Source organism: Natator depressus, chromosome 11 (genome assembly GCF_965152275.1).
Source record: "Natator depressus isolate rNatDep1 chromosome 11, rNatDep2.hap1, whole genome shotgun sequence".
Lineage (NCBI taxonomy): Eukaryota > Metazoa > Chordata > Testudines > Cheloniidae > Natator > Natator depressus.
The window spans coordinates 74,634,643-74,705,865 of record NC_134244.1 but is presented as its reverse complement, the minus strand read 5'-3'; the positions used below and the strand labels follow the sequence as shown (position 1 = coordinate 74,705,865).

General features: G+C 52.2%; 1 non-coding gene and 1 pseudogene across 1 annotated transcript; both read right to left on the bottom strand.

Moving 5' to 3' along the window:
- Positions 1-19,489: 19,489 nt before the first annotated feature.
- On the bottom strand, positions 19,490-32,349 carry LOC141996303 (E3 ubiquitin-protein ligase TRIM39-like; annotated as a pseudogene).
- Positions 32,350-45,496: 13,147 nt separating this feature from the next.
- On the bottom strand, positions 45,497-45,578 carry TRNAS-CGA (transfer RNA serine (anticodon CGA)). Its single transcript has one exon. It is a non-coding gene; the product is annotated as a tRNA-Ser (tRNA).
- Between the last annotated feature and the right edge of the window lie 25,645 nt (positions 45,579-71,223).

Below are 71,223 nucleotides of genomic sequence, written 5' to 3'. Positions count from 1 at the left end.
ATTCTGGGGACGAGGAAGATGATGATGATGAGGTTGTAGATAGCTCACAACAAGCAAGTGGAGAAACCGGTTTTCCTGACAGCCAGGAACTGTTTCTCACCCTGGATCTGGAGCCAGTACCCCCCGAACCCACCCAAGGCTGCCTTCCAGACCTGCCAGGTGGAGAAGGGACCTCTGGTGAGTGTACCTTTTTAAATAGTATGCATGGTTTAAAAGCAAGCGTGTTTAATGATTAATTTGCCCTGGCATTTGCGGCTCTCCGGGATGTACTCCCAAAGCCTTTGCAGAAGGTTTCTGGGGAGGGCAGCCTTATTCTGTCCCCCATGGTAGGACACTTTACCACACCAGGCCAGTAGCACGTACTCGGGAATCATTGTACAACAAAGCATTGCAGTGTATGTTTGCTGGTGTTCAAACAACATCCGTTCTTTATCTCTCTGTGTTTTCCTCAGGAGAGTGATATCATTCATGGTCACCTGGTGGAAATAGGGTGCTTTTCTTCAGGGGACATTCAGAGATGCCCGTTCCTGCTGGGCTGTTTGCTTGTGGCTGAACAGAAATGTTCCCCGCTGTTAGCCACGGGGAGGGGGGAGGGGGGAAGGGCTAGCCACACGGTGGGGGGAAGCAAAATGCGACGTTGGAACGAAAGCACACGTGCTATGTATGTAGTGTTAACAGCAAGGTTTACCGTGAAAGAGTGTACCCATTGTTCTATAAAATGTGTCTTTTTAAATACCACTGTCCCTTTTTTTTCCTCCACCAGCTGCATGTGTTTCAATGATCACAGGATCTTCTCCTTCCCAGAGGCTAGCGAAGATTAGAAGGCGAAAAAAACCGCACTCGCGATGAAATGTTTTCTGAGCTCATGCTGTCCTCCCACACTGACAGAGCACAGACGAATGCGTGGAGGCAGACAATGTCAGAGTGCAGGAAAGCACAAAATGACCGGGAGGAGAGGTGGCGAGCTGAGGAGAGTAAGTGGCGGGCTGAAGAGAGGGCTGAAGCTGAAAGGTGGCGGCAGTGTGATGAGAGGAGGCAGGATTCAATCCTGAGGCTGCTGGAGGATCAAACTTATATGCTCCAGCATATGGTTGAGCTGCAGGAAAGGCAGCTGGAGCACAGACTGCTGCTACAGTCCCTGTGTAACCAACTGCCCTCCTCCCCAAGTTCCATAGCCTCCCTACCCAGACGCCCAAGAACGCGGTGGGGGGGCCTCCGGCCACCCAGCCACTCCACCCCAGAGGATTGCCCAAGCAACAGAAGGCTGGCATTCAATAAATTTTAAAGTTTCAAACTTTTAAAGTGCTGTGTGGCCATGTCCTTCCCTCCTCCTCCAGCACCCCTCCCAGTGCTTCCCTCCTCCACCATCTCTCCCGGGCTACCTTGGCAGTTATCCCCCTATTTGTGTGATGAATTAATAAAGAATGCATGAATGTGAAGCAACAATGACTTTATTGCGTCTGCAAGCGGTGATCGAAGGGAGGAGGGGAGGGTGGTTGGCTTACAGGGAAGTAGAGTGAACCAAGGGGGGTGGGGTTCATCAAGGAGAAACAAACAGAACTGTCACACCGAAGCCTGGCCAGTCATGAAACTGGTTTTCAAAGCTTCTCTGATGCACACCGCGCCCTCCTGTGCTCTTCTAACCGCCCTGGTGTCTGGCTGCGTGTAACCAGCAGCCAGGCGATTTGCCTCAACCTCCCACCCCGCCATAAACATCTCCCCCTTACTCTCACAGATATTGTGGAGCGCACAGCAAGCGGTAATAACTGTGGGAATATTGGTTTCGCTGAGGTCTAAGCGAGTCAGTAAACTGCGCCAGCGCGCCTTTAAACGTCCAAATGCACATTCTACCACCATTCTGCACTTGCTCAGCTTGTAGTTGAACAGGTCCTGACTACTGTCCAGGCTGCCTGTGTACGGCTTCATGAGCCATGGCATTAAGGGGTAGGCTGGGTCCCCAAGGATAACTATAGGCATTTCAACGTCCCCAACGGTTATTTTCTGGTCTGGGAATAAAGTCCCTTCCTGCAGCTTTTGAAACAGACCAGAGTTCCTGAAGATGCGCGCGTCATGTACCTTTCCCGGCCATCCCACGTTGATGTTGGTGAAACGTCCCTTGTGATCCACCAGAGCTTGCAGCACTATTGGAAAGTACCCCTTGCGGTTTATGTACTCTCCGGCTTGGTGCTCCGGTGCCAAGATAGGGATATGGGTTCCGTCTACGGCCCCACCACAGTTAGGGAATCCCATTGCAGCAAAGCCATCCACTATGACCTGCACATTTCCCAGAGTCACTACCCTGGATATCAGCAGATCTTTGATTGCGTTGGCTACTTGCATCACAGCAGCCCCCACAGTAGATTTGCCCACTCCAAATTGATTCCCGACTGACCAGTAGCTCTCTGGAGTTACAAGCTTTCACAGGGCTATTGCCACTTGCTTCTCAACTGTGAGGGCTGCTCTCATCCATGGTATTCTTGCACCTCAGGGCAGGGGAAAGCAAGTCACAAAGTTCCATGAAAGTGCCCTTACGCATGCGAAAGTATTGCAGCCACTGGGAATTGTCCCAGACCTGCAACACTATGCGGTCCCACCAGTGTGCGTGTTTCCCGAGCCCAGAATTGGCGTTCCACCGCATGAACCTGCCCCATTAGCACCATGATGCCTGCATTGCCAGGGCCCGTGCTTTCAGAGAAGTCTGTGTCCATGTCCTCATCACTCTCGTCACCGCGCTGACGTCACCTATTCGCCCGGTTTTGCTTTGCCAGGTTCTGGTGCTGCATATACTGCTGGATAATGCGCGTGGTGTTTAATGTGCTCCTAATTGCCCAAGTGATCTGAGCGGGCTCCCTGCTTGCCGTGGTATGGCGTCTGCATAGAAAAAAGGCGCGGAACGATTGTCTGTTGTTGCTCTGACGGAGGGAGGGGCGACTGACGACATGGCTTACAGGGTTGGCCTACAGGGAATTAAAATCAACAAAGGGGGTGGCTTTACATCAAGGAGAAACAAAAACAACTGTCACACAGAATGGCCCCCTCAAGGATTGAGCTCAAAGCCCTGGGTTTAGCAGGCCAATGCTCAACCCACTGAGCTGTCCCTCTGCCCGGTATTTCAGGCAGGACTGAATCTCCATTAAACTTTTCAAGGTGCCCCTGACAGACCTCACCAAAACGATTGTCGGCCATTGATTTCACAGAGCGAGGGTCGGGGGAGCAAATGAATACAAAACAAATCTGGTCTGTTTCTTGTTTTGATCCTCTCCATCTATCTTTTACATCTTTGGCTGGCAGCAGACGGTGCAGAAGGACTGCTAGCCATCCTCATCTCCTGCCTGCTTGCCAGAAGACAGTGCAATAGGACTGCCTGCAAGACTAAAGAGAATGACCTGGTCGAGTCACTCCTCTTTCAGTCCCTGTGCCCATGTCTGCCCAGGCGCTCCTGACCGACCTTACCAAGGCGGCCAGGAGCACCTCGGACATGATGATGATGGTTATCAGGCCTATTGCACCGTCTGCTGCCCCAAGGCAATGGGTTGCTGCTGCTGTGTAGCAATGCAGTACCGCGTCTGCCAGCACCCAGGAGACGTACGGTGACGGTGAGCTGAGCGGGCTCCATGCTTGCCGTGGTATGGCGTCTGCACAGGTAACTCAGGAAAAAAGGCGTGAAACGATCGTCTGCCGTTGCTTTCACGGAGGGAGGGAGGGCCTGATTATATGTACCCAGAACCACCCGCAACAATGTTTTTTGCCCCATCAGGCACTGGGATCTCAACCCAGAATTCCAATGGGCAGCGGAGACTGTGGGAACTGTGGGATAGCTACCCACAGTGCAACGCTCCGGAAGTCGACGCTAGCCTCGGTACTGTGGAAGCGCTCCGCCGAGTTAATGCACTTAATGCACTTAGAGCATTTTCTCTGGGGACACACACACTCAACTATATAAAACCGATTTCTAAAAAACCGACTTCTATAAATTCGACCTAATTTTGTAGTGTAGACATACCCATAGGTAGGTTTGGCTTTCAAATGTTTGCTCTGAACTTATGAGCCCAAACATAGGAATCACACACACACCCCACCCATCCAGAAGGACTATCAAAATCAGATGGGCCATCAAGGAATATCACAACACAAAGGGTAGGGTAATGGCCCTGTTGTACCTTGAAAATGCTACCTGCCAGGCAGCTAATCCTGGGGACTTGGAAGCTGAATGAAGGGAATAAAATAAGGTCACAGGAAATTTTTCCATCTCTTCACTGTTTGATCTCTCACAGGGCCAGAGAAACCAAGGTGAAGCCAGAGGTCCCCAGGGGCTGCCTCCTGGGTGTGCCCTGAAAGACACTTAAACTTGACAGATCCTACAGCTCTGTCACTCTTAGGATTTAAATGGTAACTCATTTGTGTGTGTATGTTTGCTTGCTTTAACCTGTAAATAACTTTTTTATTTCTTTTTCATAGTTAATAAATCCTCAGATAGTTTATTACAGGATCGGCTACAGGCGTTGTCTTTGGTGTAAGATGTAGGGTACCAAATAATCTGGGGTAAGTGACTGGTTTCTTGGGACTGGAAGCAACCTGAACTTGGTGTGAGTTTTGGTGTAAGTGACCATGTATCACTAAGTCCAGTTTGTCTGGGTGGCAAGATAGACTGGAGAGTCTATGGGGACTGTCCGTGGTAAACCAGGAATTCACATTTCTTACCTGCTTGGAGGAATCTAATTATAGCACACACTGCCAGTCTGGGGTATCTGCCCTGTTTCCGACAGTCTGCCCTGAGGTCGGTTGTGAACCACTCCAGACAGTGACAGTCACACACATGGGTGATGGGTAGGGGGAGTTGTAAAATCTAAAAAATAGACCGAAAACTTTATATAATCGTTAAAAGTAAGATCCTGATTTGGGGTCAACCTCTTCATTTTTCAGCATCTGACTCATGATTTTTAACTGATTTGGGGTTGGCAAAACTGGAAGAGGCAGGGACAGGGCTGCCTCAACCGGAGGAAATAGAAGACACAAGAAGAAAAGGTGCATGAAAGTAAAACAGGAACATACAGAGTCCTGGAGTGTGGCTTGTGACTGGGATTTGAAGAGAGTGGGAGAGAGACAGAGAAATAAACAGGGAGGGGAAACTAGTGCCAGAAAAAATGAGTAAAAATGAACAGTATGAAAAAAAAGGGAGACGAAAAGGGAACATGAGAGGCTGGATATTGGTGCTATTTTAGCCCTCTTCTTTCCATACCCTGTAAAGGCGTCTCTGAATGGTCCACAGTCCACAAGGAAGGGAGGAGATGGAGGCAGGGAGGGCAAGGGGAGGAGTGGGCAGTTTGAGGATGAGGCAGAACCATCTAATCCTCCCTATGAGCCCCCAGAACTGACCCCGGAAAGTCCATGTAGCCACAGGCTCTAGTCACTTGTTGCCAGAGCCCTCACCCAAAGGCACAGGAACAAGGGCAGCCATGGCCATGGTGAGTCCTTGCTGCCAGGGAATGGAGGCCCAGAATCAAAGTGGGATCAAATGGTCTGGGTGTGGAAGTCCCTGAACTTTTGCAGATCCTAGGGGATGCCCCCAGTCTGGGGCATGTCTCACACAGCCTTTACTGCAGGGAACCAATCCCCACCTGACCCAGTGGCAGGGAAACTCAGCAAGTGAATACTTATAAAAAGAACAGGAGGCACCTTAGAGACTAACAAATTCATTTGAGCATAAGCTTTCATGCTGGAAATGGCCCACCTTGATTATCACTACAAAAGGTTTTCTCCCCCCCACCCCGCTCTCCTGCTGGTAATAGCTCATCTTAAGTGATCACTCTCCTTACCGTCTGTATGGTAACACCCGTTGTTTCATGTTCTCTGTGTATATAAATCTCCCCACTGTATTTTCCACTGCATGCATCCGACGAAGTGAGCTGTAGCTCACGAAAGCTTATGCTCAAATCAATTGGTTAGTCTCTAAGGTGCCACCAGCCCTCCTGTTCTTTTTGCGAATACAGACTAACACGGCTGCTCCTCTGAAACCTGAATACTTATAGGTTCCCTCCTAAAATCTTCGCTTGGGGACTTTCCACTCAGTATTTCAAGGAACTCAGACCAACCAGAACTCTTGGTAGGGACTGGTTCAGGGAAATACTTTGATGAATTGATTTGTTCAGAATATTAGAAATGACCAGAGTCAGTCCCATAGCCGGAGCTGAAACATTACAATGGCAATAAAGAAGGAGCAGTCCCATGCTGACAAATTTGGATCAATCTGTTGTTGTAAACTGAATTAAAAGAAGTAGATAATTACAGATTTCCCTTTGAGGTCATTCAGTCCTGTCTTCATGAATAATGTGTGAAACAATCATTTCCTCACTAATGTTCTGTGGTCTGAAAGTCTGGGGCAAAGATCTCATAGGCTCATGGACTTTGAAGTCAGAGGGGACCATCGTGATCATCTAGTCTGACTTCCTGCACGTTGCAGGCCATGGAACCTCGCCGACAAGTTACAAGGGAAGTGAACTGAAATATAGTTTATATTGCTTTGAATATCTGTTTCTCATGAGATATATGTATATGTCAGACAAATTTAACGTGGGAGATTTGATCTCAGCGTTTTCCCCATGGAATAGATAAAGGCTCACTTGGGTGATATTCAAGCAGCCAGTACTCACCAAGTAGATGCAGAGGCGACGAGGGGAGGGGCAAGCGCCACATGCCCCTCCCCAGACGCCGTGGGGGGCACAGGAGTAGCCCCATGCCAGCAGCTCTCCAGCGCGGCTCTTCTGGTACCGCCCCAGCCCCGCCCCAAGCCCTGTCTTCCGGCGGGGCTGGACAGATGCCAAGAGATGGAGCCGCGTCAGGGCTAGGGATGGTATGGAACAGCTGTGCCAGAGGAGCTGCCAGTGTGAGGCCGCCAGGCAGCCCCACTTTCTGCTGCTTTCGCCACTGCTGTTCCCGGGAGAGCCCTGCAGCTCCACCGCAAACCGCAGCGGCGAGAAGAGCAGAACATGGGGCCGCTGCTCCCTAGAGCACCCCCAGCTGTGTCCTCCGACAGGGCTGTACAGACCCCTGGGCCAGGAGTCCGCTGCGGCCAGAGCCTTGTGGCTCAGGACAGAGCCCCCCCCCAGGTAACATGGGATGGGTGGGAGGGACAGGGAGAGCACGGGGGGCAGGGTGGGAAGGAGTCACGTGGGGGTTCATGTGGCAGGCTGACATTCCCCCCCACCCGCCTTTAGCTGGTGCCACTTTTGTGTCCCTCCTGGATCCTGGAATGAAGCTTCTGAGAAGTTTTAAGATCACTTGGCTTTTTAAATTCCATCAGCTCTCCTGAGCTGGTTTGCGAAAGCAGCTGATTAATTGGATAGTTACAGTAATTCCAGTTAATTAACGTGAGAGGAGAGGTATCCTTAAAGAACCACCCACCGTTAGTTCTACTGAGCTGCAAGGGTTGGCAGCAGGAGACTCGCATTTTCAAGTGCCTCCCTTTGACTGAAGACAACGGCACTGTTGAGGAGATTGCTCTTTTTGGTTCCGTGGCAGTTCAGAATAAAAATCATTTCAGGTCCAACTCGTTGGTCTTTTCTGGAATTTCCAGTGAATCAAAAAAGTCAATTTTGGGGCTATTCTGGAGATTCAAGCCTGGGTGCCTCACACACCAGGTGAGTGCCATAGCCACTAGGTGAAATGGGGATGGGGGGGGATAGTATGAATTCCTCTGGCCTTTTTGTGACCGACCAAAACTATTTGTGTGAAATCTGCAAATAGTTTCCTGCAGCACATCGAAAACAAATTCATGATACTTACACACTTGTATGCACCACAAGCTGACAGTGCTGCCTGGGAAACAACTTTTCCTAGACTTTGTCGGACTATTGACACGTGTGTTTTCTTTCCCCGGTGGCGTGAAGGTCATGGAGCACATGACGTGGTTTTCTTTTTTTCCTTTTGTTTGGAAATTAACATAACCCTGCCCTCCCCGGTGTAACATGTGTAACCCTTCTGCCCATCAGAGTTGGCAGCAACAAGGGCCGGGTTCAATATCTAGGGGATCCATTCCAATAACACAATGCAAACCGGCTCGAGCCCCCACCCAGTGACCTGGGACAAATATATACCACCCCCGCTGGGCACCTCCAAGAGGCAATACTTCCCCTCTCGCAAGCACATAGTCTGAGTGTAGCAAAAAGCCTTTTAATAACAGAGAGAAACAATGTGGCATTATGTTGGGGAAACACCACCAACAGGATTCATAACACAACCCATGAGCAAAAAAAACCACCCCAAGCAAATTGGGGCATGCCCTTTTCCCTCGGGTTCTAGAGTCCCAGCACCCAAACGTCTCTTGAGTCCAGCAATCCACAAATCACCCAAAGTCCAAAAAGTCCAGCCCCAGAGTTCAAAAGTTCATCTGCATAGTGTTACTCCCCAGTCTGGCTAAAATGTGCCTGTGTGTGGGGAAAAGGGGCAAGGGGCACCTTACGTGTCCTGAAGCTGACTGCCCCACAGGGCTCTGCTCTGCTACGCTGTCTCACGAATGGCTCTGCTCCACCACGACCGGCTCCGCTCTGCACCGCTCGCCGTCTCACAAACAGCTCTGCTCAGCTCACCGTCTCACGAACACACCGCTGTCTCACGAACGGCTCCACTGCACCACGACCGGCTCTGCTCTGCACCGCTCGCTGTCTCAAGAACAGCTCTGCTCAGCTGGCTGTCTCATGAATGGCTCCGCTCTGCACAGCTCGCCGTCTCACGAACACACCGCTGTCTCACAGACAGCTCCGCTCCACCACGACTGGCTCCACTCTGCACAGCTCGCCGTCTCACAAACACACCGCGGCACTCTAGATCTTCCAGCTCCCCACTACTTGACACAGTGCTCAGTGATTTCAGCTCGCAGTGATTTCAGCTCATAGTAGTGGGGGCCTTAGTGCTGGTGCACCTTAAGGCCAAAGTGAATGCAGCAGAGTACCTGTAGCAAGACTCTTAATAGACCCAAAATTAGCTCTGACATTCCACAGTGGAGAGAGACAGAGGTGCAATTGGTGCTTCAGGCCCTCACAAAGGGGCCCACACCACCAGGTACTAATACCTGTCTCAAGTCTCTCTCAATTCACACAGTTTTGGAACCCATGACCCTTGCCTAGCGAGTGCTACTTAGTTGATGGTGAGTCCCTCCATCATAGCAAAAGGCCAAGTACAGTTCCAAGCACAGTTCCCATAATCAGGGTAATAACAATTTATTCTTCCTGCCCCAATAACAGAGACACTGGGGATCCCACAGCAGCCGAAGTGACCATTTGGGCAGCTATGGCCTCAGTCTAGGCGGCGTGGGTGTGCCTATGCAAATGAGATCAGCCCCTGAAGTTTTTTTTTTTCCACAACTTGCCACACCTCACCACCAGATGTCAGGGTGGAGCTCATCCTGACACTGCTTACACATGTAACATTCCCCAGCAGTGCTATGGAAGCCGCCGGGACAGTGCACCCCCAGATTCTTCACAGTGACATTATCGTGAGCTGATTCCGACATAGTTATGATGTAGTTTATGCAAGAGAAGTCATGGGAGATGTCATTGCATAGGGTATGATGTGCTGACTGTGATTATCCTAGTTGTATGCATGCATCATTTCTGTATCTGAAGTTAGGAATATTGACTATGTAACTGTATTTCAACTGTGTTTACACTTGGGGAACGCCCCCTAGACAAGCTGCTTTCATTCAGAATGGCTGGCTGGGAAGGGCCCATTCAGGTTAATGAGCCATTCGGAAAACAGTAGGCCTTAGAAGAAGCTTCTCTTCCTGAACCTGGGGAGCCTTCCTGAGGATGCTACAGACAGCCTCTGAGTTATGGCTACTGTAACATGTGACCAGGTCACCTGGTTCTGGTTTCCATCTTGGAATATCAGTGTTTTTCCCCAGACTGATCTGGGAACTAAGCTTTGAAAGAAAGGGTTCCCGCCATATGCAAAAGCTATTTAAGGCAGAGTTCTTCACTGACTCCCCACCCAAAGAGACTCTTGGAAACACCTAAGGAACAGAGACGGAACTGGAGCAAGTTCTGGACCCAGGCTTACGGGAGTTTTAGCCTATGAATGAAACAGCTGGGGATTCCAAGCTGGCCCCTTAAGAATCTGCACCCGCTGGTATCATCACTTAGGGTGAGAATTTGCTATTCATATCTGATCTATGTAGTATACTAAGCTCAGATTGTGTTTTTGTTTACTTTCCATGGTGGCCAAGCTTACAATGTCTATGCTCCAGGTCTCAACTGCTGGTTGCTTTGGGGATGTCCGTGTTTGAGGTATTAGTCTTTTAGTAATTCTTAGTGCTCTGCTCAGCCAAAGTTTTTTCAGATTTATTCAGCTTCCAGTTAACATCCATTAGGCTTAAAATTACACGCTCAGCTTGTAACACAATTGTATTTTATCGGACAAAAATAACTCTGCAGTTAAGTTCTGCCCAAAACCTAAGGGCACAGGAGCATTCCCCGACATATGGGCTACCTTAGCACACACTGAATCAGAGCACCAACATTTGTCGGACTCAGTGGCACCTCTTTTGAACAGTCAGAGAGGGGTCCAATGCATCTGCCATATCGTTTTCTACTAGATTAATCTTAAACAGAGATCCAAGGAGCAGTTCAGAGCTCCGGCTACAATTTGTTTCCCTTGGTTAGCAGAGAATAATTGGTCTATTCCTCCTCCCATTTCGTTCTTTAGAGGATCCTTGTTTAATTCAAATTTGCTGGCCAGGTATGCATATAGTGTTGCCATAGATCTTGGCAATCTGGGTAATATTTGGAGAAAAGAAAGCAGTTGAGATGAGTTGGGGTAGCAAAGGTATCAGGGCCATACAGATGGGAGATGGCATGGTTAAGTTGGATGTATTGCCACTCCTTCTTAGACTCCAGATTGAACCTTTCTTTTAAGATTGTAAAAGGGAGGAAAGTGTCATTTTCAATAAATTGACTGATGGTCAAAATTCCAGTCCTAATCCAATCTGGCCAAACGATGGGGTTGCCTGCTAGACAGAGTTTTGAGTTACCCCAGCCTGAAGCCCTGAGATGAAGAAGGGAGGGATTTTTTAAATTTAGTAGACACTATATGACAAGTATTTCTGGCTGCCCCAATAGCTGATAATTGTTCTTTAGGGAATCGGTATCAATCCAAGTACAGTGCATTGGCAAGGTGTAAAGGTGCAGCCATTTCTGATTCCGGCTGGAGCTCTGCAACCCGGGGGAATGAGCCATTGTGCTGCTTGGCTAAGAATTATTGCCTGATGTTAAAGTTAGGAAATTTAAATCCATCTGTTTTGACAGGGAGCTGGAATCTGTGTAAGGAGATTCTGGGTTTGTTACCAGTACCTACAACAATGACCTGGATATGGTGTCGATTTTGGTAAAATAAAAAGGAGGAATATGGATAGGGAGGGAATTCAGAATGAAAAGGATCCTGGGAAGGACCCATTCATTGTAATTATGTTTGTTTTTCCCTGACACCCATTTAAATCATTTGCTAACTGCATGGTTAATGGGGCTAGGAGCTTTATCTTCTGAGACCCTGATTTGATCCCTTGAATTGGAGAACTTGGAGTGGAGAGTGCTTCCTGTGTGGCAAAATGTGACAGATGTTGTCCAATTTGATATAGAGCTCTTTATCTGAACATTCCCCCTGTGTCAGTGTCCGGTGAAGGTCCATACAATTGTTCAAGAGTGTTTTCCGGTCTGCTGGCAGTTTACTAAGGTCATACAAAAAAAACCCCAGGTCTCTTTGTGGTGCTTCATTTGTCCAAACCTTTCTTCGATGGGCACTCAAGCAGTGTCAACAAGTGAGCAAAAAACCTCCCTCTTAAATTTTTCTTCCGAGCTTCCCATCACCTTATCTCTGCCCTCGTAAGCAACATGTCTCTTCTTCCGATGAATACAAGTTCCCTTGAAGACAGGCTCAACGCCTAAGTCTTCCAAAATTTCTTTGGCAGCAGTGACGGCATCTTCAAATCTGTTGTCTCCATAGGCCAGAGCGAAATCAAGGTAGCGTCTCATCAAAGTAGTAGTGGTTGTCCATCGAATGAGTTTGTAATGCCTTGCTTACAATGTTTCCTTGGAACAGGATATTGTGCCAGACCACAGCTGAGACCATCAATTTGAAGTCAGTGATCTGTTTTGCCAGGTTTTGCACCTCGTGTTGAATTCCTCGATGCCAGTGCTCATGCATGATATTGTCGTATTTCCCAAGGAGCTTCACCAAACTGAGGAAATTACTGTTATGTTCAGTGAGCAACTTCTCCGACGAGCCATGGAAAGTCAAATTATTCTTTGCAAGGGGGAGGGTAATTGAGATCAGATGCTCAAGCACGTTCCTCCAATGCTGGGTTTCTACATTAATAATGCACTGGTTTTCTGCATCTATACATTTATTCAGCTTGATCCTGGACTTGACCTCCATCCATTTGGAGTAGGCCCTAAAATGGCTGGGTGACTTTTCATGTTGCTTCAGAGCATCAGCCAAGTTTTGCTAGTAACTGTACCCGGAACACGCAAGCAAGGATTTGGCATTCTTGTCAAATATTTTGCAACAAAAACAGAACACTTTGTCAGTTGATTTTGAGTAAACTAGTCAATGCCGATTCAGTTGCTCACCATTCTCAAGCACTCTTTCTCAGTGTGACTTTGAGACAGGACACTTCTGCTCATTTACTAGAAATGTCATATCCTCAATCTTGCTCAGACCATTCAAAATTGTACGATCAATATTGGCAGAGTTTAGGATCGCCGGCCATAAAGCAGACTCTGATGTATCGATTTGTGGTGTGCAATTTTTTTTTACTGCTGTTTCTGTCATCATGCGAGGCTGATTCTTCTTTATCGTTTCTCTCCTTTTCATGTAAACCAGATTTTTCTTTGTCATTACTCCCCTTTTCATGGGAGCCACATTCTTCTTTATCATCCCTCTCCTTTACGCCACCAGGAAAACTAGACGATTCTCCATCACTTTCCTCACATTCCCATTCCTCATCTTCAGGCGAATCTGCTCATTCCTTAGTAATAGGGCTTCCATCATTTACGCTTCACTCCTCAGTTTCTTCTGCACGGGGACAATTGCTACTGCCTACAACCTGGTCTGTGTGGATCTGCTTCAGATATTGTCCTATCACATTTGCCCCTTGCTGCAAACTAGATGGCAGCTGAGCTTTTTGCTTCCTATACTGAGCTCCTGAAGGCTTCTTTGGGATCATCTTTTATTTTCTACAGGGGAAACAGACAGTATCATGGAGACCAAAAGTCTATGCTCTGCAGTCTTAGAAAGTCATCCAACATTCTGTGTTAAGCAGGGCAAAAGAAGGAACAGTGGTTCTTTTATGTTGTTGCATCGATAGGTGTTCGATAGATGTCTCTGGCGTCTCATTAGATGTGTCTTTTATTAGTTGCTGCTTACACTCTTGGAGTCTTATAACACAAGTTCACTTCCACGATTCCGCAATAAAATAAGGTTCACACTATTGTAGCATGGCTCTCACGTCACTTCATTTTTTTTCTTCTATCTCACTGGGTGCCTGGCGACGCCTGCCCCTTATCTACCCGTGAGGGCGAGGCTGACAGCATTCTAGGAAGTTCAAGGAAAATGTAGTTCTCAGAAAGTCTGGAAGTGCCACAAGATTCTACAAAGATCCAGAATATTGTAGGAGGTTCGTGAAAAATGAACCCACCTACAGAACACCTGACACATGTTACCTCAGACATTCTATTTCCCCTTTGGTCGCTAACAGCTGATATCTCCCTCCTGCGTGTAACGAAGGTCCAGGGAGCCTGGCTACTGATAGCACCCCAAAGCCACCTGCTTGCTGCTCGTCTCTTTACTGTGATGGTGCCTGCCAAAGTTATCAGTGACTGATGTGGGAAAGTGCCCTACCGTGGAGGAAGAAACGAGGCTGCAATCCCTTGAAACCTTGGGCAGAGGATTGCAGAGTACCTGCACAGAAATTTCATCAGGATTGCTCAGGAGGATTCGAGGGTCCTCCCTGTGTCAGAAGCAAACTGCTCCACATGCTCCCCCAACTCTACCTCACTGTGTGGTACCACCTCCTCTTCCAGTGTGAGTGAATTAAAGAAAAGTCAATAGCTGTGTCCTGCCAAGTTCATGGCCACCGTCACTGTCATGGGAAATAAATTTACACATTTACCTGAGGGTCCCCCCCTGCATCAGGCTCGCCAGTTCTTGACAGCCAGGTCTGACTGTAGTGCATTCTCGAACATCATAACGGGATCCCCAATTGCATGTCCCCCCGTCTGCTACTCTTCCTCGTTCCCATCCCTGCTGTTTACGGCTGGGGCCTGTGACTCAGACTCCTCAGAGGTATCCACAGTGAGATGTGGGGTGTTGGTCTCTGCCAAGTATTTCATGCAGCTTATTGGAGAAGCAGCAGGTCTGTGGCTCAGCACCAGGTCAACTGTTGGCTTCCCTGACTGCCTGGTGTGCCTGCTGCAGTTTCTTCACGTTCCCATGGCGCTGCTGCCGATCCCTGCCCTACCCCTTCCCCGGCATCCCCCGAGCAACCTGCTCACGGATACCGGATACCACTGCTCTGTCGCTCTGCCTGCACAGCCCTTCTCTCCTCAGGCTCAGGAGATCCAGCATTTCCTGCCTACTCCAGCCATCGGTGCGTCTAGAATGTGTAACTGGAGTGCGCAGATGGGCAGCGGCACGCGCCCTGGGAGAGCTGCTAAGTGTGCGCTCACTCAGCTGGGCAATGCAGAAACGGCATTTCAAAAATATGGGGGGGTTTAAATACAGCGACGGCTCCTGGTCTTCATGACTCCTGGGTAGTGGAGTTCACAGCTGTAAGCAGAGAGGTGTGTTGGGCACTGGGGGACAGCTTCTGGAGGTCCGTTAGGGTTGACCTGGGTCATGCAGTATCCTCACACACACTGTGTCAACCTCAGTCTGTTGCTCATTCCCAGCTTCTGGCAAAAGGAGGCTAGGGACACCGTCCCTGCCCATCCTGGCTAATAGCCATTGATGGACCTATCCTCCATGAATTTGTCTAGTTCTTTTTTGAACCCTGTTATGGTCTTGGCCATCACAGCATCCTGGCAAGGAGTACCACAGGTTGACTGTGCGTTGTGTGAAGAAATACTTCTTTTTATTTGTTTTAAACCTGCTGCCTATTAATTTCATTTGGTGGCCCCTAGTTCTTGTGTTATGAGAAGTAGTAAACAGCACTTCCTTATCTACTTTCTCTACACCAGTCATATTTTTATAGACCTCAATCATATCTCCCCTTAGCCATCTCTTTTCCAAGCTGAATAGTCCCAGTCTTATTAATCTCTCCTCATACGGAAGCCGTTCCATACCCCTAACCATTTTTGTTGCCCTTTTCTGAACCTTTTCCAATTCCAATATATCTTTTTTGAGATGGGTCTCACTGCACAGATTCTGCAATTCAGCCACCATCTGCTCCTCTTTCTCTGAGTGGGAGATGCTGTCCCTGAATTTAGCTGTCTTCTCAGCACACAGCTTCCCCTACACTGGCTCTGTCTTTTCACCCCCAGAGGCTGGGTTCTAGGCTATTCATGGCATCTCTGCCCCCTCCCCTTCCCTCTCCCTCTGGGAATGCAGAGTGCCACAGGGCAGCCTGGGAATGGCAAGGTCCATGTTTCCCCTCACAGTGAAAAGAGAACCTGGTCCCTCCTTGTGTTTGATCCCACCCCCAAAATAAATCAGGCGATACAATACCCTCCTTGTAGAAAGGGAAGTTTTAAAAAATGATTTATTTACAATCAGGGAAACTGAGACCTAATCCACCTGGACAATGAGCTTTGCCTGTTTGTGTGAATTTTAGTGGCTATGCCTCAGCTGGTCCTCTCTACATCGTTGTTGCCTGGGGGTTTCAGAACCCGCAGCGATGGTAACTTCACTGTTTCACTCCAGGCAGTGTCGGGAATAAATCAATGGGAACACAGAGATTCCGTCTGATAAATGATTAATACAAGTACATATGCGCTTTCTAAAACTGCAGTTTATTACATTTAAGCCCACATAGACCTAAGGAATAGGTTTAGAACATCCCGGGTATTTTTCTAAAATGTGAGACAGTATTGGGTAATTAATGGTAGGTCAGCGGTGGCCAAACACTTCCCTCCTGGGGGAAAAGGTGTCAGAAAAACATCTCGCTTAGGAAAAAGAAAAGGACTAACTCTAAGGTGCCACAAGTCCTCCTTTTCTTTTTGCGAATACAGACGAACACGGCTGTTCCTCTGGAACATCTCTCTGAGGATGGCTGCAGAGGACTGCTCCAAAGAACATTCTATATCTAACCCTTTTTATAATTAACTTCTACAAAACACATAGGTCATAGTGACCCCTACTACATCATCACTTTTCCTAACCATTTTAGTCATAATAAACTTCTATATCAAAGGTGCCCAGACTCCAAGCTTTCTGTCCACTTGTTTACTTTCAGTCTCAAATGTTAACTTGTCTTTTCCCTCCTCCCATTCTGATTAGCAGAAACTGCAGCTAGTTTTGATCTTGCCTCTAAAAGCCTGCTTTCAAATTAACCCTTCAATATATGGTGTTCTATTTCATTAATTCATGGTGACTGAGTGCAGATAATATGGCTGCAGTTAGCTTGATCACATACTGGGGTACACACACACACCTCAAGTCCAGGGGAACACCATGACCACAGAGAGTGAGACCGTCTGGCGTTAGCATCTAGCTGCTCTGTCACACACGCAGCAGAAACTGTGCCCACAGGCTGTGCTCGCTGGATCCTTGGAAAGCTCCAGGCAGACGGAGCAGGTCCGTTGAATTTGGAGAGGTTTTGCTGGATTCTCATCAGCCCCAATGCAGGGAAGAGAGGAGCTGAGTTTCATTTTCCTCTTTCCACAAACGGGGTGCACCTGAACCTTGCTCAGCAGCATTTGGGGATTTCTGTGTGAAGGAGGCAGAAAGGTCCCGATTCACAAAGGGGACCCAGACTCAGCACTTGCCACCCAGTGGAACCCAGAGCATTGAGTTAGGCACCTAGGCTCCCTGTACAAGGGATGGGGAGAGTTAGGGGCCTAAGAATGGGATCAACAAAAGCCAGCGCTCCGAGTGGGAAGCTGCCTCAGCCAGACAGTTGGTTTCAGGGAGGTGTGGGAGGGAATCTCTCACCATCAGTTTACAGCAGGGGTTCTCAAACTGGGGGTCGTGACCCCTCAGGGGGTCATGCAATTATTACCTGGGGGGTTGTGAGCTGTCAGCCTCCACCCAAAACCCTGCTTCACCTCCAGCATTTATTATAATGTTAAATATTTTAAAAAGTTTCAGAGTAACAGCCGTGTTAGTCTGTATTCGCAAAAAGAAACGGAGGACTTGTGGCACCTTAGAGACTAACCAATTTATTTGAGCATAAGCTTTCGTGAGCTACAGCTCACTTCTTCGTATGCATAAAGTGGAAAATGCAGTGAGGATATTTTTATATACACAGACCATGAAAAAATGGGTGTTTAACACTACAAAAGGTTTTCTCTCCCCCCACCCCATTCTCCTGCTGGTAATAGCTTATCTAAAGTGATCACTCTCCTTACAATGTGTATGATAATCAAGGTGGGCCATTTCCAGCACAAATCCAGGGTTTAACAAGAACGTCTGAGGAACGCGGGGGAGAGGGGGTAGGAAAAAACAAGGGGAAATAGGTTACCTTGCATAATGACTTAGCCACTCCCAGTCTCTATTCAAGCCTAAGTTAATTGTATCCAATTTGCAAATGAATTCCAATTCAACAGTCTCTCGCTGGAGTCTGGTTTTGAAGTTTTTCTGTTGTAATATCGCAACTTTCATGTCTGTAATCGCGTGACCAGAGAGATTGAAGTGTTCTCCGACTGGTTTATGAATGTTCTAATTCTTGACATCTGATGTTATTAGGCCCTGTGATGGTGTCCCCTGAATAGATATGTGGAGCAAGAGGGAGGGAGGAGGGATCACTTGGGTGGGGGTCCTGTCTCCCAGCAATAAACAGGTTTCCCTGAGCCCCCACCTACAGAAGCACCTCCCTCCACATCTCCTGAGAGAGAAATCAAACCTATGTGGGAGGGGTGCAAAGTTCTGTTCCGGACACCCAGAACTGTAAACCGAAGTGTTACCCCTCTGTTTTAGAAAGAGTGAGCTTTACTGGAGATTAGACTGTGTCCGCTCCCTGCCACATCTTCCCGTTCAATTCACCAGCAAACTCCTCGAGACTCTGCCAGTCTTTACCATAGCTTGCAGGTAACAAATCAATGATCTCCACTTCCCGAGTTCCCCAGAGACATTTCTCTGCAGCGTCCAGTCGCTCTCACAGGACACTGGAAAACGTTATTAAGTTTTCTGTCTCTAAAGAGACACACAGCACACACCAGCCTGTGAGCTGAGCTGAGGACTCAGTCTACACTCCAGTATAACAGCACTGATAGGTAGGAAAAATAAGACTGAGTTTATTAACAAAGAACAGCCATTTAAGTGATGCTAAGCAAGAGAAGAAGAGAACAGATTGGTTCCAAACAAAACTAAACAAAGCAGACTTTCTAGTGACTACAACTCAGTTTTAGCACGTTACAATCGTTACCTAAGAAGTTGACATCACTAGCCACCCAGGCCAGGGGACCCAGCTTCCACGGGCTCGGAGGGGGCCGTTCTCTTTCTTCCCTAACTAACAGTATGTCCTGGAAGTCGACTGCATTTTTTCAGGAGCCAGGAAGACTTCCTGGGGGTGCGGACTCTGTCCCCAGCGTGCTCACTAAGCCCTTTCCTGCCGGCCGCATTGCTTCGTTTACCTTATCTGTAAATGTACTTTCGTTGTTCTCTGCCTGTCCCCAAGCCAGTCAGACGTTCCTCTGGCTAGGGCTGGCTGGCTTTACGCACTGCCTCCCAAACACATTCAGAACATATTTCCAGCACTCATGTATCACTCTTTTGTACACAGCCCACACAGACATCACACAATGATTTTGGGGACCAGCCTGTCACCAGTTTATATATGACACCGTCTGGATACCTATGAGGAGAACCGTGTGGGGGGGGGGGGTAATGAGTGTGTCAGACCTGATTTGAGTTGCTGTACAGTGGGTGCTCTGCCAGTTGGCATTGAAGGGCTCATGCAGCACCTCAGGAATATTTTGGCCCTGGCGTTGCTGTACAGCGCCGTCCACTGTCACTCCCTGCTCTCTGTCCCATTTTCTCTCTCTGCCAGATGTCTCCCTGCTCCCCTGGCAGCTGCCTTTTCACCATCAGTCCCAGAAACTGTTTTCCATCCAACGCCCCACTTATCCCCCCTCCCCCTCTATGCAGCTATCTCCTCTCCATCAAACCCCCTGTCTTGGAATCTAGTCACGGCACAGATCTGCCCCGTCCTGGCTAGCGCTGGGTGGGTTTGCAATGGAACATGGTTCTGATCTATGTTCACCTTCCCCTGAGCCATGCAGGGCCCTGCAGGTGCCTCCCGGGCCAGCGCAGCTCAGGGCACAGACGAGACCGAGGTTAGTCCTGTCTACACTGCAGCGCCCGGCCGCGCTCTGAGGGTGTTGGCAGCCACCGTGCGCTCAATGGCTCCTGCAGGAACAAGAATCGGAGAGTGCAGACAGGGCCAATCCCTCCTCATGCATCCCTCCCTCCTCTGACTCCAGCCTTCCCCGCTCCTGGATCCCTCCCTTCTGCCAACTCTTACCCTGCCCAAGATCCTCCTGCTCCTCACACTGGGGTCTTCTCCCCTTTGTCATTTCTGCCATGGTTCTCTTCCTCCTTGTGGTCTCTCTCCCCTCCCCTCCCCTCTCCTCTCCCCTCCCCTCTCATTACATCCCCCAACCCCCTCCCCAGAGTCTCTCTCATGATCTGGGCTCTTCCCTTCCTGCTGCTGCAGCCCCCTCCCCACTCCACCCCACCCTTGGCCACAGCATCCACCCCTGACATTGCACCCCCACACCGCCCTCTGTCCCTGCACCCCCACAGCCCAGCAGCCTGCTCCCCGCACCCCCTTCTCTGCCCCCTCCTCTCCCCCAGCTCACAGGCCTGGGACTGGGAACTGAGGGAGGGGGCAGGCAGGTGATACCCTTTGTACCATCCCCATGGGAACAGGGCTGGGGGCTGGTCAGCGCTGGGAGGGGATAGTCTCTGCCACGGCTGTCACTCTCAGGGACAAAGATTCCCTTTGGCCTGAGCTGGGACAGGACAGATTATTAGGGGAGCAGTGTTTTTACCCTCCTCTTTGTAACCAACATAAAAATAAGGACGGAGCGTCCCGGAGAAGGTGTCAGTGAAAGGGAAGAGATGGGACCTGTCAGTCACACTGTAAAATGAGACCTCGCCTGCTTCATAGTCCAGGAAAACCCCCACCCGGCTGGGCCTGATGCCTGTGGGGAGGGGGTCTTGGGGGGGGAGGTGCAGGCCTCGTATTTCCCATCCCTCAGCCACACAGCCCAGTATCCATTCCCAGGAGTGAGTCTGACCTTCCCTGGCCTGATCACAGATTCCCTACAAACCCCCACAGTCCAATTTATTTTGTCTCCCACCTCCACCTCCCAGTAAAACCTCCCGCCTGTGAATCCATTTGTGCCCAGGACAATCGGATAAGTATTGAATCTCTCAGGATTGTCAGGTCGATCCTGTCGTCTCTCATCGTATGTCACAGTTTTCTGATCCTCAGACAGGACGAGGCTGGGATGAGCCGTGTTTGGATCCAGAGTCACATCCACTGGGGAGAGAATCAGAGTCAGTGCTGGGGGCAGGGGCTGGTCACTGGGATCAAAGGGCAATTCACCCACGTGCCCATTAATCACTGTGATATGGGGTTCCTCACCCTTAAGGGGAGTCGGAGCTCAGCTAATGCCGGGGGACAGGGGCAGGGGGAGGGGGTGGGGAGCAGGAGTGGAAGGGAAGGAAGGGGGAGATCTCCAGGGGCAATAGGGGGGCATGAGGCAGACACCAAGGAACCAGAGGGGGACGAAAGGGTGGGGGCCAGGGGATGGAGCAGGCACCAGGGAGGGCACGTACCGGGGTGCAGAGGGTGAAGGGAGGAGTGGGTGCCAGGGTGATGGGGAAGGGGAGGGGTGGGCACCAAAGGGGGGAGGGGAGGGGCAGGTGCCAGGGGGTCGGGTCAAGGGGAAGGACATGGGGGGAGGGGAGACAGGGACGGAGGGGAGACGGGGGAGGGTGTGTTGAGGGGGCTGAGGGTGGGTTGCACGAGGAGAGCAGAGAGGAGGGGCAGGTGCCATGGGGCTGGGAGGGGGGAAGTAATGGGGGCAGAGGAGTGGTGGGGGTAGGACTGGCACAGGCAGAGGGGGAAGGGTTAGGGGAGCGGGAAGGGCAGGCTTGGGCGGTGGAGAACACCCCTGGCACAGCCGCTGCCACCAGGTGAGGGAGCCCCTCCCCACTTCCCCCCCTTCCACTCCCGAGGTCCCTGGCGCCCACCACCTCCCTCCTCTCCTCCCCCCTCCCCATGAGCCCCCCCCGCCCCTCACTGTGTCCCTCCTCACCCCCCGCCCACCGCTCGCCATCCCGAGGACGAGATGCGGTGAGCGGTGGGCGGGGGTCTCACGGGGGCAGGGGGTGAGGTGGGATGCATCGAGTGATGGCCAAGTGGGGGAGGGAGGTGGGGGGAGAGGCCTGGGGCGAGTGGGGGTGGAGTGTGGGCAGGGCAGCGGGTGGAAGAGGTGAGACGGGGGGCTAGCCTCCCCCAAGGGAAGCTGCACCCACTGCTGATGACGGCAGGTGCCGGGGGCAGAGGAAGGTGCTCAGGGCTGGGGCAGGAGGCAGACATGGGGGGGCAGCAAAGGAAGGGGAGGGGCAGGTACTGTGGGAGCTGCTGGGGGGTCTGAGGCCACTCAAGCCGGTTCCCCGTTGTGCTGGTTGCTACACGGGCGGAGGGGGATCTTCACCTGGATCTGAATGACTGAGGGCACAGATCCCAGGGGCTGTCAACAGGACAGTCCACGGGCTCCGGGGTCACCTAGGGCGGCACAAAAGGAGCTCGGGGCCTAAGTCCCTGGTTTCAGCTCCACGGTGAGGCACAAACCTCCTGCTGACCCCGGAGCTGCCAAAACTCACTCGCAGTCGAAGTTTGTGCAGTAAAAGTTCCCTCGGTGCCTGTGTTTCTCCCTCCAGCCATGACCACGGCTGCCTCCCTCCAGGCGCGTGGACGCCTATTCCCCGGCCTGAGCCCCAGCGTGATCCACAGGCTGGGGGAAGATCGGGGTCCAGCTGTCCCAGCTAGTTTGGTAGGCGAGCTCAGGGGCACTCTCAGACCGGGTCCCTCAGGCGAGGCCACGCAGCAGCTGGCTGGGGAGGGCTTCCCTCATACATTTTAACCCAGGGGCCAGAGCATTCCCCTAGGATGGGGGGACTCCCAGTCCCTGCTCCCCTCGGGCAGAGGGGGAGCTTAAACTGAAACAGGGCTCCGCCAGTCTCAGGAGAGCGCTTTGACCACGAGGCGAGGCGGAGGTGGGGGGCTCCCGCACTCTCTCCTGCTGAGGATTTTCCATGGTGGGTAAATAAAGGGCCATTGGTGCAGGGACGGACCCTGGCTTCCCCCCTCGCCGGGGGGTGCTCTAACCCCCCAGCTGTAGAGTCAGCCGCATACTTGCGCTCTCTGACCCAATCACAGGTGCCGACTCCGTGGGTGCTCCGGGGCTAGAGCGCCCTCAGAAACGAAACAGTGGGTGCCCATCAGCCACCCTCCAATCAGCTGTTTGGTGGGCCCAGCTGTTTGGCAGTGGGCGGGAGGTGCTGGTGTGGGGCAGAGCGGGGGCAGGAAGAGATGGAGCAAGGGCAGGGCCTTGGGGGAAGGGGCAGAGTGTGGGCAGGGCCTTGGGGTGGGGGTGGAGCACCCACCCAGAAAGAAGAAAGTCGGCACCTGTGCCCAATGATCTTTAATTATTCAGTCCGTCGTGGAACAGCTTCCAGAGAGAGGAGGTCTCAGAACAGACTAACTTATACCCCAGGGGTTAGGGCCCTACCCCGAGAGCTAGAAGGCCCCTGTTCAAATCCTTCCCTGCCTTGGGCAGAAGCGGGAATTGAAGCAGGGTCTCCCATGTGATGGCTTTAACCACGGGGCTACAAGTCATTGCCAGCTCCTCCACCCCGGCCGGTTTGTGTGGTGTGAGGAAGGCGTCCAATTCATTCCCACAAGATCTGCCGTAGGTGCTAAGCAGCCTGACTCCAAGAAAGGGGTTCCCTTTGTGGGTCACTGAGCAGAGATAGGTGCCCATCTCCACGAGAGAGGCAGGGCTTAGCACACACCCCTTTCATCCGCATCTCCTACTGTCTAGCGTAGGCATCTCCTCACCTCATGTCTTGGCGTTTGTGAATCACAGTCTAAGGGCAGGTCTTCGCTTAAAATCCTGCACCGATGCAGCTGTGCCGCCGTAGCACTTTCACGGAGATGCTCTAAACTGAGAGGAAGGAGCTTTTCCCATCAGTTTAGTTCATCCAGCCCCGCCCTCCCCGGCTCAGTGCATTAGGATACCCTGGCGTGCGAGGAGCCCGGGGCTCCCGGTGCTACAATGTGCGTGCACATCCTCTGGACTCTCTCATCCCTGCTGGAGCTGCCAGACTCTCCCAGCCTGCTCGAGTACACGCACATGGTCAGGCTGCGAGCCAGGTGAAAACACGCACATAGCCACAGGTGTGAGGCAGAAAAGCTGCCGTATGGGCACAATTTGTGGCAACTGGGTCAGGGGAGTGTCACAAGCTGGTTATAAAAACCTGTCTGCCCTTGCAGTGGGGACAGGGCCTGCCTCACCCCAGAGCCAGGGGGACGCTGAACAGCTCTTGTCTGCTCCTGTTACACGAGAAGAACATTGTGGGTAGAGCTCGGTCTGAGCATGGAAATCCTGCCGTTGGGAAGAGAGAGCTGAGCCGTTCAGTGCCAGTGATGGGCAGATAAGAATGCCCATCCTGCAGAACCCAGGTACAGCCCTGGGAAGGGGACACTAGGGGACATATTTCACCACTAATCAGCCCTTTCCCAAAGGGAGTGTGTCCCTGTGCTCAGCAATAAATCTGCGTTTCGTCTGCCCCCAGTGACATTGCTATTTCCAGCCGACTGAATGTCACAGGGAAACACTCTGTGCAGGGAAAGGAGCAGAGAGCTCCCAGGGGAAGGTGGGTCTCACCATGGATACAATGCCAGCGGTATGTACAGTATCTGTGTAGAGCCGGGCGCTCCTCCACCCTGCAACCAAACACAGACAGAGGGGTAAGAACGCCCCTGGACACAGACACACTGAGCAGGAGACAATGTCACCCAAGGGTCGTACTGGGGGGAATGGAACTTACTGAGCTCAGCCTGGAGTTTGTCTGAAAATAAAAGAGAGAGAAATGAGTCAGTGTCACATTACCTTGCAGAAGGGAAGTGAGTGAAAAAGACCTGAAAGCAAGGAAGCCTCCTGGGCAGCAAAGGAAAAGGAAAGGAAGAAATACAGTACAGTAACCTCATCTGGCCACCTGCTCAGGAGCAAGAGGTTGTTAGAGCTAAAGAGGGATCCTTCAGCAAATGAAAAGTATTAACCCTGTGAAGCCAGTAGAAAGCCACATTAAGTACACTGGGTGAAGCGAATGATAGGAATTAGGGGGTTAAAATGGAATTAGAAGAGGGAATAGCCAAAAATATAAAACAAATAAAGGGAACAATTGAGGAGGGTAATGACAATGCTGAGAGACTGATTTCTTTGCAACAGTTTTTACCACACTGAGTGTGGTGGGAAGAGACCAGCCCTGGAGCTGCTCTTTTCAAGAAATGAACATCAGGGCTTGAGGTGTGAAGCAGAGATAATAGAACAGACTGATTAATGAAAGAGCCAGACGTCACCAAGACCAGAGGAGATCCTTGCCAGGTTGCAAATGCCCAAGAGTTGTGAAATGACCTAAGAGCGCTATGGCGGAGCTGTTAACAATAATATGCATCTCATTAAAATCAGCTACTCTTCTGGAGAATCGGAATGTTGTAACCAGCTTTTCAAATTTTGGTAGGACTTGTCCTGAGAATGACAGCTCAGTGAGCCTTGGGGAAGGGGTTGGATTAGGGGCAGGGAGGAGGCAGAGTTGGGGTGGGGCCTTGGGGTAAGGGGTTGGCATGGGGGGTGGGGCTAGGGTGGGAAAAGGTGGGGTGGGGCGGGGCCGTATGGAAGGGGTGGAGTGGGGTCAGGGCCAGGGGTAGAGGGAGGTCGAGCACAAAGGGGAAACGGGGAAGTCAGCGCCTATGGTGGTATTAGTTAAGTTTTTCCTCGGTGATGCCCTCATCAGGGACAAACATTGTCGTTCATGTCCCCAGCAGTGATCCTCACACATGGTGCTTGCCGTGCCGGTGTGAGGCCCACGTTAAAGAAGCGTTGCTCAGTCATGAAATGGACTCAAGTGGCTCGAGACCTTTGCCTAAAGCAGCACCTGCTTGACCAGGCTATGTGACCTGCTTTTGTTTTGAGGTCCTTGTCTGACTGGAAGTGGCCCTCGGGCTCTGAGAGCACTGCTGCTTCGCAGTCCAGAGCAGGTGCCTCTCTCAAGAAACGGGGGAGCTGTTCCCCATTGCATGCACCAAGGAAAGGATTTCATAAGACCAACTGAGACTCCAGGAGACTCTTTCACTTTGCACAGGGTTGGTGCTTGTGTGCGATATGGCATGGGTGCCTCTAACCTTTCCCTGGTACCATGTGGAGAGATTAGAGACCTGGTATTATGGGCTCTGGTTCCGGCCCCAGGGCATCTGTGGACTCTGGTACCAAAGAGGATGATGTATGTGTAAACAAGCCTTAAATAATTCACTAACAAAAAACTTTATTATAGGGGAATTCAGGTTGCCTTGGCAGGGCCTTGTATCCTTCCAGAATGCTGAAATGGGTAGCAGAAAACTGATACCTCTCAGAGCCAGGAAATACACTCACCAAAACAGAAACACAAACCATGGGCGGCAGGGAAAGCTGAGCCTTCCCAAACAGCCAGGATGTGGCCCAGCCACACTCCGCCCCTTCTCCCCGTCCGGCTTCTCACTCTGCAGGTGTCCGGCTCTTCCGGGGCTGCCAGCCTGCTGATGCTCTGGGGCCAGGGGGGCTGGGGCTGCTCTGCCCGGCTTCGGAGTCCTGGCACACCGGGGCCGGGAAGGCAGGGGCCTTGCTGCCCAACAGCCCAGTGCTTTGGGGCCAGGAGGGCTGCGGCCACGCTGTCTGGCCTCCCCACAGTCCAGGGCCGCGTGGTGCTCCGTGGCCGGGAGGGCTGGTCCCTTGGGCCCTCCCAATGTACTGGTCGACAGCCTGGTGCTTTGGGGCCAGGAGGGCTGTGGCCACACTGCCCAGTGTAATGGCAAAAACAACAGCCAGCAAATTTTCCTACTCCAGCCCTCCCGGCCCTGGAGCACCAGGGGTAGGAAAATTTGCTGGCTGCTGTTTTTGCCATTACATTGGCACTCCAGCTTGGAAAGGCTGGAGCTGCACTGCCCGGCCTCCCGGGGGGGGACGAGGGGCGCTAACCTGGGGCAGGGACCAGTGGCCACAATGGAAGGGGCCTGGGGGCACAGGGCAGGGGCCAAGCCCACAATGTGAGCTGGGCTCCATTGGGCACAGAGGGGATGAGGCCTCAGGTGGAAGGGGCAGGGCTGGGTCGGGGGAGAGATGGGGGCTGTCGCAAACACTTGATAAGGTCACACTGGGGATATTTTATTACTGATGAGCTGAACTGAAATAAAATTATCTTAATTTGAAGCAAGTGTCTTGTGAATTCAAATGGATTTCTTTATTGCGGGGTCAGTCTGTGGGCAGAGAGGCCCTTAGGTTGCTTGGAAATTGCATACAGACCATCCTAGAGAGGGAAAACAATCGCCCAGGAGAGACAAAGAAGGGATGGGTGTCTGGTGCCATTTCCACTCGGGAGTCTTCACCAGAAAAGCACAGGCTAGCAGGGGTTCTCACAATAATTTTTTTGGTGGCCTAAGTGTGTGCAGTCACTCTGGTGGCCACTCTGAAAAACCCCTCTCCGACCTGCAGCCCTTAAGCAATAGCCCACCCTGAGGAAGGTGAGTCAGGAACTCACTGGCCAGCTGCAAAGTCCCAGCCTCCCCATGCCTTGGCCGGGCGGGAGCCGGGCAACTGCCCAGGGGAGTGCCTCAGTGACCGAACCCTGCTGACAAGAGCCGCCTCCCGTGCCATTCACACTGGCCCCACATGTCTCCAGAGGCACATGGAAATGACGAAAACACACATACAAGTGTGCCAGAGCTGTGGGCTATGATTGTTTGTCTTACAGAAGCAATTAGAGGTCCCAGCTGAGACTGGGTCCCCAGCGGGCTGGGCGTCATGCACACATCCTAGGAGACAGTCTGCGCTGAAGAGTTTACAGTCTCAACAGGCATGATGGAGAAAGGGTGAGCGAGGAAACAGAGGCACAGAGACTTGCCCAAATTCTTGCACAGCTCAGTAGCAAAGGAAAGACTGGAACCCTGTCCCTTGACGCTCAGTCGACGGCTCTATCCACCAGGTAACCCTGCCTCTCACGTATTGCTGGTCTAGCATATGTGCACCTGCTTCACATTCTCCAGTGAGGCTGGGTGAGCGGCCTCATAATCCTGCCAGCTCCTGAGCAGGGACAAGGGACTGGCTTTCCCGTTGATGAACACAGACCGTGCCTCTCACCACAGACACTTCGCGGCAGGTCTGAAGGGTTGAATAAGAACCACTGGAAGGAGCTGTGCACAGTTGAACTGATGGGCAGGGAGGCTAAACTCTTCCACTACTTTCACTTGCAAAGGTAATTTTAGAAACATATTTGTAATCCCCCTGGGCTTAGAGAAGCCCCTTTAACACCTGCCTCAGGCAGAGAAAGGGCTGGGTGTTCCAGAGGGAGGAGGGTGGAGAGAGGGAGAGGACAGGGGCGTAGGCGCCGACTCCGTGGGTGCTGCGGGGCTGGAGCACCCACGGAGAAAAATTAGTGGGTGCACCCACGGGCAGCCAAGCCCCAGTGGCAGGCGGTGGGCTACAGGACCCTGTATATCAACCACGGTTACCCTGTGAGTGCCAGACATGAGGCCAGACATTAGTGTGAGGAGGATCAGCTATTGTTTGGCCCCAGGGGTGCACAAGAGAGTTGTAATAAACCCTGGAGCCAAACAATTTCATATTCATACAGAACATATTCATATCACCCAACTTTTTAGGCGTGTTTGTGTATTTTATTAACCCCGTAAATGTAACCCATGAATGCTACCCCAGACTCCAAAGAGTCACAACACTCTTCGAGACAATCTGAGTATTTGTGTGGATTTTAGAGCCCTTAGAAAAAACAGTCAACTAGAATAAACCTTCACCAGAGCAGAGCTACTGCCCCTCTGTAATGAGATAAATCAGGTGTCATCTCACAATGAATCTTTGATCCACTTATGACCCTATTGAAGACATCAAAGTATCACAACAAGTTACTGACCTGCCACCTGTAGTTCCAATAAAGCGTCTTCATAAGCCACTCTAGACTGAAAAAAACACTTGTACTGTCCATCGTCGGAGGGTCGGATATCGCGTATTCTCAGGGAAACACTCCCATCGGTGATGTGGTCTTTTCAGAGCTCAGTCCTTCCTTGATATTCTGGCATCTGCTCCCCACACTGATCCTGCCCATCGTGGTACAGATGCACAACTGCAGAGTACGGGGACCTGAACCATCTCACCTCCATGCTCTGAGCATCCATCCTGGGGGAAAGGTGGCAGGGCAGGATGGCCTCCCCACCTAAGGAAGCGGTGATTGGATGGGCAGGTCCAGTTACTGTGAACTGTGCTGAGAAAAATGCAATGAAAATAGAAATTAAATTGACAGGGGGCTGAGGGTGGCATTAATTCAGCAGTAAGACAAAATAAAAGAGCGTCCTCCATTAGAAGTGAACACCCCGTCTCCATGCAGTGCCCTAGGCATGTCTATAAGTGCAGAGAGTCACATGCTTGGGGTAGCTGCATCTTTGACTCCCTCTGGGGTCTGCTTAAGGATTGTCCCTTAGGTCTCAGGCCTCCAGCTGTCACCTCTCTCTGGGCAGGGACCCATGGCCCTCTCTCTCCACTGGGGTTTAAGGCTTGCAGCTTCCTTGCAATTCACTGTGGTGTTCCCACCAGGTCTGACCAAAGTCCAGCACCTGTGCTTTGCTTTCCATCCCAGGGCTATGAACAGTGTGTGCCAGCGGTTACCAGTAACCAAACAGGTTTTCCAAAGCAGGGAACATTTATGGACAAAAGCCCGAGAGAGAAAAGTTACCACAAACCAATCAAACATCTTACACTTATCGCAAAGCATTCTCATCTGGCACATGGGGACAGACTTTCTGTCAAACCTTTCTCTAAGGGTTTCTCTCAGTTTGTAGCCCAAGATCCCAGGCTTCTGGTTAGCTTAAATCAGCTTTTCATACCAAAAATCTTCATTCTCTTTGGTTTCTGGAACCTGCTCTGAACTAGTTTAACTGCCTGGGGTGGTACTTCTCTGGAGCTGTTATCTGTCCCACAAGAAATTACGCCCCATCATTTGTATATCCTGCAGGAGATGGGGTAACCCTCCCCCACGGAGTAGATTACAGTCCGGAGCCCACAAAGATACATATAGAACGGATCGATACTGTGAAGTTCCACTCCGTATGCTTTATGAAAATAGGCTTATGAATCTGAAAATGACATAGCTGGAATGTGCTTTATGCAAAAGGTCTCTTGTAACATATCACTGAAAAAGTTATAATGTGCTGCATTTGATTTTCCTATTTGTATGCATCTATCGTTCTTATAGAAATATGAGGTATGAACTTGTATTACTGGTGTAGTCAGACCAGGTGAGGGCAGTCAATGGGGCATCAGGAACTTGGTGACTGCCATTGACAGGACAATTGGCTGTAAATGGCCTGGTTTACCTTAAAGCCTTCCTGTGTATGGGTCAGGCAACCTAGGAAGAATGGAGACTGGGGTCTTACACAGACATGTGACCATGTCACCTGATACTGAAATCCATCTTGAAGCGGGTACTTTTCCAGAGTGGGGGTGGGATTCCAAACAAGGGTTTCCCCGCCTTAGGGAAATTCTATATAAGGCGGGGGAAGTAAACAATGAGGGTCTTCATCTGGCTTAAGAGATGGCCTCCCCACCCCAAGGAGATACCTGAAAGTATCTGGAAACAAAAGAACTGTGACTACAGGGGTGGGAGAGAACAGGCTGGACCCAGGTCAGAAAAGGCAACTGACCTGGGAAGCATTTTACTTGAAATAACATCGAGGGTGAGAAGTTATCATCTGTAACTGATTTCTTAATGTATTAAGCTGAGCCGTGCGTGTTTTGGTTTATCTTGCATTATGATTTACTTTGTTCTGTCTGTTATTACTTAAAACCACTTAAATCCTACTTTTTATACTTAATAAAATCACTTTTGTTTATTAATAAACCCAGTGCAAGTAATTGTTACCTGGGGGAAAAACAGTTGTGCACGTCTCTCTTTCAGTGATATAGAGGGTGAACATTTTATGAGTTTACCCTGTATAAGCTTTATACAGAGTAAAATGGATTTATTTGGGGTTCAGGCTCCCAGAAAGGCTGAACACTGGGCGCTGGGAAAGTCCCTGTTAACTGAGAAGCCCCACGGCTGAGTGAATCTCAGTTTCTGTGAACTGCAGAGGGGCGTGGCCCAACCTCTGAGTCTGGGCTGGAGCCGAATTAGAGTGTCTGGCTCAGCAAGACAAGAGTGGAGGGGCACCCGTTATGGCAGGAGGGTTGTTCTCTGTGGTACCCCAGAGCATCAGGTGACAGTCTCCAGGGGGTCTCTGTGACCGAACCCATCACAGATACTATCTATGGAGAGGGTGCAGAATAGACAGAATATTCATGATGTTAATTTGATAGTCCCCAAATACGGCATGTGGTTGCCATATCTGTCACCCAGAGTTCACAGGTGAATGTTATACACTGTCCCTATCATCGCTGAACAGGGCTGAACACTTCTCACAAGCACCTTGGGTATAATGGGTAATGGGGAGGGGGGGCTGGTTCTCTGACACACCAAGGACTTTTCATGCTGCTCCAGTGCAGTGCCCTCCCTGACTGCTGTAAGGATGGTGTGAGGGCCAGCAGGATGTGAAAAGAGATCATTGCCACTGTGCAGGTAAAGTCAGAAGTCAGATAATGAAGAGGGAGAAGGAGGCAGATAGAAAAGTGCAGGGGGCAGAGAACCAGCCATTGTGGAACTGAACAGAAAGGGGGGTCTCTGGGCAGAGACTCAGCATCCAGAGCGACAAAGAGAGCTGGTTAAATTAGCAGAATGGAAACCACAGCAGGAGGGAACCAAAATGTCTGTGTAGCTGTGGGGGCAGCCCCGGGGGTGCCATGGGATACGATAAGACTTTCACTGAGGGCACAGAATGAAGAAGGCCTCACTCTCACCCCTAGACGGCTGTGCCTAGTGCAGTGTGAATGACTTGTGGGTTTTAATTTCATAACTGGGGAGTTGGGAAGTCATGATTTGTTTGTGGCTGAAGAGTCTGATCTGTGACTTACATGGTCCAGCGGTGTAGTGTAGCGGAATTGTGTAGTGTCCCTTTAAATAGTTTGTGAGCCCAGTAACGGCGCTCACCATGTTCTATGTCTTAGAAGCCTCCAGTCAGAGCAGCAGCGTGTGTATAACTAGGCCTGACTAGATTGTGTATAGATAAACACCATCACTAGGACCCAGCTGTGCTCTGTGGTTTATGGTCGTTGTGTAAAGAGCAAAAGACCAGGGCTGGATTTAGGGGCAGGCGACCCAGCCAACCACCTGGAGTGCCAGGATTGGTGGGCGCCAGGCTCGGGGGGTGCCAGGCTTGGGGTCCTGTGTCTGTTAGTGACAAAAGGGAAAACAGAATGTTTGAAGTGAAATGTTTCAAGTACAGATGTTAGTACATTCCAGTTATTCCTACAATTAAAAATTTTCTTTGAGGAAACTTTTTTTTTTTTTGCTTATATAGGCATGAATAGATACAGATGTACAGATCCTAGCATGCCCATTTATTGTCTTATATGACAGGGATAAATCATGCATGCAAATCGTGCATCAAAGCCATGAAATGGGCTACAAATACAATAAGAGAAAAGTATTCAAAAATTTAACAAATGGAAGGGGGGGGCAACAAAGAAACGCTCCTCGCCGAGGGCACCATTTGGTCTAGGGCTGGCCCTGCAAAAAGCAGACGTGGTTTACGAGACAAGGCAGGGAAGTGAGGTGGATGGTGATGACCAGCAAGAGAACATCAGCAAACCCAGCGAGGAGCCCAGAGCTCCTACCTGACACCAGACTGTGAACCTGTAGAGCGAGGCAGAGAGCGACGTAGCCGGGCAGAGCGGAGCTCACTGTGGAGCCGGGAGAGAACGAGGGAACCTTCCCCATCATCGTAGCTGGGTCTGGGGAACAGGAGAAATAACCAACCAGATGGTGAGTGAGTGGGACACGGTGACAGCGACACAGGGCAGTGGGGAGGAGGTAACAAGCACCAGAAGGGAAGGGATTTCCCCCACAGGTCTCGCCTGCCTGGCTCCGAGCAGGGTCAGATGTCACTGGGCCAGCAGCCGGTCCATACCACACTCACACCATGGCTGCACCTGTGGAGATGTCTGGTGTAATTTAGATTGCAATAGGACATCTACACTGAACACATCACCGGCCACCGACAGTGCCAGGAGGCATGAGCTGGAGCGACATGGTGCATCAACTATGAGAGAGGGACCGAGAGACTTTGTCCGTTGGACCATATGAACTGGAGCCATAAACTCACTGAACGTTAAATCTCACCAAATGAGGGTCAATCCATCCTCATCATCGTATTCACTCACTATACTCCACACCTGAACATAGCCATTATATGAACAACATGCCCTCATATCTCAATGTCTGTCCTTTGACCCGTTAACCTTTTACCCCCAGTCGGGGATATTGCAGATTATGTATTCCTTAGCCACCCGATCTTAAACCGATCTTCGCAGCCCTTGATAATCTGTACGTTATTCCCTGATAACCTGAAACTTCTGTGCTTAAATTCTGTACCGTTCACTTTTTTAAAAAACATCATCTTAATAAAAATTTTAAATCTGTAAACTCTCCAGGGCAAGGATGGTTCCTCACTATTGGTGTGTCCAGGGCACAGCACAATGGGGCCCGCATCTTGGTTGGGCCATTTCGGAGTTACTGTAATATAAATAAATAAATAAGAAAGGAGGTATTAAGGAGAGCAAGTGAGTGCACGCAATGCCTCTGAGCGTGGTAGGAATGGCCCCTTATTGCTGTAGGAGAAAGCAGCGCCATCTCCCAGCCACACCTGTCTTGGGTGAGGGCATGGGCAGCAGGTATCACAGGCCAGGGGAGGCTCAGCCTCCCCAAACAGCCCAGCCTGCCCAGCCCAGCCCATGCTCTGCCCCCAGCCCCCACCTGCCTGCTTCCAGTTCCCTCTTTTCCGCTGGGACTTGGGCAGGGGCAGCCAGCATGTGGCTGGGACTTGGGGCGGCTGGGGCCGGTACAAGCACCGGCCTATGGCCAGGACTCAGGGTGGTGCTCCGGGGCTGGGGGTGGCTGGGGTGTCCTGGGACTGGGGGGCCAGTGGCTATGGTGGGGGGGCACCGGCAGGGAGGGGGGCGGGGACTTGGGCAGAATGGGAGAGGCCCGGGGCTAGGGTCCTGCAACGGGCAGGTCACGTGCTGCCCATAGGTGAGGGCTCTCGGAGGATCTCCCAAAGAGCAAATCAGCCCCCGGCCCCAGTGATTTTACATGTCAGTGTGTTGGATCATATTAAAGAAGTTCTGTATTAAAATCACAAATGAGTTTGATTCCCCATAGTTTCAATTCCAGGGTATTACTAATGAAGAGCTCTCCTGGGTTTTGGTGCTGTTTCTCTCCCTCTCTGTGTGAAACTTGCAAGCTGCTAATTGTGTTAGTACAGCCTAAGACAGAGTCTGTTCTCAAGCAATTCACAGAGACTCAAAGCAATACTCTGTAACAACAGAAACAGCCCCCAGAGACTCCCCGCCCTTTTGTTGTATTAACAATTGTGATTAAAATAGAGATAGAGGATGTATGTGGATGGATGCTTGGTGTGGATAATAACTAAATGATCAGGGAGGTGCCAGCCTAAGAATCCAGCGTCCATCGGCTGAAGAAGGCGTGAAGTGGAAATAACCAGAGGACCCCCGGAGGGCAGACTGGAATCCACCCAACAGCCTCAAGAATGGGAGAACCAAAGAACAAGATAACATCTTGGAGCCGTCAGAAATGTGCTATCTGCTGATTGATTCAGCAACAGCATGATGAAGCAATTCCCATAGACTGGCATAGGAAGAAATTCCTATAAAAACAGACTCTAAAAAGTGAGAACTTTGGGGTCTGATTCTGCAAACCAACTTCCAGGAGCATCAGATGAGCATCTGACAAGGTCCTGCTCCCTCCTCATGTCCAGGCCACCTGGCCAGTGGCTTGGCACGAGCAACTTTAAGGCTGGTAACTATGATAACAACTTTGCAGAACCTGTGTGTGTGTGTGTGTGTGTGTGTGTGTGTGTATGAATGACTGTGTGAATAAATATGAGATTGAATGAAATGTTATAGCTGTAACTAACTGCTTACTATGATTCTTTCTGTATTCACAATAAATGTGGTATTTTGCCTTTTTCCCTTTAATAAGATCCTGCTGGTTTTTATTTTATTGGTACAACAAGTGACCCACCCAACATCTCCAGTGCTGGTGCAATGTCAGGGTTGAATTATGATCAAGGTCACCACATCTCTGTGGCCCCTCAGCTCCGCAACGTTTAAACAATTCTAAAGTGAGATTCCCAGAGGTGGTCTGATCTGTGCTCCTGTCTCTGAGAGCCGGTAACACGGCTTCGGTGCCTATGCCTGTCGGGTCCTTAGGCTTCCTAGGTGTGTCTGCAATCTGCGGGTACCGGGCGTAGGCGTGCCCAAGTGACTGCATACGCTGGGCATCACCTCTGGCTGGTTGGGAGCTCACGGGAGGGCTCGTGGGTCTCTTTTTGGAGTCTTTTTCCTACGTTCACCCTCTGGAGGGAGAAGGCCGCGGCGCTGGCACGCATGGCCAAGGAGACTTGGGACCAGGTCAGCCGCCTCTTGGATGGCTTCCTCCATAAGGAGAAGTTTCGATTTTAGTTCCTGGTCTTTTCAGGATCTGTGTGAAGGGGTGTACGACCCCTCGTTAGGCCACCAGGGACAGACCAGTCGCTGCAGGCCTCAGAAGGCCACGTCCCCTCAGCCTTGCTGCACCCGCTCCCAGTGGAAGCGACAGATAAAAGGAGGCGGCCCAGCCCAGCCTGGGCCGGCTGAGGAGGAGGAAGGACGTGTGTTGCAAGCTCCTGCAGAGAGGCCGGAGGCTCCCCAAGCAGTGGGAACCTGAGACCCGGACTGCACTGTGAGCGGCCAGGCAAGCGCAGAGGTTGACAGGGATGCTGAGCTGCGGCGAGCCGAGAGGTGTATGAGAAGCGCCCTGGGGTAGGAAGTGACCCAGGGAATGTAGTAGGAGCTGATGGTTCATCCCTTAACGTGGAATTCCCTGGCTTCATCGGGCCCTGGGTCGGCACCCGGTGGAGCTGGATGGGCCCGGCTGACCCTGCCACTCCCCCACTTCCCGCTAGGTTTGGCTACTGTTTGTTCTGCCCGGCCCAGAGGGCCAGAACCCCAACGGTGGTTGCCTCCTCCAGCCCGGATGCTCAGGGGCCACAGACTGTTTGTTTGTTTGTTTGTTTTGCCCCCCCGGGGGCGATGAACTGACTATTTGTTCTGCCCAGCCCAGAAGGTCAGGAACCCGAACTGTTACTGTCGGCCACGGGCAGGAGGCTCGGAGGCTACAGACTGCTTGTTCTACCCTGCCTGCGGGTTGATATTTGCTCAGCCCTGCCAGGGATCCTGAGACCCCACGGTTGCAATTATTTGATCCCACAGGGAGTCCAGACACGTGTGTGACGGCATGGGGGGCGGGTGGAACCTGGGCTTGGGGACGCTAGCCCCTGGCCTGGCCCATCCCTTCTGCCTCAGGCTCTTCCCCTCCCACCAGAGCCCAGAGCCCCACCCTGCACGGCCACCACCACCTCCCCCCACCCCCGGGCTGCCTGAGTGCCCCCAGCCCCGGAGAGCCAGGCGGGTGGCGCAGCCCTGCTCCCGCAGCCCCGGAGCACCAGGCAGTGGGGTGGGTGGCGTGGCCCCCCTACCCCAGTCCCAGAGCACGGGCAGTTGGGCAGGCAACATGGTCCCCCTCCTCCAGCCCTGGAGCACCAGGTGGGCACCTCCCCTTAGCCCCAGAGCACCCCCTCAGCCCCGGAGTGCCGGGTGGGAGGGCAGGCAGCATGCCCCCCCACCAGCACCAGAGCACAGGCCGGCCCCCACTAGCCCCAGCCTGGGGCCCCGGCCATGGGGGGAAGAGCCCCCCACAGCACAGCACCAGGAAGCAGGAAGAGGCCTGGGGGTGGAGCGTCAGTGGGGCCATGCAAGGCTGTTTGGGGAGGCTCAGCCTTTCCCGGCCTTCGATACCCACTACCTCTGTGTGAGGAAGTGTGCGACCTCCACACTGGATCTATGAGCGTGGCCCCCTTTGACAAACAGCCCCCCCCATCACAATCTGACGTTCAGTTGGTGAGAGAAACCCATTAAAATCTGAGTCTACAATTCCCTGGTCCTCTTTGCTCCTAGACTTAGGGCTAGGTTCAGAAAGATTTAGGTGCTTTTCGTCAGTAAAACTTTCGTTGGCCCAGGGTGTGTTTTTTTCAAACTCTTGACCGACACAAAAGTTGTACTGATAAAAGTGAAGCGTAAACACAACCCTGGAATGTGACTCACAAAAGCCAGCACGCTACGCATGGACCTGCCTATGCTGACAATGGGAGGTGCCAGCCACAGCCAGGAACCCTCTTTGGAGATACCCGCATCTGTTGGGTTTGCAAGAAGCCAGGGGAAACGACACGTCCCTCCCACCTTTGTAGCCCCCTGGTTAGAGCACTCACCTGGAACATGAGCGACCCAGGTGACAGCCCCCCTCTGCCTGAGGATGAGAAGGGATTTGGACAGGGATCCGCTCTTTTCGGGAGCGTGCTCTGAGCACTAAGCTATGGGATACTGTGCTGTGAGGCCCCGTCAGTCTGTCCTAGTGAAGCTGTTGCCCTCTGGATCAATAATTAAAGCTGAATTGGAGCAGAGGGACTGGACTCTGGTCTCCCACCTTGTGGGTGGGTACGCTAACCACCCTCCGATAGCGTCAGTCTCATGCGTGTGTTTTCTTGTGCTCTCTCCCTCTCCTTCAAAGAGTGATCTGGGCCAGAGCCTGAGAGAGGGAACATAAACATGAGTAGGACCCGCTTGCCGGGGGGTTACAGCACTGACCAGCGTCCAGGCCTGTGTCTCCAGCGCAGCTTTAACTGGAGAGACAGAGAACGCCTCACATCAGCATAGCCCCATGGTTCGAGCACCCTCCTGAGTCACCAGCTGCCCGGGGGGGCTCTTACCATAACCCAGCTGTGGCTCTGAGGCCCCAGCCCCGTCTGGAACCAGGTCGGGGGAAGAGCCGTGCAGACAGCTGTGGGGAGCTTCAGACCCTCCACCTGCCCTGGGCCGGGGGATGGAGGATGGGGATATGGGCTGGGGGCTGTTCTCAGGCCCGCCCAGCCTGGGCACACGACGGGTCTGTGGCTCCCCAGCCCTGCTCCGGCTTCCAGCTTCGCTGGGGGGCAGGGCCTTGAGGGAAAGAGGCGGGGCAGGGGTGGGGCCATGGAGGGAGCAGGAGCTCCTGGCAACTTACAAATGTAGATTTTTTGTTTTGTTCCAGAACTGCACTCAAAAGGAAAACAGTGTAAACGTTTAGCGCCTACAAGGCCACCGGACGTTGAGAAGAGGCATTCGCATGGCACTTTTGCAGCCAGCATTGCATGGTAGTTATGTGCCAGGGATGCTAAACATTCGTATGCCCCTGCATGCCTTTGCCACCATTCCAGAGGACATGCTTCCATGCTGATGACGCTCGTTAAAAAAAAGTAATGTGTGAATTAAATCGGTGACTCAGCTCCTTGGGGGAGAATTGTCTGTCTCCTGCTCTGTTTTACCTGCACTCTGCCACAGATTTCATCTCTTAGCCATCTCGAATGATGACCCAACACGTGGTGTTCGTTTTAAGAACACTTTCACTGCAGATCTGACAAAAGGAAAGAAGGACCAATGTGAGATTTCTAAAGGTAGCCACAGGACTTGACCCAAGAATTAAGAGTCTGAAATTGGACTCCAAAATTTGAGCGGGATGAGGTGTGGCGCATGCTTTCAGAAGTCTGAAAAGAGCAACACGCCAATGTGGAAACGACAAGATCCAAACCACCGAACAAGAAAATCAACCTTCCGCTGGTGACATCTCAATCTGTCATCAACACGGACGCATGACCTCTGGAATGGTGGTTGAAACGCGAAGGGACGTATGATTCTTCAGCACATCTGGGCTGTCACTATCCTGCGATGCCAGCTACAACAGTGCCCTGTGAATGCCTGGTCTCCCTTTTAGGTGACACTGTAAACGAGAAGTGGGCAACACGAGCTCCTGCAAATGTCAACAAACCTGTTTGTCTGAGCGACTGGCTGAACAAGTAGTAGGACTGAGTGGGCTTGTGGCCTTTCAAGTTTTTCATTGTTTTATTTTTGAATGCAGTTATTCCACTTCTGTTACGTGTGAAAAATGCAGATTTTTCTTCCCCATAATTACAGCACTTACTCCTAGACGACATTTGCTGACTGGCTTTAGTAAGAATCATGAAAAATGGGTCTTCACACAGTTAGCACTGACTGTCAGCCCCTGCCATGTCGTGATACCGTTCAAAGCCCCATACACTGGTTTGAGGAAGGTATTTTAGTGCTTGTAGGCCCGAAATGTATTCAGCTGATTTTTAGAGCCTGTTAGACTTTTGGTACGTTTTTCAAAAGCATCTGTTTAAAATAATGTAGGTCTGGGATCGGGCACCTGACAACACAGATGGGGGCCTAGTGGGCTGTTCAAAACAGGTTAGGCACCAGGGGCTAGCTCCACAAAAATATTGAGGTGGGCTTGGCTGCTACTTTCACTTTAGCTACCTAAATCTGACGCTGAGATGCTGCCGATCCTCAACCCCCCCAGCTACGGCCTAAATGTAAGGGGACTGTTGCCCCCTTACTAACAGTCAGTGGGGGTGTTTTGGTTGGCTAGCTCCTAGTCCTAAAAGGGGGAAGGGTCGATGGGAAACCAGGACCCTGAGACTGATAGTCCCCAGGAACAATGGGGAGAGGCCAACGCTCCAGGTCAGCCTGAATGACAGGGCGGGCAGGCTAATGAGGGAGTCAGGAGGCCAGGGGGGTCCCGTCCTCCATGTGAGCTGGATTTGCCTGGGTCAGACAGACAGAGTGGGGCCGAGCTAAGGAGAAAGCAGGGGCCCGAGCTGAGCTGGGGGGAAGAGCTGTGCCGATCCAGAGGGACCAGTAAAGCAGCCCAGAGAGAGCAGACCTGTCCTGCAAGCAACCAGAGCCCGAGGGGCCAGAGAAGCAGCCCAGGGAGCGGGAGGCAGAGCAGCAGCCGGGCAGAGACCGAGTGGTGGGGCTGGGGCGGGAGCCGTCCGGAGCTGGGTGCGGTGAGCAGCTGGGGAGAGCGAGGGGGACCCTGGACAGCGGGCCCCGCACAGGGAGACGTCTCAGCCCAGAGGCTCTGCAGGCCAGGCTTGGATCGTAACCCCGACAGGGCGGGGGCGACACTGGGCAGAAGGGTCCTGCCACTTCGAGCCTGAGAGCGTGTGGCCACCACCAGAGCGAGTGTCCAACCCACAGCATCTCTGCAGCACGGCCAGGGCCAGAGAAGGGGCCTGGGACCTACAAGGAGCAGACTGTGAACTGCCCTGACGTTCCAGAGACGCTGTTTGTGATGTTCCCTGCCACAGAGCGGGGTGATGTGTTTCCTTTCACCTTTCCCATTTTCCCTTATTCTTTTTAAAATTAATTGTTGATTAAATAACTTGCATTTGCTTTAAATTGTATGTAGTGGTCAGTGGGTCAGAGAAGTGCCCAGTGCAGAGAGTACCCCGGAGTGGGGACACCCTAGCCCCTGTCCTCGGTGACTACCGCAGGGTTGGGGGTCGAGCCCCCCAGGACTCCTGCGCCCAGCCTTGTTGGGGTTACGAGGACTCTGCCAGACAGGAGAGCGGAAGGGGAGTCCTCGAGGGCAGGGAGGCCACTGGGTAAAGGAAGTGGGAGCGAGGACTCAGATCCTTTCGCTAGCCCACTTCACCGGGGTCGTGCAGAAGCTCGGAAAGTTCCCCACAAGAGCGGGACTATTCCCCCGCTTACAGGAAGAAGGAGGTGCCTGAAAGTAGGACCCACAAAACCCAGCGTGCGAGGCATCTCCACACCGACGCTAACCAACAGGAAAGGCCGATGGGAGGGGTGTGCCCTGAGCCCCAGCCCTCTCTGGATCTCAGGTTACGAGGTCTGGCTTGGAGAGAGGTACCTCCCCTGGCTCCCGCCCGCCCAGCTTTCCCCCACCCCCTGCCCTGCCCTCCCCTGCCCCGGCCGTACCTGGCTCCAGCCCGGCTCTGCCACGGGGTGGGATCAATACTGCTGCCAAGGCCGTCACGAGGGAGGTGTGGGCCCGGGGCAAACCCACCCTCCGCCACAGACCCCGCCCCACTCCACCCCTTCCCCCAAGACCCTGCCTCCTTCCACCCCTGAAGCAGCAAGATTAATCCCATACATTGCATTGATGATGACTTATTTGCCTGATTTAAAACGAGACCAAAAGGACCTGAGTCTCCTCGCTGTCGATAGCCCCCCGCTTGGCCAACCAGCACTGAGACGCTGAGGGGCGGGCGGCTGAGAGGTCTCACCAGAGGTCCCACAGGACGGCCCAGGTCACCATCAGAGCGGATCGCTCTCAGATCCAGACCCACCTCTTTGTGAGGACCTCCCGCGATGAGAGCAACCCCCTCCCCGCCCACCCTCCACATTCACCCCTCCTTGGTAGAGAGAGGGAAACAGGGAAAAAAGAAGCAAGAGAAGAGGAGAAAGGAGGGAGGAAAGAGGAAAAGGGAAACCAAAAAGGATAAACCCCAAGGTCCCCAGTGATTCCAAGCGTCAAAGTGCTCGGTAGGAAATCACATTCTGCCCCCTTAAGCCAGTGTTTTCTGTGCCGAGAATTCTGCCTGCAGCAGGTGCATCAGACCCAACAGGTTCCAAACCTCTCGCAGCCTCCGACCTTGTCAAGGGAAGTTCGTTTTCTGGCACAATCAGTGGTGGAAAAGGAGAAACTCCACAGAGGCTCCTCCTCATGCTCATGACGTGAATCCTAATTCTCTCCCCGTCCTCGAGCGAAGGAGACGTGCGGCTGCAAAGCCGGGGGGGTCTCAGCGACTGCCCTGGCCCTGCACCTCGGCCCTGCCCCGCTGATGTCGGGGTCTGTCTGTGAGGTCACCCCCTCCCCACCACCTTTGCCCAATGGGCTGAGGTCCTGCAAAAGGCCTTTGTGATGTCACTGCCCCCCCTCCCCTCCCCTCCCAGCTGATGTCCTGCCCCTGCCCAGCCTCTGTGGAGCTTGGAGTTGTTGCCCCCGGATCTCCGCACTCAATGACTGGTGAGTCGGGGGATGGAGCCGGCTATACAATAAAACACCAGTTTTTCATAAATTAGTCGACTTAAGGCCAGAAGGGACCATTGGAGCATCTAATATGACGCCCTGTATCTCCCAGCCCTCCCGTGTATCACAAGAGCTGCTTTTTGATGAAAGCACCTTCCCGAAAGGCATCTAGTCTTCACTGGAAGACATCAAGAGATGGAGAATCCATCACTTCTCTTGGCAGTTTGTTCCAGTGATGAGTCGCCCTCCCTCTTACAAATCTCTGCCTTGTTCTCAGGAGAATTTTTCTGATTTCTGCTTCCAGCCATTGGTTCTTGTTCTGCCTTTCTTTGCAAGACTAAAGAGCCCTTTAAATACTTGGTGTTTTCTCTCAGCGAAGGCACTGCAGGCTGCCATCAGCTCACCTCTCCATCTTTTTGAAAACTAAACAGACTGAGTTTTTCAATCCCTCCTTATAAGTCTTCTCCATCCCTCAAATATGGCTCTTTTCTGCACCCTCTCCAGTTTTTTTTAACGTTATTTTTGAAATGTGGACACCAGAACAGGATGCGGTATTCCAGTGTCAGTCTCCCCACTGCTGAATCACCTCCCGTTCCATCCTCTGTTTATCTATCCATGGATGGCGTCACGGACTCACAGGACTTGTGCTCTCTCTCAGCCTCGTACAGTCCTTGGGAGGAACCTCCTTCAGTGTGACAGCCCTTCTCGGAGATCCACTCTCTCGAGGGTTAAGTCGTAGGCCCTTCCACCTCCTGGAACCCCTCTTCTCTGAGCCTTGAGCATGCCTGTCTGCCGTGGGCCCCCTCAGGGAGTCCCCTCACTCTGGACCCCTGGGGCTTCTACTCCCAGAGGGAAGAACGCAACCCCGATCCTGAGACTGCCGTGACTCTCAGCCAGCGTAAAAGAGAGGGGTTTATTGAGCATCTGAACACAGCACAGCAAACTCTCAGGGCCTCAGGCCTAACCTCCCTCAGCACAGTCCATCTAGGTCTCTCCTGCACCTGTGTGGGCTCTGGCTGTTTTCTCTCCCCAGTCCAGAAGCCCCCTCCTTCCAGCTAAGCGTCCGATATCAGCTTCCCACAAGCCTGTGTCCTTTGTCTTCTGTCCCAGGTGAACAGGCTGCCTGGGTCTCCTCTATCTCAGCCTCTCCTCTCCTCCCTCTTTTCTTTCCCCCAGGCTGGAAGCAGTCACCGGGTCTTCTCTCCTCAGCCCATTGTCCTACTACTGGCCCGACCTGGCTGTGACTTCCAAGCTGGGCCTCCCGCTCACCAGTCGCTGGGGTATCCATTCTCCAGGCCTTTGCCTGAGGGCCCAACTGTCAGGCGAGATCACCGCTGGTCCTCTGTAACAACAAACTACCTCTCCCACCAGTGCCACCTCGTTAAACAAACAGCACCCAGGGAAACTGAGTCCCACACGTGGCATGCAAACCATTGAAAAACCAAGAAAATCCCCCCGTCATCACCGATGGCTTTGGCCCTGTTCCCCACAGCATCGCACCGGGAGCGGATGTTGAGCGGCTCGCCCGGTATGACACCTAAATCCTTGACAGAGTCACGGCTTCCCGGAGTACAGTTCCCCCTCGGTGGCCTGCCTGCTCTGTCCTGCTGCCCGCTCCCACTGCGCCAAGAGGGGACCTGGTGACTGGAGCTGCTGTGGTTGTTTGAGAGCGCCGGGCTGAGACCAAAGGGCACCTCCGTTCTGGAACAGAGAGGTCTGGCCGGTAGGTGCAGTCGCCCCCGGTTTGGGGCACAGAAGGGGCTGTGGCTGGCAGCAGCTTGAAGCCCGTCCCCCAGCTGCACTAGGCACTGTTTGAATGAATGCAACGTCCGTGTTACATACGGGCTCCTGGTGCTCGGTTGGAAGCACTGAACTGCCTCAGAGTTCTCTGTTTGCAAGGTCGGTGCCAGGAGATTAGAGAGACAAGGCGGGGAGGGGATCTCTTTCATTCTCCAACTTCTGCTGGGGAGAGACCAGCCTTCGAGCTCCACAGAGCTCGTCCTCAGGCCCTGGTCTCTCTCCCCAGCAGAAGCGGGTCCAATAAACCATATGACCTCCCCGGCCTGGTCTCTCGGTGTTTTCTGCTCCCACGGGCGTGGCTGGGAAGGGCCACAGGGCTCAGCAGGCTCAGGGAGAAACCTCAGCCCCACTGGAGACAGGAGGGGAGCAAACCTCACAATCCGTGTGGTCACTGCAGGTCTGTGCATCTGCCCCCTCCTCCCTCAGTGGCAGTCTGTGGGCGAGGTCTAGGGTGGCCAGAGGTCCCGATTTTAGAGGGACAGTCCCGATTTTTGGGTCTTTTTCTTATATAGGCTCCGATTACCTCCCACCCCTGTCCCGATTTTTCACACTTGCTGTCTGGTCACCCTAGGGAGGTCTGGCAGCCCTCTCCCCAGCCACAGTCCGTGCGTGCCCAGCAGTCTGTGTGTGTCTCAGCAGCCCCCTGCTCACTCCCACGTGGAGCCCAGATCGGGGTGGGCTGGGCCTCTGGTTTGTTTGATCCCTGAAGGGTTTTCTGGGCACTAACTGGGACCCCAAGTTTCTCCTAATTTGAGGAAATCCCTGTGAAAACTCACCTTTTCCGGGGGTCTGTTTCACACCCTTCGCCAGAGACGTTCCCCATTCTTTCTCCAGTTCAGCTGGCAGCAGGTCTCGTGCGAGGGGCGGGGGAGAGCTGAGATTTCAGGCTGCTGCGTTATGGCGGGATTGCTGCGATTAACTGGCTGAACGTGCTAATTCTGAGGACGAAACGGGGAAAGGGGCAGAGATCGAGAGTCAGGGAGTGAAATGGAGAAAATACAGGAAGCATTTCGAGCAAGGGCGAAGTGCAATGACCAGAATCCAGAATATTCTCTGCACCCCTTGTCTAACTCTGGGCCCGATTCTCTTCCGCATTGACGGCCCTTTCCCTGTCTCCGGCCGTGTCTGGAGGGCTTTATGCCCTGTCCAGCCCCTTCACACTGCCAGGAAGGGAGAGGTGTTATGGAATCTTTGCCCAAACAGGAACCAGGCCCTGTGTCACCTTCATCCTGGGTTTCCGATGACCCCGAGAAGTTGGGGGGCCACCGGCGCCTAGACCATGGCCCTGCCACAGAGGCCCCGCCCCTGGTCATCCTCTTCCCCCGAGGCCCCGCCCACCCACTGTTCACTCCTCTGGCCCCCGAGGTCCCCCTACCTGCCCCTCGCTCCTCTCCGCCTCTTCCCCCAAGACTCCACTCACCCCCTGCTTGCTCCTCTCTGCCCCTTTCCCCTAAGGCAGGCTACCGGGGGGCCATGGGGCCAGGCACCCGTCCCTTTTCTCTGTCTTCGGTGAGCGGGGGGCCGTGGGGTCCTTGGGGAAGGAGGTGGAGCAGGACAGGAAGAGGCATGAGAAGACGGGGCCGCGGGGGAAAAGGCCGAGGGGGGGTGGGGTGCAGGTTTTGGGGGAAGAGGCGGAGGGGGGATGGGAAGAGGCAGAGCAAGAGCAGGGCATCGGGCTAAGAGGCAGAGGGGAGCGGGGTGCAGGCGGGGCCCCCACTTCTCTGGAGCTTCGTTTCCGGCCCTCAAAAGTTGACCACGGGCCCACGGGCCTCCGGAGGGGAGACCCGCCCCACATCCCCAGCGTTTCCCCCCCGCATGGACGTCCTTTTGGGGGAGGCTCAGCCTCCCCTGGCCTCTGATACGGGCTGCCCGTGCTCAGCTCCTTCCACGCGCTGGAGAGGAGCAGCACCCAGGGGTGGGGCTGAGCCGGGGGGCACTGGGTGAGGGGCAGAGGCCTCGGGAGCTGAGACCGCAGGGACACAGCATGAGGCACCATCCCAGGCATCCCCATGAAAGGAGCAGAACAGGGTTTCCTTGGGGTGGGGAGCGTATGGAGAGCGTCCCAGGGTCGGTGGAGATGTATTGCCCTGGTGAGCAAGTGTGGCTAAAACACAGGCCTCGCTGTGAGCAGGATTTGAACCTGCGCAGGGAAACCCAATTGGATTTCGAGTCCAATGCCTTAACCTCTCGGCCATCACAGCTGTGAGTGACGTGACCCCCTCAGGCCCGAGAAACTGGTAAATAATCACAGTGCCCAGGCCTGAAGTCCTCTGAAACACAGAATTCAAACAGGAAACCTGGCTCCCAAAGCGCAGGGGGATTTGGGGTTCTCATTGTTTAGCCATGTGGTTAAACATGAAACCAACCCCTTCCTGTGGGGCCTGTAATTGTTTAAAGATAGGGACATGGAGACAGGGAGAGGTTCACTGACCTGCAACTGGACCGAGATCAACTCCCCTCAAACCAGCTCATTCCTCACCGGTTTCTGAATGGTCATCACGTCATACAGACGTTTGCTCACTCCTGCCCTGGGCAGAAGAGAACCCCAGTGCCCTGGAGGTGAGAGGCCCGGACTGTGTCCCCGGAGTCCCGGGGCATCGTCCCTGCCCTGAGGCTGTGGCTGCACTGGGGAGTTTCTGTTTTGGGTGGGCAGGGGCCAGTGAGGCTCAAGCCAGCTCCGACGTCGGGGTCTGGGGAGGGTATGCTACTTCCACCCCCTGACTCACCTCAGCAGGCCACCCGCCTGTCTGGACTTGGGGGGCCTACCAACAAAAATTATAACTCAAAGGTGGGGGGGCTCAGCTCAAAAAGTTTGAGGTGCAGGGAGAGGGACAGCTAGGGGCTGTGTGTGGGCAGAGGGTAGCTCAGGGTGCAGGGAGACTCCTAGGGGCTGTGCATGGGGGTGTGCAGGGGGGTAGCTCAGGGTGCAGGGAGGAGGTAGCTAGGGGCTGTGTCTGGGCAGAGGGTAGCTCAGGGTGCAGGGAGGGGGGTAGCTAGGGGCTGTGTCTGGGCAGAGGGTAGCTCAGGGTGCAGGGAGGAGGTAGCTAGGGGCTGTGTCTGGGCAGAGGGTAGCTCAGGGTGCAGGGAGGAGGTAGCTAGGGGCTGTGTCTGGGCAGAGGGTAGCTCAGGGTGCAGTGAGGGGGGTAGCTAGGGGCTGTGTCTGGGCAGAGGGTAGCTCAGGGTGCAGGGAGGAGGTAGCTAGGGTCTGTGTGCTCTCAAGGCTCCCCTGCGGTCCCTGTACCCTGAGGGCTCTGCCAGCCACAAAGCAGCCGGGTCCCCCCGCCCAGGCAGCTCTTACCAGCTGCATGAGCAAAGGGGAGCAGCTTCAACCCCCTGCAGCAGCAGGAGACGAGGCAACGCTGCGGCTGCCTGCTCCATGGCACCAGTCAGAGCAGCAGCTGTCCCACGCTGCCGGACTCTGACTTCCCACCTCCGACCTAGCAAGGGGGTGGAGAGAGGAGGTGGTGGAGGGGGGGTGTGGAGCTACCCCAGGACTGCCCTGCTCTTGCACTGTAGTTTGGGGGGGGTGTAACACCCCTGTGTTCCCCCAACTCTGCCCATGGGCTCAGGGCTTCTGGCCCTTGGGGAGCACCGGGGCTCGGGGCTCCAGAATTCAGCCCTGCTGCTCCCGGCTTCAGCCCTGTGGGAGGTGCTGGGGTTCGGGCTTTGGATTTTAGCCACGGGGCCCTGCGGCCCCCCTGAAAGGGTTCATGGACCCCCAGTGGGCCACGAACCCCCTGTTGAGAACTCCTGGTCTAGAAAACATGATCTACGAGGAAAGGTTGAAAGAACTGGGTTTGTTTAGTCTGGAGAAGAGAAGACTGAGAGGGGACATGAGAACAGTTTTCAAGTACATAAAAGGTTGTTACAAGGAGGAGGGAGAAAAATTGTTCTTGTGAATCTCTGAGGACAGGACAAGAAGCAATGGGCTGAAATTGCAACAAGGGAGGTTTAGGTTGGACGTTAGGAAAAACTTCCTGCCAGCATAGTTAAGCACTGGAACAAATTACCTAGGGAGGTTGTGGAATCTCTGTCATTGTAGTTTCTTAGCAGGATCGACAGTCACCGCTCAGGGATGGTCTAGATGAGGGGTAGTCAATTATTTTTTGTCAAGGTCCAAATTCTTCATTAATGTACAGTCAGGGGCCAGACTGCAGAGAAAATCATTTACAAAAATAATAATAACGATAATATGTAAATAAAAAGTTTCTGGGGTCTGTTCAAAAGCGTCTGGCAATCCGGATTTGTCCCGTGGTTCGCCTGTTGACAGCCCCTGGTCTAGATAATACAGGAGAATTACGGAGACCTCGGGAATGGAGGTTGTTCGTAACTTTGCCCAAGCCGTTATGGGCTGCTCCTCAGGGCGGAGTGCTCGGAACGGGGGCTCACACTCTGCAGCGGCTGCCTGGCAAGTTTCTGATTCTAGCCCCCTGACTGCAAGGGTGATGCGTGAGGCACCCGGGGGCGCTTTGGCACCAGTGGGTGCGCAGTGCAGGCTGGGGCCCTTTCAAACGCAGCCGCTCCTCCAGAGCGCGGCAGGCGGGCAGGAGTTCGGGCTCCAGCAGCTGACGCTCTCGGCCAGGTTCCAGCAGCAGCTCAGGGAGCTTCTTTCCTGGACTGAGACTAAGGTTGCAGGCTTGTCCCCCTCCCAGCCAGAGGCGGGAAACGGCCCCTGTGGCTAGTGCAGACCCCAGCACTCCTTCTCGGGAGCTCACAGCTGTGCCTGTGAACCTCAGCGTCTTCACCTGTACGTGGCTGGCCTTCCGCGTGGCAAGTGGTGGGTGGGGTGGGGACAGGCAGCCCCGATGTGCCTAACTTGACGATGCAGTGCTGGCACAGCACGGTATTTGTTGGGTTTTTTTGTTTTTCGTCTCCGCTGCTGCCTGACTGCGTACTTCTGGGTCCACGTGGTGTCTGGTTGACGGGTCCGTCTGTAACTCTGGTGTTCGTATTTTTGAGGTTCTACTGTACTTAGTCCTGCCTTGAGTGCAGGGGACGGGACTAGGACGGTCCTTCCGGTTCTGTGATTCCATGGAAAGGACTAATGTGGGTTTTTTAATCTGACCTCCGGCATTACACCAACAATATGATTTTACCCAGTAATTCCCGGAGAATTCAAAGGATAAGAGAGAAGGATAAGAGAACACAAAGGATCCACTGATCAAGTTCCAGATCTCAGCTGTATAGTGGTGTGCAGTGAGCCCCTGTGCAGCTGAGCTCCTTGGCAGTAGGAAGTATGCATCCCCTGTCAGTGCTCCTTAAATGCTACCCCACGCCTTTGCAGTCCAAGACTAGGTCTTTTAAGAAAGAATGCTCCACAGCCACCAAGAAGGGGCCAGGCTTTACCTGAGAGCTAGGTTCATACTGAAACCTGCCTCTGTCAGACATCTTTTACTTCCAAAATCTTCTACTGGACGATCTAGGCATATAAGCATCACTCCTGATCCCTTCCCAGAACCCCACCCCTGAATGCTACATGCACGTAAAGCAAATGTTGACAGATTATCTGTTTTGGTCAGGAGCCAGAAACATAGCTAATACTCTGACTCTGTGCAGCTCTCTCCAGAAAACCATGGCAAGAGAGTTTATTTGTAAATGGGAAGAAATAATTGCATTTTTAAAGTTCTTTGGGACAGTGATAAAAGTCATTTTAGACATGCAAAGTATTATGAACTTGGCATTCTCACACTTAGATGCTTCTGTAGGCTGTACTCATTGCACACACTGAGGGCTCCTGGCTGCCCTCCATTCCCCTCCCCCCATGTGCCACCCTCCCATCCTCTCTATTTCACAGATTCCCTGCATCTGCTCACCCCTCTTTCATGTCACAGGCTCTGTCCCATGTTTCTTCATCTCCCCTAGGCTGGGGCTCTGTGTGCCCTCCGACCTTCCCCTACCACACAGAACTTCTGTATGCCTCCTCTCCCCAGGCCAGGGTCCCCTTTTCTCCCCACCATTATTTCTTTTCTTTCTGTCTGAGAGATAAGTCATTGGGGGTGTCACCATTTTAAAATTATTTTGGGAAGATGATTGTTCATCTTTGTAGTTGAGATTCCTCCAACATGGGAGTGACTGTTGAGTGTAGGACCTCTCTTCGTTCAGCCAGTTATTACTAGACAATGTTGCCTCCCCTAATTATCAAAGCTTTACTACTGAGTCACCTGTCTTTATTGGCAGTAACATTCTAATTAATATTTACTCCATTTTACTGTATGGTGATTGCCCAACCACTGTCTAACTCTTGCTTTGGTATAACTCGATTAAAGGGATGATCAACAATTTATTTCTGAATACTCCCTTGAGCCTGATCATGCAGTCCTTTTGGGAGAGGGATGCAGAGATCCAGCTTTATAAACCAGACTTCTCTGTCTTTTATTCCTGTAACACTAGAAATAATTTTGTTTTTTAAACAGGAGAATAAACCATCCCTCATTCAGACTGGTCCTGAAGCAACCCTGCAGACCCACCTCCTTGTATTTGAGGCCGAGAAATCCAGAAAAGAAAACCGTGTTGTGTGTTTAGAAATGAGAAAGGAACTCTTCCCGAAGCCTACATACAAATGAACTTTTAAATTTGAGGAGACAGAATAAAAACTGGTCCCAGTTACCAGGGAAATCATGTCTTGTTTATACTAATCTGGAATATATATGGGGATGGGCACTACATAAAATCAAATTTTGCATACTACAAATCTGTAAAATGCAAAAGGTGTGTTTAATAGAATTTTCTATATCGTTTCATTAATTTTTTTAGATAAAGAAAAAATATTAAAAATCATCAGTATTTTCTTCTGTCTTGGTTTCCTTTAAAGGACACGAGGCTTATTCTTACAGCAGCACTTCACTTAACCCTTAAGTGCACTCTGACCTGAGAAACCAGCAGTTAGGAGGTACAATGGCAAAGGTTTTGACAGCATGGAAGTGAGTTTAAATCAGCATTTCTCACATGCGGCTACCAGGGGCTTTTTGTGCAGGCCTAACAGCCTCCTGGGCAGCGGTGGAGAGGCCAAAGCATCAGCCTCTCCCCTTCCCTCCCTGTTGCTCCTGCATGAGCCACCATGCCCCGCCTCTGGAGACAGGTGGGGCACAATGCTGCAGGAGCCAGGTGAGTTCTTGACTCACCTGTGGGGTGGGCAGGGCACCTTGGGGCTTGGGCTTCAGCCCTGGGTGAGAACCTGGCCGCAGGGCTTCAGCTGCACGGCTCGAGCCCCGGGCTCTGACCCAGGCTCCGGCCACGTGTCCTTGGCCCTGGGCGCTAACCCCTGGCTGTGCAGCAACAAGTGCTGGCTCCGGGCTCTGGCACCGACCCCCAGCCCTAACCCCGCTCCCTAAACCCAGCCCCAGCCCCAGCCCCAGCCCCAGGGTGGTGGGTGTTGATCCACAGCTCCAGCTGCGCAGCAGCAGCCACCAACCCTGGGCTCCAGCCGCTCACTCTGGACCCTGGGGGTGCTGCCTCCCAGCTCCAGCCATATGGCAGCAGGGCTCACCATTCTCCCCGACGCCTCCCCTAACCCCCATTTATCGCCCCCAGCCCCCACTGCCTTCCCTGGTTCCACCTCTATCCCCCCCATTGCCCCAGACCCCTGCTGCCTCCCTCTCCAAACCCAGGGCTTGCTGAGAAAAGCGAAACAAAGAAACATGCAAGTATCACTTTTCACAGCACGCTTACTAGCTGCCTGGGAGGCTGTGAAAAGTGATACTTGTATGTTTGTTAATATCACTTTTCACAAACTCCCAGCTAACTACTAAGGGTGCTGCGAAAAGCAATATTCAACATACAAATATAATTTTTCGTATTATTTTTGAGTCTGAAAAAACCCTACATAAATAAATTACAATGATTTGGACACGTGTATGTGCATATTTATTTGTTTTTCCTACAGTTAAGTATTTTAGGGAAAAGCGTCAGTGCGGCCACCAGCAAGAATTGGTGGTCACAGTCTGAGGCCACCAAAAAATGTGTTCTGAGAACTTCTGGTTTAAATGTACTAATAGGCCAAATCCAAACCAGCCATGTCTGCCTGAACCTTTTCAGGCAGGACTTCAGGTATCACCCAAAAGATCTTATTTTTCTTTGGTTCCATGTATACATTTGCTCAGATTTTACTTCTCCATTAAAAATGGAACCAATTCCCAGCTGCCTGTCAAGTGAGAGCCGGCTGAGTTTCCATGGTTCTCCCTGCACCCTTATGGGTCTGGTGCCAAGGGAGCACCACATAGGCCTGCAGTGAATCTCAAGTGCCTCTAACTTGTCTAGCTCTTCTCAGCCATTTCTCTTGCTGTGAGCTGCCCTCCTTTTGAGCCCCACCAACTTCCTCACATGCAGGAACAGCAGCAGATTGCCATCTTGGAGCAACAGCTGAGGAAGGCGACTTTTCTGTCAGCACTAGAGTGGTCTATTGTATTGTGCTCTTCTTAAATAAGCAGGATACTGTGATCGTCCAGTGAGCGTGTCTCAGCTTTGTTACGTCAAGCGCTTTAAAAGGGGTGATGTGCTGCAGCGTGGGCTGAGAAAGATCTCATGTGCTCCCTATCATCAATTCTGAGATTTGCACTGATTGGCATTAAGGCTTTTGGGGTGATGGTTCTATGACTCAAACTCAGTGGCTTTGTTTGGTCTACCAGAGTCTGAGGTTGGTGATCTTCGGGGATGGTACAAGCCTTACCTAAGACATTTAAGCGAGTTACAATGTGGATGGAAGACGATAGAACGAATGATGTGCGAGTTCCTCCAAGTAACAGGGATAGCCGTCTGCCTCTGAACATAGCTCAATGTTTATTGTGCTTATCACGCTGGAATATGAATGGCTGCTATGGGTGGCTGATAATCTATGAACACCATGTAGTAATCCTGGATTTTTAAATTATTGTTTTAGCTGGACGCATGTATAATGTTTGATCAAATACTGTTCAGGGAGAAAGGTATAAAAACATCCAAGTATTTGCTATGTTTAGAGTGGTCATGTTCTGTGGGATACCTTCTGGAAGAACAGTAGTGTGGTTAAGTAAATCGTGTCACATTCTGTGCTGCACCCCTGCACCGAAAAAAGGATTTTCTGCTGCTTACACTATTTGCAGCTTCATTGGGTGAAAATAAAGAATCAACAGTGGCCAGGTCTGAGTGCCCCTCCTCTAACAAAAATCTTGAAATAGTTCACTGTAAAATTAAAAAACAACTGTGGCTTGTCTTAAGTAATGGTAAGGTGACGTTTAGAAGGAAGCCTACAGGTGCATCCTCACCTGTTCGTTGATCCAGCACAACTTCCTATACATTAGACTCTTACGGCAGTCAGTAACGCTCTCTCTACCTCCACAATAGAGCTATTTAGAAAACGGGAGTTTGTATTCAGTTTGTATGAATGCTGTAATCTGGAAGGCCCAGATCCACAAAGGTATTTTGGTTCTTGACTTCCATTGGATTTCAGTGGAATTTAGAAGCCTAAATTTTACCTTTGTGGATCTGGGCCTAAGTAATTGCAGTTTGAGAAACATGAAAGATGAATAATTTGTGCAAAATAAGAAGTAATTAACAAATGAGGACAATCAGAATCCTTGTCTGAGAACTCCTAAAGCCTCAAAATACTTTAATGTTCTTATGAAATAATTCACATCCACTATCATTTCTTTGCCTGTAGTAAAGATATTGTCCTTTTTAGTTGGCACACTGTTCTGATCGTTGTCTGTACAGTAATCTTTTGAGTCATTCAGTTCAGTTAGATGTTATCAGTCACCTGGAGTTTCTTCCTCAGAAGCTGTTATGGCTTTCAAGGCTCTTCTCTTCCTTAATCTTTCTGCATTTGTGATTGTCATAGGATGCAATGGGAAAAATCCAGAAAGACCTGAAAGAAAGACTATTTATGTTTATAGCTGGAGTTGCAATATGACTGTTCTAGACTCACAGATTCAAAGGCTAGAAGGGAGCGCTGTGATTATCTCGTCTGACATCCTATATAACACATGCTATAGATCTTCCCCAAAATAATTCTTAGCATAGATATTTCAGAAAAACATCCAATCTCAAGTTAAATTGTCAGTGATGGAGAATTCACGACAACCCTGGGTCAACTGTTCCAATAGTTAATGAGACTTTTAAGAAGTGAGAGTAATTGTCTCTCTCACCAACCCTCTAGTGGCTTGAAGTGCCTTTTACTGCTGTCTCGGCCAGCTCAGTGTCTCCATAAATGAGACCCGTTCCCATTTCCTCAAAAAGAACAGGAGTACTTGTGACACCTTAGAGACTAACAAATGATAGCTCATCTTAATTAGCCTCTTACAGTTTGTATGGCAACTCCCACCTTTTCATGATTCTCTGTATGTGTATAGATCTTCTTACTATATGTTCCATTCTATTCATCTGATGAAGTGAGCTGTAGCCCACGAAAGCTTATGCTCAAATGAATTTGTTAGTCTCTAAGGTGCCACAAGTCCTCCCGTTCTTTTTCCGGAGACAGACTAACAAGGCTGCTACTCTGAAACATCCCATTTCCTGTGGCCAAAAGAAGGGTGATTGCATATATACATATTCTCAAGAATTCATGCAAAGAAATGAAGAAAGAGTCTTTGGTACTCCAAGTATGCGGAGGATCACCAAGGAAAACCTGTTGTCTTTTAAGAGAAATAAGCAAATAGTTCAGATTGAAAAACACATTGAGTTACCTAGAAGTTTTTCAACCGGTTTTGTGACATGTGCTCCACAACCAATCCAGTGTTTGATTCTCTCGATGTTCAAGCCAACAAGCTTTTCATTGTGGCTATTTGGGAGTGGGTCATAGCAGCCCACTTGCTCCAAATACTTGCTGTCCCGTGCTCGCTTGTTATATGCGGCCACTATACGGAAGAAGGGTCTGTTGGCACAACCACCAAGAGCCAATCGGATAGCTACGTGTCCTCCATGATAATTTTTCATAAGGAGATGAGCTGAAGGGAAGATCAACAGGTGTCACAATAGATTTGATTATAAACAGATGTGTATAGACGTCGAGCCAAAAAATTCCAAAGGCCTTAGAGAAAAGCTTGGTTTCATTTAAAAATCAATAAAACTGCTGTAACCTTCCCTTACACAGCAACAATAGATTATTCTTCATGATGGAATCGAAGTCTGTACCTTGCCAGGAGACTGAGGTCTTAAAGCAATTTATTTACAATAAAGATGACAGATTTGCTCTACCAACCCTTAAGAGAGTTCAGCGGTGAAGGCTGCACATTCTCCACTAACTGTGATTGATTTAGAGGGATGCAGAACCTGGGGTCTGCCAGTACAACATGGTGTGCACGCAACCCCTAACAAGCCCTGTCTGCACTTACCAAGGTGCACCATGATGACCCTTGAAAGCACCTGAAAGAGGAAAAAGACCATGAATGAATCCCCTGCCACGCCCAAACACAGAACAAGGGGCTAGCCCACTGCAGCTGTGCCGCTGTAAATGCTATAGGGTAGACATAGCCTTAACTGACAGAGATGAGAACCTGAAAGTTATACACCGGACGCTCGCTAGAACACGTGTCTATATAATACAAATTCTGATAGAACGTGGTTGCGGATCCCAAATTTAGTAACGGTCATTAACTTTCATTGTAACGCGGTCCCCGCTGTAACGCAGTACCCGCTAGAATGCATGGATCCCAAATCCCACATTCTCGTGAGGGTCCGGTGTAGTTTGAAAATCCTGAGGGAAACATGGGAGTTTAGTTGCAAGCCCTGCCCTGGCCCCTGTAGATTCTGTCTCTCATGACCCATTTGCCATGGCCATCCTGGGAATGGAAGTTTCAAAGCACCTGCCCCCACTCCCACGTTTATGCTTTGGGGTTTAGGTAACTTTCAACCTCTTAGGAGCACAGGCAAAATGAAAAGAATTTTTTTTTTCCCTGGTAGCCCTGCTAGGCATCAGCCTCACTGCCGCACCCTGCTTGCTTTTCTGTTTCAATAGCTTTGTTGCTAGGGCAATGCCAACAAGTGCCACATGAGTACATAAAATCACTTGTCATTTTAAGGTAAGAATTAGTTTCCCCATTACATTGGTGTTCTGAGGATTTGGTATTATTTTATATATGTACGTTAAGGCTGTCAATCACAGTTATCTCACACGATTAACTCAAAAAAATCAATCGCGATTAATCACAATTATAACAATAGAAGACCAATTGAAATTTATTAAATTTTTTTGATACATTTTCAATACTGATTTCAATTACAACACAGAATACAAAGTGCAGAGTGCTCACTTTATATTATTATTTTTTATTACAAATATATGCCCTGTAAAAATGATAAAACGCAAGTAGTAGTATTTTTCAATTCACCTCATACAAGTACTGAAGTGCAAACTCTTTATTGTGAAAGTGTAACAAATGCAGCTGGTTTTTTTTTTTGGTTGCATAACTGCGCTCAAAAACAAAACAGTTTAAAACTTTAGCGCCTACCAGTCCACTCAGTCCTACTTCTTATTCTGCCAATCGCTAAGACAAAAGTTTGTTTACAGCTGACGGGAGATACTGTTGCCTGCTTCTTATTTACAATGTCACCTGAAAGTGAGAACAGGCGTTCACATGGCACTTTTGTAGCCGGCGTTGCAAGATATGCCAGATATGCTAAACATTCGTATGCCCCTTCATGCTTCGGCCACCATTCCAGAGGACATACTTCCATGCTGATGATGCTCGTTAAAAAAATAATACATCAATTAAATTTGTGACTGTACTCCTTGGGGGGAGAATTGTAGGTCTCCTGCTCTATTTTACCTGCATTCTGCATATGTTTCATGTTATTGCAGTCTTGGATGATGACCCAGCACATATTCGTTTTAAGAACACTTTCACAGCAGATTTGACAAAACGCAAAGAAAGTACCAATGTGAGATTTCTAAAAACAGCGACAGTGCTCGGCCCAAGGTTTAAGAATCTGAAGTGCCATCCAAAGTCTGAGAGGGACGAGATGTGGAGCACGCTTTTAGAAGTCTTAAAAGAGCAACACTCCGATGCGGAAACTACAGAACCCAAACCACCAAAAGAGAAAATCAGCCTTCTGCTGGAGGCATCCGACTCAGATGATGAAAATGAACACGTGTCATCGGTCCGCACTGCTTTGGATCTTTATCGAGCAGAACCCGTCATCAGCACGGAGGCATATCCTCTGGAATGGTGGTTGAAGCATGAAGGGACATATGAATCTTTAGCGCACCTGGCATGTAAATAACTTGCAACACTAGCTACAGCAGTGCCATGCGAACTCCTGCTCTCACTTTCAGGTGACACTGTAAACAAGAAGCGGCAGCATTATCTCCTGCAAATTGTAACTACCCTTGCTTGTCTGAGCGATTGGCTGACCAAGAAGTAGGACTGAGGGGACTTGTGGGCTCTAAAATTTTACACTGTTTTATTTTTGAATGTAGGGTTGCTGTTTTTTTACATAATTCTACATTTGTAAGTTCAACTTTTATTGGAAAGAGATTGCACTACAGTACGGGTATGAGGTGAGCTGAAAAACATAATGTTTTTGTTTTTACAGCGCAAATATTTGTAATCAAAAATAAATATAAAGTGAGGACTGTACACTTTGTATTGTGTTGTGATTGAAATTAATATACTGGAAGATGTAAGCATGCCACATATTTAAGTAAATGGTATTCTAGCGTTGTACAACCGCGCGCTTAATGGTGATTTTTTTTAATCGCTTGACAGCCCCAGTGTGTGTGTGTGTGTGTGTGTGTGTGTGTGTGGGCACACACTATGAAATTTACTGGATTGGGTTGCAGGAATTGTTATTCTTGGCTATTAACTAGTTCAGGGAATCCTCAAATCTTGCGCTAATTGCCCGCGGTTTAAGAAATAGCCGCGAACTCCCGGTTCACAGGACGCGTGTGTGTGTGTGGGGGGTGTCTCTGTCTCAGGGTCTCTGTGGGGGGGTGTCTCTGTCTCAGGGTCTCTGTGGGTGGGGGGGGTCTCTGTGGGGGGGGTCTCTGTGGGGGGGTCTCTGTCTCTCTGTCTCGTGTGTGTGGGGGGGTCTCTGTCTCAGGGTCTCTGTGTCTGTGGGTGTGTGCGGGGGGGTCTCTGTGGGTGTGGGGGGGTCTCTCTGTGGGTCTCTGGGTGTGGGCGGGGGGGGGTCGGGAATCAAAAGCCGCTGGTTTTATGCTGCGGCCCCCCCGCCGGCCCCGGCTCCCCCCGGCCCCCCCGCCAGCTCAGGGCGCCCCGGAGCCCGGCCCCGCTCGCGGCTGCCTGCGCGGAGGGCGGCGCTGGAGGCCCGGCCGGGCTCCTCCCCCGGCTCCCGCGCACGCCGGCTGAACCGCCCCGGATCCGGCCTCACGGGCCGCCGCAGCGGGGTCGAGTCCCGCCGGCGTCAGACTCGCGAGCAGACCCGCGGCGGGGGGGGCGGAGCCGGGCCCTGCGGGTGACCCGCCATGTCCCATCGGGCATTGCGGGGCGCACGCCGCGGCCGCGGCCCGACCCGGCCGTCCCGCGCTCCGGGCGAGGCCGCTCGGCGCCGGGCTCCCTGGCTCCGCCCCCCCGCAGCCCCCCCCGCGAGCACCGGGCGCCCGCCGCCGGCCGCGGAGCGGACTCGCCTGGGTGGCCGCAGGCCCTGGGGTGCCGGGGGGACTTCCGGTCGCTGCCCCCGGGTCTGTGAACGCGCGGACCGGGGCCCGGACCCCGCCGGACCCCCCGGCCCGGGCCCGCCGGAGGCCGCGCGACGCCCGCGGGCGGGGGGGCGCGGCAGGTCTCCCGGGGCGGGCGGGCTGCCGGGGCGGGCGGGCCCGTCCGTCGGGGCCGCGGGTCTCCCGCTCCGCCGGGCTGGGCCGGGAAAAGCCTCGGGCGTCGGGCCGCCCTGACGCCGGCCGGGCCCGTCCCGGGCGGGGCCGCGGCTCCCCGGCTCCCGGGCTCCCGGCCGGGGTCCCCTGCGCACCCCGCGGCGCGGCCTGAGGCGGCCGGGCCGGGGCCGGCCCGGGAGGCGATGCCGCGCCCCCGCCCGGGCCGCTGGCGCCCGCCGAGACGGGGCAGGGCGGCCCGCCCCAGGGAGCCGGCCGGGGCCCAGCCGCGGGCAGAGCCGGGTGGGTCGGAGGGGCGGGCTGCTGGCGGCGGGGAGCCGGCCCGGCTCGGGGGACAGCGGGCTCCGGGGCTGGCCCAGCCGGACCTGCCCGTCCCCGTGGTCACTGGGCCCTGGCCACGCCCTGCTCCGGACAGGCGGGGACCGGGGGAGCCGGTTACTTCTTATTCCGGTCCCGATTTCTTGGTCGGGGCATCATCAAGGTCCAGACTTCAGAGAAAACAATAAACACCAATAACAATCCTGATCAGAATAAAACAATAAAAAGATTTCAGGGTCTGCTGGAAAGCAGCTGGTGGCCCAGATTTGGCCCACGGTCTGCCTGTTGACTGCCCCTGTAATAACCCCCCCTGCTCTCACAATGCTGGTTGAGAGTCACTCCAGGGGAAGGAAGTGGGGGTACATGGCTCCCTGGGGGCCTACAAGTCTCCCTTGGGTGTCCCACTCAGGTGGACTTGCTGACGTGAAGCAGGGGTGCTGAAGGCTCTGGGATTCAGAGTCAGGAGGCGGTGAAGCCAGGTGACTTTCCTCACTGGAAAAAGTGTGATCTTAAGGGGTTGCCACACTAAAGAGCTCCTCCCAGGGACCCTTCAAGAGCACCAGACCTATGGCAGGGAAACCGCCTGGAGAAGGGGATTTTCCAAAGGGCTGAAGCAGGTTTGGCAAGTCCATAGGAGTTAGGTGCTTTGGAGGTTCCCAGCAGACACCTAAATACCATTGAAAGTGTGGCCCAAGGTGCTTAAACACTAGGGCCCTGATGCTCAGCTGGTGTCAGTCAGGGAGGCTGAGAATCCGTGATAATGTCTCCTGTTAACCAGGAGCATCAGCCCCTGCGCTCAGATAGCCAGGGAGAGAGCAGGAGACAGCACTGGGCGCACAGATTCATGATTGAATTATCTGCTCTCCTGAAATCTTCCCCTTTGGGCTCTGCTCTGAGCAGCCAGGGAAGCTGGGACCCCAAGGGCTCTCCCAGGATCTGGGCCCCTCTGGGCTGGGCAGTCACAGTGCTCTGAATGGTTTCAGAGTAACAGCCGTGTTAGTCTGTATTCGCAGAAAGAAAAGGAGTACTTGTGGCACCTTAGAGACTAACCAATTTATTTGAGCATAAGCTTTCGTGAGCTACAGCTCACTTCATCGGATGCATGCTGTGGAAAGTGTAGAAGATCTTTTTATATCCACACAAAAAGCATGAAAAAATACCTCCTCCCACCCCACTCTCCTGCTGGTAATAGCTTATCTAAAGTGACCACTCTCCTTACAATGTGTATGATAATCAAGGTGGGCCATTTCCAGGACAAATCCAGGGTTTAACAAGAACGTCTGAGGGGAGGGGGGGGTTAGGAAAAAACAAGGGGAAATAGGCTACCTTGCGTAATGACTAAGCCACTTTCAGTCTCTATTCAAGCCTAAGTTAATTGTATCCAATTTGCAAATGAATTCCAATTCAGGAGTTTCTCGCTGGAGTCTGGATTTGAAGTTTTTTTGTTGTAAAATAGCGACTTTCATGTCTGTAATCGCGTGGCCAGAGAGATTGAAGTGTTCTCCGACTGGTTTATGAATGTTATAATTCTTGACATCTGATTAGTGTCCATTTATTCTTTTACGTAGAGCCTGTCCAGTTTGACCAATGTACATGGCAGAGGGGCATTGCTGGCACATGATGGCATATATCACATTGGTGGATGTGCAGGTGAACGAGCCTCTGATAGTGTGGCTCTGATCCACGAGTAATACGGGCACCCACGAACTGATAATAACCCAACCTGCTGGGCCAAATCCCTCCCCCTGCCCTGCTCGAATACAATGAGAGAAACCCCCGGCAGCGCCCCTTACCCAGGAATCCCGTCACAGCCTCCTGGAGATTGTTCTCTCGAGGGAAGTCCTGGTTCTTTTTTCCAGCTCAGGGGACTCGGGCACCGGATGCGGAGACGTAGCCTTCTCATCCCTGCAGAGTCACGAGCGTGTTTATTCCTCCCATTCCTTTGCTCTAAGTTCCTGCCCCCCAGAGCCAGATGGGGAGTGGGTGGGAGCTGGGCCACAGGCAGGGCTAACGGGGCCGTGACCTCTGCTGCCCAGGGAATTTACTGCCTGCACAATCTGCCGGGGCCGGCCTGGAGACTGGGGGCCTCTCTCCATCCAGAGAGAAAACCCAGCCCAGGCAGGGCCAGCTCCCCTCACACCTGGCCCAGCCCCACGTTCCCTACAAGGGCCTGGAGGGGCTTCTCCCAGGGATGAGAGAGGGGCCCATTCTCCATGCCCAGCTTCTTCTCAGCTTCTCCTCTTAGCCTCCAAGGGGCCTGGTCACTCCCCATGGGGTGGGGGTTCTGGGACCGAGACACTGCCCCATGAGACCGTCCCACGGTTGGGATGCTGGGTCTGCTGCCTGGGCTCTGAGCCCTGGTCTACACTAGGACTTTAGGTCTCATTTAGCAGCTTTAAATCGATGTAAACCTGCACCCGTCCACACGATGAAGCCCTTTATTTTGACTTAAAGGGCTCTTAAAATCGATTTCCTTACTCCACCCCTGAGAAGTGGATTAGCGCTTAAATCGGCCTTGCCGGGTTGAATTTGGGGTACTGTGGACACAATTCGACGGTATTGGCCTCCGGGAGCTATCCCAGAGTGCTCCATTGTGACTGCTCTGGACAGCACTCTCAACTCGGATGCACGAGTGTTTGCCGTTGCTCTGACGCAGGGAGGGGCGACTGACGACACGGCTCACAGGGTTGGCTTACAGGGAGCTAAAATCAATAAAGGGGGTGGCTTTACATCAAGGAGTATTTCAGGCAGGACTTCACGGAGGGTTCCAATAAGAAATGGTGCACCAAAGTTATTGTTCTTATTGGAACAAGGAGGTTAGTCTGGCCTCTGCTTGATACATGGCTAGATTTACCTCGCTGCACCTTCTCTGTGCGTGACTGCAGTGTGACCTAGAGGAATGAGTCCCCTAGACGCGGGGTGTGTGTGTGTGTGTGTGTGTGTTTGCAAATGAGTACAAAACAAATCTGGTCTATTTCTTGTTTTGATCCACTCCATCTATCTTTTACATCTTTGGCTGGCAGCAGACGGTGCAGAAGGACTGCTAGCCATCCACATCTCATGGCTGCTCGGCAGAAGACGGTGCAATAGGACTGCTAGCAATCCGTATCGCCTGCCTGCTCACCATAAGATGGTTCAATAGGATTGACTGCAGGACTAAAGAGAATGACCGGATCAAGTCACTCCAAATTTAGTCCCTGCGCCCATGTCTGCCGAGGCGCTCCTGATCAACCTCACAGAGGCGACCAGGAGCATCTCGGACACGACGATGACGGCTACCAGTCCTATTGCACTGTCTGCTGCCCCAAGGCAATGGGTTGCTGCTGCTGTGTAGCAATGCAGTACCGCGTCTGCCAACACCCAGGAGACGTACGGTGAAGGTGAGCTGAGCGGGCTTCACGCTTGCCGTGGTCTGGCGTCTGCACAGGTAACTCAGGAAAAAAGGCGCGAAACGATTGTCTGCCGTTGCTTTCATGGAGGGAGGGAGGGAACGGGGGCCTGACGACATGTACCCAGAACCACCCGCGACAATGTTTTAGCCCCATCAGGCACTGGGATCTCAACCCAGAATTCCAATGGGCAGCGGAGACTGCGGGAACTGTGGGATAGCCACCCACAGTGCAACGCTCCGGAAGTCGACGCTAGCCTCGGTACTGTGGAAGCTCTCCGCCGAGTCAATGCACTTAATGCACTTAGAGCATTTTCTCTGGGGACACACACACTCGACTATATAAAACCGATTTCTAAAAAACCGACTTCCATAAATTCGACCTAATTTCGTAGTGTAGACATACCCTGAGTCTTTCCCAGCACAACGAGGCGTGGGGGCAGACGGAGCCCGGATGTATCTGCTCACGGCACTTCTGACACCCTAGAGGGGAAGGAGAGACAGAGCAGAGAGTCAGTGCCCATGGCCCAGCCGGCCCCCTGCCCCAGAGGGGTCACTCTGCTCCCCCAGCCCCAGCCCCACAGGCTGCTCCCCCAGCGGGGTGGAGCACTGAAGGGCTGTGCTAGTGGGCGCAGAGCCCCGTTCACACCAGATGTTCCTCAGGGACGGGACGGCCGGGTCCTCTGTGCTGAGCCCAGGGCTGGAACAGCCTTTCACCAGCCTCCCCCCACCTCCCCGACAGCCCAAACTCCTGTCTCTCTGCAGCCCTGGGCCCCTGGCCCTGCAGACGCCCCGGGCCGTGCTCCCTGCACTGAGTTACCCTGTCAGCCCGAGTGACTCAGGGGCCGTCTCCTCCCTGCACTGGGCTCTGGGCGCATCTGACACTGTCTCACCTGCAGCAATTCCAGCACCGGCTGCTGACGCTTCCCCTCCAGCTCTGTGATCAGGGCGCTGAGCCGGGAAATCTCCTCACCCAGGTGGGTGGCATTTTCCTCCCTCCTCCTCCCAATCGCCTCGTCCAGCTCTCCCAGCCGGGCCAGGAGGAGGCACTCCTGTTCAGCCAGAAACTGGCGCAGCCCCTCGCACTTGGACACCACCAGCGGCCGCTCCACTTCCGTCTGCCTCTGGGGTGCACAGAGAGACGCAGGGGCAGGGCAGGGACACGGGGAGAGCGGGTGTCATGGGAAATGGGACAAAGCCTTGTCCGGGCTCCACAGAGCCTTTCATTCAATATCTTTGCCAGAGTCACTGTGGCTACACTAGAGCTTTTGCTAGTATAAAAATGTGACCCAAAATCACCAACCCCCAGCCCGTCCCCAGCACTGTCCCAGCACCAGAGTGAAGTGCAGACCAGGCCGTGGCAAATGGTGCTTCCCAAACTGCCCAGTGGCATCACTGGAACGTCTGACACTCGAACCCTGGGATCAGCAAAAGTCTCCCCCGCTCCGCCCCGACCCCTGCCACATCTGTGTCTGTTCAGTGTTTCACTGGCCTCTCCCTCTGGCCCCCACTCCCAGTGCTAGAGAGACAGAGCCAGAGGCTGCTCCCAGCTACCCTGGTGTAAACCCACTGACCCCAGTGGGAACTAACACCAGGGTCCCAGAGGAGTCTGACCCTGACCCCACTGACTTCGGTGGGGTCACTCCTGATGTACACCAGGTACCTGAGAGCAGAGCTGCCCTGCACTGGTTACAATGACCCTGACCTGTCTCCCTGTAGCGACCCTGGAAACCCTTTAACCTTCTGAATGACCCAGACCCCAAGCAGCGCAGAGACCCCCTGCTGCTGTCGCTGACACCCCTATGCAAAGCGGCCGGGCAGGGCAGGGCACCTACCAGGATCCTCTCACTCTCCTTGTCCCAGTCGGATTTCAGGCCCAGGAGCTCTTCTGTCTCCTCCCACAGATGCTACAGGCGGCTCAGGATTTGCTCCTGCAAACAGACAATGGCTCTGGGGGCTGGTTTGGGGTCACTGGTTTGTGCCCAGCGATAACTGAGCAGAGTGAGGCTGTGGGAGCAGGTCCCCCTTCTCCAACCCTCTGAAAAAGTGACCTCAGCTCCAAGGTAGCTCCCCGGCAGAGCTGCTGGGCCTGGCCCACTCCGCCCCAGCACCATCATCTCCAGGCGGTTTCCCTGCCATAGGTCTGGTGCTCTTGAACAGTCCCTGGGAGGAGCTCTTTAGTGTGGCAACCCCCTTAAGGTCATACTTTTTCCAATGAGGAAAGTCACCTGGCTTCACCGCCTCCTGACTATGAATCTCAGAGCCTTCAACACCCCGCTTCACGTCAGCAAGTCCACCTGAGTGGGACACCCAAGGGAGACTTGTAGGCCCCCAGGGAGCCATGTACCCCCACTTCCTTACCCTGGAGTGACTCTCAACCAGCATTGTGAAAGCACGGGGGGTTATTACAGGGGCAGTCAACAGGCAGACCGCGGGCCAAATCTGGGCCACCAGCTGCTTTCGAGCAGATCCTGAAATCTTTTTATTATTTTATTATGATCATGATTGTTATTATTTTTTATTATTTTCTCTGAAGTCTGGACCTTGACTATGCCTTGACCAAGAAATTTGGACCTTTATAAAAAATAATTGACTCTCCCTGTTTTTTGACATGTCTGGAACACAGCGCAGACAGTGCTTAGTGAACACAGAGAACGGAAAGGTCCATCTGGGTCAGTCCCGGAGCCCTCTGTCCCCTCTGTCGTCCGAGCCCACAAGCTGCTCTCCTGCCTCCAGATGCCCACACTTAACCCCAGCCCAATCCTTTGTCCTCCCGCTGGGCACACTTGGCTGGCTTCCCATGGAGGGTGGGCCGTCCATGGTCATTTATTGTTTGGTGCCCAATGTCCAGGCAATTGGAATGGCCATTGTCTTCTGGGACACTCCATGGGCATGGGGCCCCAGGCAGCCAGCTGTCCCTCATGCCTGTATCTCTGGGTCTCTACAAGTAACACCTTTCCCCCCTCCCCTCACCTACTTAACCATGGGTAAGGCTAAGATTTTGTCCGGGATATTTTTAGTAACAGTCACGGCAGGTCACGGGCAATAAAGAAAAATTCACAGAAGCCCGTGACCTGTCCATGGGGAGTTCAGCTGCGGGGTCCCCACACCGCTCACAGTGGCTGGGCAGCTGTGGGGGCTCGCTTGGAGCTACGAGCTGAAGTCACAGAGGTCTCTGGAAGTCACGGATTCCGTGACTTCTGCAACCTCTGTGAAAAACTCATAGCCTTAACCACGTGTAACCCATGCCGGCTTGGTGTGGCGCTCTGTCCCCCTTCAGCAGCACCTAGACCAACTAAAGATGTGTGAACCTCCTTCAGTCTTGGAGAAGAGAACAGGTCTTTCAGCTCACGCAGTAGAGGCTCGTCCATTCAGCTCCACAGGTCCCCCTCTTTGATCCCAGCTGACGACAACGGGGGTCTGTGGGTGTTAAACATGCACCACATAGGGGACACTGAGGCACACACAATATTCATCCAAAATATTATGAAAAATTCCCACTGCACAACAATCCCGTTATTAGGCAGCTCCCTGGCTCTAACCCAGGGCTGGTCAGACACACGGGGGGCTCTGTAGCTGCAGAGAAGCTGCCCCTGTAACTCCCAGACATGCAGATAGCTGTTCCCTACCCTGTGCTCCTGGGCAGCCTCCTCCATGGGAACCACCATGCGAGCGCGGTGCGCCCAGGATCGGTCACACACCAAGCAAAGGGGGGGTTGATCCTCCTCGCAGGAGAGTTTCAGAGCCTCCTGGTGCCTGTCACCCACTCTCTGCCCCTCGGGCTCTGGCCCCGCCTGCAGCCTCAGGCGTTTCCCTAGCTCCGCCAGGCTCCCCAGCTGCCCGTGGGGACGCAGGTCTCTCTGCAGGGCGGTTTCTCTGCACTGGGGGCAGGAGAAGTTTGGCTCCGGCTCCCCCCAGCACTGGCTGAGGCAGGCCCGGCAGAAGTTGTGCCCACACTCAATGGTCACCGGGTCTGTGAAATACTCCAGGCAGATGGAGCAAGTCACTTCGTCCTGGAAGCTCCCGGCCAGCTCCCCGGCGGCCATGGCCCCGCCGCACTTTCCTGAGCAGAGGAAGTAGCCAGCAGCCCTTTAAATCTTTTTTTTCAGCCGATTGCACAACCAGGAGCCAATCACCCTCACCGGCGGGAAATTTAAACAAAACCAAAACCAAAGCAGAACCCGCGCCCCCCGAAAAGCCCCCAAACAAGCAATGAGCTACTTAAAGAAATGAAGAGGTGATTTAATTACATACACAAAGAAGCCAAGGCTGCTCCCCTGTTTCTACATCCGAGGATCACATTAGCAATGGGAGTCGGTGTTCAGCTCTTTGTCCTCTGTGACACGTAAATCCTTCTCCTAGTCACTGCTTTCCAGGCTACCGTTCCCGAGGCTCTAGGGGTGGCCACCCGTCTCCATTCCCAGCTATAGGGCCTTGCTTTTGGCTGCATTTGTTTTACTAATCCCAGTTTACCAAACTATCCAGGCTGCTCCATACAACGGCCCCGTCACTAGCATTATTTACCACTCCTCCAAGCTGTGTTAGCCACAGACTTTATCAGCAGTGATTTTATACTTACTTCCAGATCGTTAATTAAAAAGTTGACAAGTGAGGGGGCTACAGCCAATCCCTGTGGCGCCTCATTAACAGCTCCCCCATTCAGTGATGATGCCCCATTGACAGGTACAAGGTCAGACTTGGGGTCACAGAGCAGGGGGATGATTTTACTACTGTTTAATAATGCACCTAATTTATTTATTCACAGGCTCCACCTGCAGTGTCTGTCACTGTTGTATCTGGGCCCTTCTGGGACAATTCTAGTCTCATTTACACTGGATCCACTCCAAAGTGAATCCAGGCCATCCCTCCCAGCCTGCCCGCGAATGCTGTCTGTGGAGATCTCTCCCAGGAAACAGCCTCACTCAGCCATGCTAGGGCTGCTGCCCTGATTTCTTGGCTTCTGTGGAAACACTCCCAATGGCCTTTCCCCTTCCCCTTCCCGCACATGCTGCCCCAGGCTGGGCAGATCCCATCTGTCTCGGGTTTGCCCCTGCTTCACCTGCCACCTTTCCACTCAGGGGACTCAGGGCACTTCAGTAATTCAACAAATGCCCTTGCTTTATTAGCACTGTGTCCAGGCCCTACTCAGGTATCAGGCCCCATTGTGCCAGGTGCTGCATACATATAGAACAAACAGACAGTCTCTGTCCCAAAGAGCTGCAATCTCCCTGCTTCCCTTCTCCCTGCAGGAAACCCTCTTTGCTACATCTTGGACCTGCTCCCACTGCTCTCTGGGTGACTGGCACTTTCACTAGCTCAGAGCCTTAGAACATTTTCTACGTGTTTCTGAGCCTCCGAACCATTTAATAAAATCACATCTCTGGGTGAGTTATGGCTTTGCTCCTCCCCCACCAAATGGGAGCCTCCTGAATGCAGCCAAACAGCTGTTTTGTGGTGGGCAGAAGGCCCTGGAAGGGTGCGGGAGGAGTTGGTCAGCGGGAGATGCTCTGTGGGGAGGGCAGAGCTTGGCTGCCGGTGGGTGCTAAGCACCCACTAATTTTTCCCCATGGGTGCTCCAGCCCCGGGACACCCATGCAGTCAGCGCCGATGATGCCCTCCCCCAAATCAAAAGTCCTCGAGAGTTTGGGTGCATCTCTCCATGTTGTAAATGTTACCAGCTTCTGTGTGTGCGTGTCTCTCTGGGTGGGTGGGGGGGTCTGTGTGTGTTGATGCTTAAGCTGATTGTGAGGTCACGGATGCCAACAGCAAAGACTGTTCGGCCTCAGCATTCTTGCCCTGCCTTCAGTCTGCCAACTGGCTTGGTTGACAACGGCTGGTGACCCAAGGAGCTGCTGAGAGACGCGGACTATCCCTCTGTCAACAACTTCTTGCATCAGCTTTTTCCACAGGTTTTCGACAAAAGATGAGTTTTTACAGAAGGTAATTCCCAGATTCTTTTCCTGCTCCTTCGATCGCACATGACAGGTTGGTGCCTCCTTCCCCTCGGGCAGGGGTGGCCGACCTGGGGCTCCGGGGCCGCATGCGGCTCGTCAGAGGTTAATACGCGGCTCCTTGCACAGCGCTGACTCCGAGGCTGGAGCTACAGATGCCAACTTTCCAATACGCTGTGGGGTGCTCACTGCTCAACCCCCTGCTCTGCCCCAGGTCCTGCCACCTCTCCACCCCTTCCCCCAAGGCCCCTGCCCCTTCCCCCGAGCCTGCCATGCCCTCGCTCCTGCCCCTTCCCCACCAGAGCCTCCTGCGCACGGCAGAACAGCCGATTGCGGCGGGCGGGAGGAGTGGGGAGGGAGGGGGAGGCGCTGACGGGCGGGGCTGCCGGTGGGCGGGAGGTGCTGGGGGCTGGAGGGGGTGGTGGATGGGGGCTGCTGGCGTGTTACTGGGGCTCTTTGGCAATGTTCATTGGTCAGTTCTGGCTCTTCTCAGGCTCAGCTTGGCCCCCCCGGGACAGGGACGGGTGGGGCCAGCGTTGCAACAGTCAGGTCTCAGCGTTCCGTTTTGATTTGAATGTGGGCGTCTCTCCCTTCTCCGTCTGCTTCAGCCTTTCCCGGTCTTTGGAGGCAGATTTCGATGCTTTTATCTTTCAGCAGACTAGTATGGGTGAATTTCCATGGGTATAACCTAAAGGGAAGATAAAAAACTGGTCTAGAATTTAGATTGATAGCTCCATCAAGAGTATTTCCCTTGGAGTTGACCCTAATGCACTCCTTGCCTTCAAGTAGTGAATATAAACCCTTTGTCTCATGTCATGATTGTCTAACATATGTGTATTGAGACAAGATCGGTCTCAGAATTTACATGATTGAAAGACACATAAATGAGCTCAGATATGCAGAAAAAATAAATCTGAAGCTATTGAAAGTGACACAGCTCCACTCCCATCCCCTGGCTGCCATCTTGGTAGTTCTCTCAGAAATAATCTCATGGAGAGAGACTTCAAAACTCTCTACAAATTGTACTATACCCCCACTGGGCTACATAAAATAGACGTGTCAAATCCCCCCTGCAATTCCTTTCCAGGAAAGGGGTTTAAATAAACTGCAGCCTAAATTTGTCATGGGTCTCGGTGTGATTTCTTTGTCATTGTTTGGGTGGCCTATTGTTCTGACTGGACGTTATAAATAGTATGGGAAATCCTTCAGTTAAAGTTTACTGGTTATTTTCCCCATGCGACTACAGTCCAGATTTTGAAATAGTTGAGAATAAGTCAACATATTTGCAGCTGCTAATCCATCCATCCAGACCCTCAAGCCTTCTAGATGACAATCCTTTGTTCCTTTTCCTGGCTTCTCTGGGAACAGAGGTGTCTTGGTTTTCAGCTTGGCCCTGTCTGTTCCCAGAGTCCCAGCATTCTGTGCACAAAGGAGTGGGGTTAATAATGAAGCATTTTTGCAACTAGGCCCAGGCAATGAGCAAAGAAAACAGAAGTTGACCTTGGCTGTTTCCATGTCTGTCCACTGGCAGAGGAGGTGTGAGCTCCATGGGGTGAGAGTCAGGCTAGGAACTGGAGCCAGTGACTGGGCTAGGACGGGATTACAGATCTGGTGCGTGGAGGTTTCTTGTTATAGAGCAAAAGGGGAGAAGCTGTGACGTGCTGTGTCCAAGAAAGGCTGTGACAAAGGATCCTGGTGCCTCTCCCCAAGGAAACCTCAACGCATCTCCTCTTGGAAAGGAGTAGCAACTTTCATACTAGCCATTAAAGGCAACTTTAGGTTCATAAATTCACAGTTTCAAAGGCTCTAAGGCCAGCCCTGATCATCTAGTCTGACCTGCATAACACGGGCCCTTGGACTTCCCCAGAAGAATTCCTCTTTCACCATGGTCCCAAGTGTCTTCACCTGGGGCTGGGTCCAGTCATGGGGGTAGAGCTCAGCGATAGAGTGTTTGACTGCACATTAAATGGTCCTTGGTTCAACTCCAAGTGCCCCCTTTGAAACCTTTGTTAATAAGCAGCAAATTTCAAACAAATAAAAGGAAGTATTCTTTCCACACAACACACAGTTAATGTGTGGATCTCTTTGCCGGAGGATGTTGTGAAGGCCAAGATTATAAGAGGATTCAAAAATGAACGAGATAAATTCATGGAGGATAGGTCCATCAGTGGCTATTAGCCAAGATGGGAAGGGATGGTTTCCCTAGCCTCTGTTTGCCAGAAGCCAGGAGTGAGCAACAGGAATGGATCACTTGATGATTCTCTGGTCATTCCCTCTGGGGCACCTGGCACTGGCCACTGTCGGAAGACAGGCTACAGGGATAGATGGACCTTTCGTTTGACCCAGTGTGGCCAGTCTTTTGTTGCTTATGTTCTTGGTTGTATGAACCAGTCCTGGCTATTAGAGGAGCAGATGATTTCAAAAGACCACTCTCTTGGATCTGGGAATCCTGCGCACACAAATTCCCTTCCTTTAGAGTAGGACAGAAAAACCCATTTCTTCCTTCTTTCTATTCCAGGCTTCGTTCCTTTTTTCAAAGACTCACCTCTCGGGAGCACAGAGAGAGCCATGTGAACACAGTGTTCGTCCAACCTGCAGCCATGGAGGCATGCTCTGCCATCAGCCAGCAAGAACAGGCCTTGCCAGAGAAGCCCACGAGAAGGAAATGCTCGTGGAAGATCCTATCAGGCATGAAAAGACTCTGTGTCTGTAGCCAATCTGACAACTCGATGGCAGATAGCGATGAGGAGAGAACGGTTTCCTCTCCAAGAAGGTGGACGTGCTTTTCCCTGAAGAAGGAGAAGAAGAAGAAGAAGAAGAAGAAGAAGAAGAAGAAGAAGAAAGCAGCCAAGAACCAGGTGGAGTCAGAGGAGGAGAAGCTGCAGGAGAAGCAAGACAAAGTTGAACTGGATCTTACAGGTGAGGAAACAAACCACATGGTTAGCAAGGAGCATGTGAGGAATACTCACACCAGTCACTCTACAAGCCTTATGGAAGCAGGGGAACGGTCCCACTATTGTGGGGAAGTTTCCTGGCTTCTGCACTACTCCGGTGAAATGGGCTAGAGGAAGGATCTGAGTCCTCGCTCCCACTTCCTTTCCCCAGAGGCCTCCCTGCCCTGGAGGACTCCCCTTCCACTCTCCTGTCTGGCAGAGTCCTCGTAACCCCAACAAGGCTGGGCCCAGGATTCCTGGGGGGCTCGACCCCCAACCTTGCTGTGGCCACCTAGGACAGGGGCTAGGGTGTCCCCACTCCGGGGTACTCTCTGCACTGGGAGCTTCCCTGACCCACTGATCATTACATACGATTTAAAGCAAATACAGTTTATTTAATCAGCAATTAATTTAAAAAAGAATAAGGAAAAATGGGAAAGATGAAAGGAAAACACATCACCCCGCTCTGTGGCAGGGAACATCACAAACCACGTCTCTGGA